This window comes from Cannabis sativa, chromosome 5 (assembly GCF_029168945.1).
Source record: "Cannabis sativa cultivar Pink pepper isolate KNU-18-1 chromosome 5, ASM2916894v1, whole genome shotgun sequence".
Lineage (NCBI taxonomy): Eukaryota > Viridiplantae > Streptophyta > Magnoliopsida > Rosales > Cannabaceae > Cannabis > Cannabis sativa.
Genome location: NC_083605.1, coordinates 66,068,260 through 66,140,348, shown reverse-complemented (window position 1 = coordinate 66,140,348; position 72,089 = coordinate 66,068,260). Strand labels below are relative to the sequence as shown.

Sequence of the window (72,089 nt, the reverse complement as noted above, 5' to 3'; positions counted from 1 at the left end):
AGATTATGGGTCATTTGACGACCATAATGAGACTCCTGTAAGATCCTGGAAGGCCGACGCCAGATGCGGAGCCACAGCCACAACCACAACAAGAGCCTCAGTCACCAAAAATATGAAATCATTCTCCCAAATGATTATAGACCAGATGATGATGATATGTTTTGTACACCTGACAACACGAAGATCGTCAACATCAGGGATACTCAAGATTCTGAAATACAGGTCTTTGAGATAGCTCTAGAACTAGTGGAGAACCGGAGACAGAGAAAGCAGCCTAGGTGGTTCGATGAGTACACTGAAATGAAGAAGAAGTCTAGGACATCGAAGGAACATGTGAATGTGGACCCACTTAGAGTCGTTGATAGAAAGATGCTCTCAACTTTTCACAGTTGGGTTCTCAGCCAAATTGGGAACAAGTACCTGAGGGAGTGTTACTCCAGTAGACATGATTCGACTTGGTTCCTCCAACTACATACTCTAAGGACATGGCTTGGAGACGATGTAAGTTTTTAAGACTTTTTACGTTTTTTGTTTTTAAAGACTTTCTATAACTTTTTTTATTTAATCTCTGACATATTTTATTTTCATGTTTTAGCATTTAAATGTGGCACTTCATTTGATGAGGAGGCGCCAACACTTTTATCCGGAGGTGTACCTAAATACATGTGTCGTCATGCCTCATATTTTCCCATCAGGAGCTATTGGTTGGTGGAAAGCTACGAATAATGACCACTCTAACTTTTAGTGGGATGACAGCATATTGGATTTGATTCAAAGGGACAATGTCCAATACTTGCAGAGTTAGAAGAATAAGGAGAGAATATATATGGCCTTCTTCTTTGACAGTGCAAAGCATTGGGTGACTTTAAAGGCAGGCCTTGATCGTTGGATGTTCACCATATTTGACTTGAGCCTTGGATCGATTCCCCCGCATGAATTGAAGAGTCACTTAACATTATGGGAAGAGTTATTTCCAACTTTTTTGCTGCAATCTGGCCTATTCGAGAATTATGAAATGGTCGTCATGCCTCGATTGACAGTCTCAGAGAGCCATGTTAGAAATTTCAGTTCAGAAGTCATCAACGAGAAGATTGTATGACAGATGAAATCAAGGTAACTTAATTACAATTGATTTTTTAATAATTAACTTGATTTAATTTGCATACTTATATTTAATTATTTTTTATTGTCTCATACAACGATAATTGTGAGATGTATGTAATAGAGCACATCGAGCATAAAATACTGGAACTTTCGTTTGATAATGTAAACGATGAAAATATGAAGAAATTTAGAGAGCGATGGTGTGTAGATTTGTTCTCCCAAAATTTAGCATGAACTTCTATATTTTTTTTGTTATATATATATTTATCTACACATATGTATTTATTGAGATAACAATGTAACTAGTTTTTTTTATTGGTATGATTATGTTCATAACAATTTAAATTAAATTTTTTGTTTAAACATATGTTTCTGTAAAAGGACGATAGTGGACGATACATAGGTTGATAGTGTTTGATGGTGGCGTATTAGTTTATAACAAATTTAGGCCTTCCAGCTATGGGACAATGGAGTCTGATAGGGTCTGATAGGGGTCCGATGGTGGTATCGAACAACAACAGAACCTATCGGGCTCCATTGATCCATCACTATTTTGTTCCGTTATATTTATACCAGCATCGGACACCCATCGGACTAGTATTGGACCTGCATCGGACTAGTTGTTTTTTATAAAGGGATTTTTGCAGTTAGTAAAATAACCTGTTCATTCCACAAATTATAATAATTATCAAAAAAAAAAATACCACAAATTTTAATGTTTAACAAAGTCCAACATGAATTCAATAACAATACATAATAGTACAACACATCACAATACGACTAAATTGAACATTCATTTTTAACCTTGGTCGGTGCACGTGCTTCTGTTGTGCCCCTTGGCACCACACTTGCCACAATTTCATTTTATCACAATCTTTTCACCATTACAAGCAATTAGGTTTGACTTACTTCCTCCAACATTTTGCTTCTTGGGTTGCCCTACTGGTTGTTTCTCAATAGGCACTCCAACTGTCATGTTCTTTATGTCATAGCTAATTCCCAATCATCCTCGTCACCAACTGACATAATTGTGCCTTCATATGTGCTCCTCTAATATTCTATTGTATAATATGGTGAGCATAGTGCGTACATGCTAATACTTCGTTGCTGAGCTACAGCACATGCAAAGAAAACTTCATGATTTGGAACAAGCTGCAAGTGCAAGTCTGTTCCTGCAAGTCCACTATGCCACCGATCTCAACTGATCCTCCAGAGTGAACCTGTAACGTGTAAGGTCCACATGTGTCAACGTTCAAATAGTGAGATTTTTTCAAAATGCAATGCCAAGTCCTCCTCCATTTCTGGTGCTAGGGTCTTTGTCCACTTGTCAGCTTTTTCTTTTCGCGTAGCAAACCACTATTGGACTTTGGACCTCAGGAATGCTACAGCAGCAGTGATCGGAAAGCCTCTTATGTCCTTAGTTGTGTTGTTGAAGCTCTCAAACCAGCTACTCGTTATTACAATGTAACGTACCCCTGGAAAGTACGACCGAACCCATTTTTCAAATCTAATTTCCTCAAGATATTGTCCAATCGCAACATTCATTGCCCGAATGTTCTCAAATTCTCTATGAAACTTTGATTTTGAATACGTGTAGGCACATGTGTAAATGTGATTCGTGAAGACGTCAATCTTGAACTTGTGGTTGACATTCATAATAATGTGGTGGTAGCATGCACCACCGTGGTGTGCATTAGGGAACACAATCTCCAAAGCATGAACAATGCTTTGATGCCTATCCAACACAAATGCTAAGTTCTTAACATCACCAATTGCTTCTTTCAATTTTCTCATAAAATAAGTCCAAGAATTATGGTTTTCACTATCAACTACAGCGAAAGCTATCAAAAAAATATGGCTGCCTGCATCCAGTACCAGTGCACACAACATTTTCCCACCATACCTAGTCTTCAAGAAAGACCCATCAACGCATACAACAGGTCGAAAAAACCTAAACCCACAGACACAAGGACCTAGAGAGAAGAAACAACACTTGAAGCGACCATCCTCTACAAGAAAATCCATGATGGTACCTAGATTTCTTAACTTTAGCATGTGCAAGTACACAGGTAATTTTGAGTATGAATCTTCAGGTGTACCCCGAACTAGGTGTAGTGCCTTCTCTCTGCACCTCCAAGCCTTTCATAACTCATTTGGATCTCGTAATCCTTGTGCATATCTTTCCTTGTATCAGAGGCCAAATGATCCAAGCCGTCAGTTGCGAACTTATCATTAATTAGATGGACAACTATCAAAGGTGATGCTTGACAGTTATCTTTTTCTCGAATATCAAGGGAACATGTTGTTGGAAATTATTTTACCAGGATCTTAGATCTACTCACAAGTATGTTGTTTAAACATCCTAAATATGAACTTTCTAAAACGATAAAATAAACACATATAAAGTTAAGAAAACCTTACATTGATGCAGCGGAATTAATGTCTCCTTCCACTCAGATCTCTAACCCTTGATTCCTTTCTGTAGCAGAGTATAATCAAGATCTGAGCCCGAATGTCCTTCTTCTTCAAGTTTTGATCCTTCACAGTCTTCCAATCTATGATTGAGTTACTGCTTGCTGTGTGTGGGCACTTACTCTTTCACCAGGGTCACGAAAAAGATGAAGGGAAAAGAGAGAGAGGTATTTCGGCCAAGGTATAGAAAGCGGGGAAGGCTCAGTTTTTCTGAAGAGAGAAATTTCTGTCAGATTACTAATGAAAGCATGTTATGTGACTGAGCCATCACTTTCTATTTATAGGCAACTACTAGGTTTAGGTTAGGATTTATTTGGCATTAAAATAATGAAAATATTAATTTGAAAAAGCTATTTAAGTGGCCGGCCATATGGTGTTATTGGGCCTCACTTAATTTTGCAATTTTATCAAATTTTATCTCTATTTTCTCAAAAACGCCAATTTTCCAATTCTAACCTTTTAAATGCCAAAACTAATTATTTAATAACTAAAATAGATTATTAAATAATATTGTCATTTAATTTAATTATTAATTAGACATATAAAGTCCATTAATAAATAAATAAACCTAGAAAACTCTTTTCTTTACAATTTCACCCCTGCTTAGTGAAAATTCATAAAATTAGACATAGTCTAACTTTAGAATTATAATTGATCAATCACGAATCAATTAATGAGTCTTACAAGCAGAATGTTCTCAACTAGAATGGGGACCATGGATCTATATGCTGAGCTTCCAATAAGTGAACCAAATTTACCAAGTGAATTCCTACTTATTAATTCTTCGTTGAATCCACTCTTAGAACTTAGAATTGCACTCTCAGACTTATATAGAGCATATTGTATGTTTCACGATATCAATATACTATCTCATTTAACTATTGTTATAATCTTATTGTGATTTAAAGATCCTCTATATAGATGATTTACATCGAGATGGGATTTCTTTACCGTTCTCACCCCTCAATGTATTTTGCCCCTTAAAACACTTAGCTACCTGTAAATGGTGTTTAGTGATCTAATAATTAGTCAGTTAAACAAGAGCTCATCCATTTACTTCTATTTGCTAAGCTCGAAGGGAATCATCACTTGACTTCTATACACCAGTAGAAGCTATAGATTCCATATGGGAAATTTGAATTTCCATGCTTAAATAACCCATATATTATTCCCCTAAACTAAAACTATATATAATTAATTTTATATGACACTTTTTGTATTTTTCCCATAATACCCTCCCCACCTACATCTACCCACTCCAACCTTTTTCTCATCAATTCAACAAACATTCCACCCGAAAGCTTCCACAACCACCAAAAAAATTTTCTTCTCTTCACTCATCACTAAAAGCTACAACCTTCCACACTACAAGCTACCACACTAATCCACCACATTAGAAGCAAGAACACATACAAGCTCCATCAATGGGTAAGTAATTAATTTTTTTTTTTTTTCTAAATCTTGTTTGTTGTTGTCATTTTTAATTAAGAATGTTGTGTTTGATGATTGATCTGTGGATTGTTGCTGTTATTTTGTTATTTTTTCTGTTATAATTTTTGCTACATGTGAAAACTGGGATTTTGCTGTTTTTCTGCATTTTTTTTCGTCGGGCCCGATGGGGCCCGATGTTGGCCCGAAGGATGGCCCGACGTGGAAGAAAATGTGTTGGCAGGGACGAAGACCCGATGGGTCCGATGGTACACCACTGGGTCCGATGGTCGGACCCTCCTCGGGTCCGATGTGTTTTTCTTATTTTTTTTTATTTTGTGGAACAAGGGTCCGATGGTCCCATAGGGGTCCGATGGTCGGACCATCGGACCCATCGGCCCGGCCCAAATATTTTTTTTTTAAATTTTTTTTTTTTTTTAATACAAGGTCCGATCCATCCTTGTGGGGTCTGATGGTCGGACCAATCGGACCAATCGGACCCTACGGGATTTTTTTTTAATTTTTGTAATCTATTATTATTTTTTATTTATTATTATTAATTTATTTTATATTGATTTATTATTTGTGTTATTAGTTATTATTTTATTAATCATTATTAGTTATTAATTATTATTTTAGTTAATGTTTGAAGAATTATTTTTTTTTTTAGTTATTTTATTAACTATAAATTATGAATTATTATTAATTATTGTTTATTTTTTTAATCTATTATTATTTTTTATTTATTATTATTAATTATTATTTTTTTAATATATTATGAATTATTATTAATTATTGTTTATTTTTGTAATCTATTATTATTGTTTATTTATTATTATTAATTTATTTTATATTGATTTATTATTTGTGTTATTAGTTATTTTTTTATTAATCATTATTAGTTATTAATTATTATTTTAGTTAATAATTTAAGAATTATTTTTTTTTTTAGTTATTTTATTAACTATAAATTATGAATTATTATTAATTATTGTTTATTTTTTATGGTTTGAGTAATAATTATTAATTATATTTTATTATCAATTAATAATTATTTTTTAATTATTAAATTTTTTTTATTATGAATTATTAATTATTGTTTTATTATGAATTATGAATTATTATTTTATTATCAATTAAGTATTATTATTTTGTTATTAATGATTAATTAAGATTTTTTTCGGTGAGATTTTTGTTGTAAATTATAACTGTGTTTTTTTAAATGTTTGTGACAGATTCAACTGTTAATGCGTATGTTATGTATAATGGTGTTTGGGAGCTTGATGGTAGAGATTGGATTTATAAAGGGAGTGCCGCTTTGACAATTGACATTGATCCGAACCTAAGTTACTCAGGTTTGGTTGATGTTTTGTACGAAGAACTGGATGTTGACAAAGCGGAGTATGACTTGAAATTGGAAGTAAATTACAAGTACAGGAAAGGCTATGAGTATCCTCCTGAAGTTATTCGAAATGATAAGCGTGCAAGGTACTTTTTATCTACACTTGCGAAGAAGCCAGATGAATTTATTCCTTTGTTTGTGACTTTGTTAAAGAAGAATGTTTGCGTCGATCCTAGTCCCACACCAAGTTTTGTTAAGGATAATCGTAGCGAGGTTGGGAGTTTTGTTGGTGCAGAAACAAATCCAGAGGTGTTGGTTGCAGATGTATTACCTGAATTAAACAATATGATGCCGAGTGCTGATATTGTAGCACAAATGCCGTTCATCGATGGTTTTTTTAATGGTCCAGACCCTGAATGTTATGTTGAGGGCAATGATGGCGTAAGAGACGACCAAGGTGCAGAGGCCCCTGCTGCTGTACCTTTGAACTTGACTCCACTATCGTACCAAATACCACCGAGGCCACCGACACGGAAAAGAATGCCCCGTAGAGAAAATTGTCAAACACCTGGTACTAGTAGTAGTCGTCCAGGCGAAACCAGTCATGCTAGAGGAACTACTGACAGTACAGGTCCTAATAATGGTAGAGAGACCAATGATATTAGTGGTCCTACTGATGCTCGAGGTACCAATGTGACTGGATGGAGCGATCCATTTTCTTCTTCGACAAGTTACGGTAAATTCAAGGAGAAAATGTATCCAAGAGAAGACATCGAGGATCATAGTCATTATATATCTACGGGTGGCACACCCGGCGGGGAGTTACATGTGGGAAAGTTTTTAGAGACAAAAAGCATTTAAAGATGGTTGTTGGCACATCGTATGCAATGAAGAAAGGGTTTGACTACTACGTTAGGAAGTCGTGCGATATTTGGTACGTCACATGTAAGGATACAGATTGTGGGTGGAGATTAAGAGCGAAGAAGAACGTACTTTCTAACATGTTTGAGGTGAGTACATTTCATAATGTACATACATGTTCCCTTGATCTTCGAGGAAAAGATAACCGTCAAGCATCACCTGTAATAGTTGCCCATCTAATTAAGGACAAGTTCACAACTGACGGCTCGGATCAGTTGCCCTCTGATATAAGAAAAAGTATGCACAAGGATTACGGGATCCAAATGAGTTACGAAAAGGCATGGAGGTGCAGAGAGAAGGCAATACACGACTCGGGGTACACACGAAGATTCGTACTCTTTATTACCTAGTTACTTGCACATGCTACGGTTGCGGAATCCGGTACCATCACGGATTTTGTGGTAGAAGATGGTCGCTTCAAGTATTGTTTCTTCTCTGCAGGTCCTTCTATTCGGGGTTTTAAGTTTTGTCGACTGTTATATGCGTTGATGGGTCTTTCTTGAAGACTAGGTATGGTGGGCAAATGTTGTGTGCAGTGGCTTTGGATGCAGGGAGTCATATCTTTCCGATAGCTTTTGCTATAGTTGACAGTGAAAACCACAATTCCTGGACCTATTTTATGAGAAAATTGAAAGAAACGATTGGTGATGTTGAGAACTTAGCTTTTGTTTCGGATAGGCATCAAAGTATTGTTCGTGCTTTGGATATCGTGTTCCATGATGCACACCACGGTGCATGCTACCACCACATTATTATGAACGTCAACCACAAGTTCAAGACTGACGTCTTCACGAATCACATTTACACGTGTGCGTACACGTATTCAAGATCGAGTTTCACGAGAATTTGAGAACATTCGGGCCATGAATCCGGCGGTTGCAAAATATCTTGAGGAAATCGGATTTGAAAAATGGGTCCTGGTCGTACTTTCCAGGGGTACGTTACAATGTAATGACGAGCAACTGGGCTGAGAGCTTCAACAACACAACTAAGGATGCAAGAGGCTTCCCGATCACTGCTGCTGTAGCATTCCTGAGGTCCAAAGTCCAGAAGTGGTTTGCTTCACGAAAAGAAAAAGCTGACAAGTGGACGAAACCCCTAGCACCAGAAATGAGGAGGACTTGGCATTGCATTTTGAAAAAGGTCGGTTTTTGAACGTTGACTCATGCGGGCCTTACACGTTGCAGGTTCACCCTGGAAGAACAGTTCTCACCGGTGGCGTAGTGGACTTCCAGGAAAAGAGTTGCACTTGCGGCTTGTTCCAGTGCATGAAGTTTCCTTGTCCTCATGCATGTGCTGCATCTCAGGAGCGAAGTATTAGCGTGTACACACTATGCTCGCCATATTACACAACAGAATATTGGAGGAGAACATACGAAGGAACAATTATGCCAGTTGGTGACGAGGATGATTGGGAATTACCTGATGACATAAAGAACATGACAGTTGGAGTGCCTGTTGAGAAGCAACCAGTAGGGCGACCCAAGAAGCAAAAGGTTGGAAGAATTAAGAACAACCGAACTGCTTGTAATGGTGAAAGGATTATCAAATCACGAAAATGTAGCAAGTGCGGTGCCACGGGACACAACAGAAGCACTTGCACCTACCGAGGTTTAACATAAATTTTTAGTTTATTTGTATCGTGATGGGTTGGACTATTATGTATTGTTATTGAATTAATGTTGGACTATTTTAAACATTAGAATTTGTGATATTTTATGTTTACATAATTATTATAATTTGTTGCACGAAAGAAAGGCGTAAAATTTGTATGAACTCTTGAAAAAACATAAACATACCAATAAAAAAAAACCATTTACATTGTTATCTTAATAAATACCAAATAAAAAAAACATTTGTTCATGCTAAATTCTGGTAAAACAAATCTACACACCACCGCTCTCTAAATTTCTTCATATTCTCATCGTGCACATTATCAAACGTAGTCTCCAGCATACTATGCTCGATGTGCTCTATCACGTACATCCCGCAGTTACCGCTGTATGAGACAATAAAAAGTAAATGAATAAAAGTGTGCAAATTAAATTCAAGTTAAATAACAAAAAAATCAATTGTAGTAAAGTTACCTTGTCTTTGTCTGTGGAACAACGGCCCGATCCATGACTTTTGAAGTGAAATTTCTGACCTGGCTCTCTGAGGCGGTAAGTTGAGGCAAGAGGATCATGTCATGACTCTCGAATAGGCCAGCCTGCAGCAGCAAATTTGGTAGTAATTTTTCCCACATTTCCAGGTGACGGTTCAATTCGTTCGTGGAAATCGATCCGAGGCTGGAGTCAAATATGTTCAACAACCAATGATCCAGATCTATCTCTAATGCCACCCAATGCTTTGCTCCATCGAAGTAGAGGGCCATATATATTCTCTCCTTGTTCTTCCAACTGGCCAAGAATTGACTTTCATCCCCTCGGATCAAATCTAATATGCCCTCGTCCCACTGATAGTTAGCCTGGTCATCACCCGCAGCTTCCCACCAAGCAATAACTCCTGCTGGGAAAATACACGGCATTATGACACATCTATTCGGGTAGGACTCGGGATAAAAGTGTTGCCGCCTCCTCATCAAATGGAATGCCGCATCCAAATGCTAAAACATGAAAATTAAATATGTCAGAGTTAAATAAAAAAGAGTTAGATAAAGTCTTTAAAAGCAAAAGCAGTAAAAAAGTCTTAAAAACTTACATCGTTCCCAAGCCAAAATTTCGGAGTATGCAGTTCGAGGAACCAAGACGAATGGTATCGACCGGTGAAGCACTCTCTCGGGTAATTGTTCCCAATCTGGCCGAGTACCCAAGTGTGAAAAGTCTTGAGCAGCTTCCGATCAACCACTCTAAGTGGGTCCGCATTCACGAGTGTCGAAGTAGCCCTAGCCTTCTTCTTCATTTCAGTGTACTCAGCGAACCACCTAGGCCGCCTTCTCTTCCTCCGGTTCTCCATGACTTCTGGAGCTGTCTCTAACACCTGCACCTCAGAATCCTGAGTATCCCCGATGCTGGTGATATTCGTCTTCTCGTGGTGTACGTAACATGTCATCATCATCCGGTGGGTAATCATTTGGGAGAATGAAGTCATCTTCCGGTGTCCGAGCCTCCTCTTCTGGTGCTGTGACTGTGAATCTGCTGCCGGCCTTCCAGGATCTTGCAGGAGCGTCATTATGGTCTTCAACTGATCCATAATCGCTGTTTGTCCTCTTAGCAGAGCGGCCTGCCCCCTCTCCACAGTCTCCAACCTTGCCAAAATGGCAGGGTATACTGGATCGCGAGCCTCCGAGGTGCTGGGAATGGAAGCTGACGGGGGAACAGGAGGACCCTGTGACGCTGCAAGTGGGTCAACACCAGACCCATCAGGAACTGAAGCTGCAGATGGGTCAACACCAGACCCATCAGGAACTGAAGCTGGAGATGGGTCAACACCAGACCCATCTGGAACTGCGGGCGGTGCACGTGGAGGAGACGGTGGAGGTGGTGTAGAGTCTTTAAATATTCGGGCTGCCTCCGCTCGCTCTTCCAATGTGGAGGCAAGCTTTTCGGCCTGGCTTCGCAAAGCATCCTGTGTTGGTTGCCCATCCTCACCCAACACAAGTTCCTCCAAGTCAACAAATAACGGAGGCTGACCCCCGGTTATGTAACTCACAAACTCAACCTCGTTCGGCCGAGGACATAACACGGAGTACACTGTCAACTGAAAAATATAACAAATATATTAATATAATATATGGAAATTAACGTGAATTCAAAATAAAGCGTAACAAACTTACATTTTTCGCAAATAATGCGAGTGACTTCATCCTTCCCGAGTGTAGTTTTCGGCTTACTTTCCCAGTTGACCATTCTCGGAAAGCCATGCGACCTCCTCACTGCATACTCGTTGCCCAACTGTAATATGGCCTCGTATGCCCAATACTGCAACGCTGCAGCATAGCCGTAGGCTGAGTATTTTGCCTCCTTCTGAGTGACTCCCTTCTCAATCTTTTTCAACATCTTATTCTTCACATCCAAGTAATCCTTGTTACAACTTTCCATCAGCTTGGTGTAAGAAATCTTTCCCCAGGGATACTCGTAGAAGAATGGAAGGTTATCAACCATTCTTATCACAAAAGGAGGAACGGCAGTCTTCTCCTCCTTACCAGTGAGGACGCCCATAACAAACAAGGCCATCCCCAACTTGTAAACATCATCAGCTTCTGTGCAGCTCTCAAAAACTCTGCGCAGTTGGCCGAAGGTGATGGAAGCACTACCGTTGAAATATTCCTGAATCAACCGGTCAGAGCTTCCATTTTGTTTGATGTCTTCCTCAGTAGGGCCGGGCAATAAGTTTAACCCGGTGACCAAGCCGAACTCCACCCTCCCAAATCTACATCTCTTCCTTCCAACATAGAAATGGACCTCGTCCGGCTTGTCAGATTTTATTTTGTGAAGCATCAAGCGATGAAAAAATGCTCGAGAAAATTGTATGGGCGCTCTCTCGAAAAGCGCTTGAAAGGGGATTCCCTCACCCTGTCCAATAGGTTAAATTCTTCAAATTTATCCTTAATCTTCGGGTAGTAGTAACTACCCCCGCGCCATGTGACACGGCCAGTGTAATGGTCCGACACTGGAATTATAAGATGTGCACTTCCCTGAAAAAAAAAACCAACAACGATAATTAATAATTAATAATACAAAAATACAATTGGTAATATACTTACATAATTAATAACCAACAACGATAAATAATTAATAATAAAACATAACCAATAATGAATAAAACAATAAAAAATAAAATAATAATTCATAATTAATAATTAAACAATAATCAATAAAACAATAAAAATTAAAAAAAAATAATCAATAATTTATACTAGAAAAATAATACATAAGTAATAAAATAATAAAAGATAAAACAATAATTAATAATTAATAAAACAATATGTAATTATTACAAAAACAATAAAAAATAAAACAATCATTAAAAATTAATAAAACAATAAAAATTAATACAATAATTAATCATTAATAATAAAACAATAATCAATAAATAATAAAATTAATAAGACAATAAAAATTAATACAAAAGTTAATAATTAATAATAAAACAATAATTAATAAATAATACAAATTTATAAGACAATAAAAATTAATACAAAAGTTAATAATTAATAATAAAACAATAATTAATAAATAATACAAATTCATAATTAATAATTAATAATTAGTAAAATATTAATAAATAATAACACAATACAAATTAAATCAATATTTAATAAATTAATAATAAAATGATAATTAATAATTAATAAAAATTAATAATTAATAACTAATAATTAGTAAAAAATAATAAATAATAACACAATACAAATTACTACAATAATTAATACTAAAACATTAATTAATAATTAATAAAAATACAATAATTAATAAAACAATAAAAAATAATACAAAAATTAATAATTAATAATAAAACAATAATTAATAAATAATACTAAAACAATAATTACTAATTAATACTAAAACAATAATTAATAAAACAATAAAAATTAAAACAATAATTAATAATTAATAATAAATTAAAAATTATTAAAAATTATTACTTACCAATAATTAATTAAAAAATACTTATTAAGTCATTAAAAATAAATTAATACCTAAAACAATAACTAAATAATATAATAATAAATTAATACCTAAAACCTAAATCATTAATATTAAAAAAAATAAAAAAAAAATAAATAAATGTCGGGTCTGATTGGTCCGATTGGGTACCCATCGGACCCATCGGTCCAATCGGACCCATCGGTCCAATCTCCCTGCCCATACAGCATAACAGTCCGAGCCCAACATCGGACCCATACACGGACACCCAATCGGACCCGACCCACACCCCAATCGGACCATCGGACCCACATCCCAATCGGGCCATCGGACCCACCCCAATCGGGCCATCGGACCCACCCCAATCGGACCATCGGACCGATGTCACACCATCGGGCCGGTCTTCTTCCCCAGATCCGAAGCCCATTTTTCAGTCCGAACCCCATCTACACAGTCGGAATTCGAATCCCATTTTCACAAAAAAACCTAAATCTAACCAATAATATCTCACAAACAATCTCAAACATAAGTAATCTTTAAATCCTTTCTAAAAAAACAAAAAAAAAACATACCTTTGACATTATGTTGGCAGTTCCTCGAATGGTGTCACGGGTCCGGCGAGCAGCGAAGAGAGAGGAAGAGAGAGGGTCCGACTGTGTGGGTTTGGTGTGGGAAGTGTGGGTTTGGTGTGGGAAGTGTGGGTTTGGTGTTGGAATGGGAAAGGGATCGGCTGTGGGGAAGAGAGACGAAGAGAGAGGAAGAGAGCTGATTACAAATGAGAGGGGTAGTTTAGGAAAATTTATAAAATGGTCATATATTACCAATTTTTATAACTTTGCATTTAGGAGACAAATTGTTAGGTTATTTAAGCATGGAAATTCAAATTTCCCTTACATATTTATGTTCAGCATTCCCACTCAATCATACTATCATGTTCTCGAAATATACGTATCACCCTGACCCGAAAGTAGGCTTAACTAATAAATCTAAGAACATGAATAGCACTCCTGAGTTGAGCCTAAGCATATCAGGATTTAGATTCTTTTAATCTTAAGATCAACTACTGATATTGACTTGGAAAGATATGTATAACGGTAAGTTTGTAATATCTTAACTTAGTTGCAATATCGGTCCAGTCCAATGTATACTCCATACATTCGAAACTAGTATACTTTACTAATGTCTTGGAAAGAACATAACACTTACTCCAAGTGTAAGTACACATCATCGCTGATTATCACATTAGTGTAAATCCAATAACACTGATGAAACAGGGACCAAAACTTTTGATTCATATGATCACAATCACATTCCACTGTGTTGACGATACTGTAATTGTGAATAAACATATGATCTGGATTTAAATTTTGTGTGTATGACTGTAATAAACATATTTAAACCATTAGCATGTAGAATTCATGCAAACATCAATCACTTCAAATTTCTTATATTGATAACTAATCAGATTGTAAAGAGTTTTATTTAGGGCATAAAACCCAACACATGTATGTACATTTTGAAATGTAGTCACCTCAAACATGTTAGAAAGTACGTTCTTATTCGCTCTTAATCTCCACCCACAATATGTATCCTTGCATGTAACGTACCAAGCAGCAGTACCGGACTACCTAACGAAGTAGTCAAACCCTTTCTTCATAGCATACAAGCCAACAACCATCTTTAAATGCTCTATGTCTAAAAAACTTTCCTAGATGTAGCTCCCCGCCTGGTGTGCCACCCATAGATGTATAATGACTATGATCCTCGATGTCTTCTTTTGTAAACATCTTCTCCTTGAATTTCTAGTAACTTGTCGAAGAAGAAAATGGATCGCTAAATCTAGTCTCATTGGTCCCTCTAGAAACACTAGGACCACTATCATTATTGGTCCCTCTAGCATTACTGGTTCTGTCTGGACAACTACTACTAGTACCAAGTGTTTGACGATTTTCTCTACAGGGCATTCTCATTTGTTTCAGTTGCTTGGGTTGTATTTGTTATGATAGTGGAGTCAAGTTCAAAGCTACAGCAGCAAGGACCTCTGTATCTTGGTCGTCTCTTACGTCATCATTGCCCTCAACATAGCATTAGGGTTTGGACCATCACAGAAACCATCAATAAAGGGCATTTGTGCTACAATGTCAATACTCGGCATAATAGTGTTTAATTCAGGTAACACATTGGCAATCAACACCTCTATATTTGTTTCTAGAACAAAACTCCCAACTTCGCTAGTGTCCTCAACAGTACTTGGTGTGGGACTAGGATCAATACAAACATTCTTCTTTAACAAAGTCACAAACAAAGGAGTAAATTTATTTGACTTCTTCGCAAGCCTAGACAAAAATGATCTTACATGCTTATCATTTCCAATAACTTTAGGGCGATACATTAAGCCTTTTATAGACTAATAACTCAACCTTATTATTCAAATGACATTTAACCATCTATTTCTGTCCATTATTAGTCAAAAAGAAACACATAACTTAAGACTAAATTCACTTGTGACATAACACATCAATAAGCAATAGAAATAATAGAAAAAATCTATTCTTCCATAATAGATCTATTTTTCATGGAAGAAAATATATATATACATTTAGAGAAAAAAAATAGATAAAAAAAAGTTGAGAGAAAATAATTATTTTATTTTAAAAGCCATACTATATCATGGTTTAAATTATATTGTTTCATGATTAAATGGGGAAGGAAGATCAACTCAATTAGGTTTAGGACTAACAATGTGGTTTAGGATATAAATAAATTAGATATATGATTTGTTTAGTTATGAATAATTAAGTTATATATATAAATATATCTATATATATTTATATATTTAAAAAGAGAGATTGTAGAGGGTTTAGAAATTTAAATAGATCATAAATTAATTTATTGTAGATAGATCACCTACACTACACGTTAATAACCATAACCTCAAAAAAAAAAACTTATTTATTAATATTTATATTTATAAATTAATAAAGAAAATAATTAAGGGAAGAATAGAGGTAGATATTGTTGGGTATTTTATGCCGTAAATAAAATTTATTTCAATATAATTAGATTTACTAATTAATAAAAGATCAAAAATACTTTTTATGTTACATGGTTCACATGATTTTTTTTATGATTATATGTTTAATATATAAATTCTATTAAATCATGAACATATAGTTATTCATGATTATAGTGTTGTCTAAATAGTAAAAAATAATCATGATTATATGCTTCAAAGTATTTAGTCTCATGATTTATTAATGTACTAGATTTATACTATCGGGATAATTAGCGATAAAGTTTACTTACACATTGATATATGTGTTGGGATTTTATGCCCTAAATAAAATCTATTTTAATATAATCTTATTTGTTATCAATAGAAGATTAGAAATCATTTATGTTTACATGTATTATTCATGTTTAAGGTTTAATATACAAATTCTATTAAATCCAGAACGTATAGTTATTCACAATTACAGTGATGTCAACACAGTGGAAGGTAATTGTGATTATATGCTTCAAAAATTTATGTCCCATGATTCATCAGTGTACTGGATTTACACTCATGTGATAGTCAGCGATAAAGTGTACCTACACCTTGTATACGTGTTATGTTCTTTATAGGACATTGGCAAAGTATGCTAGTATCGGATGTATGGAGTATACATTGGATTGGGACCGATATTGATCTTAGTAAAGATATTATAATTTTACCTTTGTATCTTTTAAGTTAATATCCATGGTTGATCTTAGATCAAAAGATCTTAATCATGATATGGTTAGGTTCGATCTCAAGAGTTGTTCGTTAAAGCTCGTACGGGTGAACACATACATCTTGGGAAGATGATAGTACAATTGAGTGGGAGAGCTGATCATAGATACGGAATCTATAGCTTCTATTTGGACATAGAAGTGAAATGATGATTTCTTCGAGCTTGGCTTAATAGAGATAAATGGAAGAGCTCTTATTTCAGTAATTATATAAGTTTACTGAAATATTATTTATAGGAAGCTAAGTGGTTTAAGGATAAAATACATTGAGAGGTGAAACGGTAAATTTATCCTTACTTAATGTAAATCATCTATAGAGGATCTTTGATTATTGGGATTAGAACGATGGATAATTTCATAGCATATCTATATCGTGAAACATATAGAGCGCTCTATATAATTAAGAGTGCAATTCTAAATCTATAGTGGTGCAAGAAATAATTAATAAGTTAGGGAATTTACTTAGTAAATTCTAGATCTGCTTATTGGAAGCTTGGTTATATAGGCACATATGGTCCCCCACACTAGTTGAGACAATGCTGCTTGTAAGACTCAGTTAATTGGTTTTAATTAATCAATTATAATTCTAAAAGTAGACTATGTCGTATTTATAAATTTTCACTAAGTAGGGGCTTAATTGTAAAGAAAAGAGGATTTAGGGTTTATTTGTTAATTAAGAGACTTTATTAAGTCTAATTAATAAATAAATTAAATGGTAATTTTATTAATTATTAAATAAATAGTTTTGACATTTAAAGGATTGAAATTAGAAAATATGGCATTTGTAAAAGAAAATGATAAATTGTTGAATAAAAATGGCAACAATCTAATTTAGTGAGACCCATCTTATGGTCGGCCACTTAAGGTAAATTTTGGCCAATTTTTATCATTTTTTAATGTCATATAATTTTTATCTAACCCTAGGAGAAATCCTATAAAAAGAATAAGATGGTTCTCATTCTATCCAACTTGTTATTCTAGTTTTCATTCTCTGTCAGACAACTAGAAACCTGAGAACCTCCTTCTATAGAATTCGAACCCTTCTCCCTTTCTTCTTCTTCATATTTTCGAGCATCATAGTGAAAGAGTACATGCCCACCCATAGCAAGTCAAGTACTCAATCATAGTGTGTAAAACTGTGAAGAATTCAACACCTGAAGGAGAATCGGGCTCAGATTTTGATAATACTCTGTGACAGAAAAGGAACAAGGGTTAGTGATCTGAGTAGAAGGAGACATATAATTTCGCTGCAATCAATGTAAGGTTTCTCAACTTTATATGTATTTAAATTTTATTGTTTTAGAAGATTCATATTTAGGATGTTAAGCAACATACATGGTAGTAAATCTAGATCCTGGTAAAATAATCCCCAACAATGTGGTATGTCCTTTTCAGGGCATTAGTAAAGTATACTAGTATCGGATATATGAAGTATACATTGGATTGGACTGATAGTGGAAAAGATATCATAAACTTACCGTTATGTCTTTTTTAAGTCAATATCACTTAGTTGATCTTAGGTCAATAGATGCTAATTCTGAGATGGTTAGGTTCTGGCTTAAATGTATTATTTGTGTTTTTTAACTTGTTCGTAGATCTGCCCAATTCTTACATCTTGGGAACATGGTTGTGCAATTGAGTGGGAGCGCTAATCATAGATATAGAATCTATAGCTTCTATAACTGTAGAGAATGGTGAATAGAATTGTGTGTTGTATTTCATAGAATAGCATATATTTATATACAAAGCTAAGAGACTAAATGAAAAGTTACTAAATACAAATAGGAAACTACTAAATATAAGTTACCTTAATTTTTAAAACTAATATTCTAACACTCTCCCTCAAGCTGGAGTATAGAGGTTAACTATACCCAGCTTGTTACAAAGATAAACAACACACACCCCATTCAAAGCCTTTGTAAAAATACATTTTAATTGTTCTCCAATCTTCACATATCCAGTGGAGATCAGACCTTGTTGAATTTTCTCACGAACAAAATGACAATGAATCTCAATGTGCTTAGGTCACTCGTGGAACACGGGATTTGAGGCAATATGAAGACCTGCTTGATTATCACACTACAATTTTGATGTAGTAGAAGTTTTAAACCCGAATTCAGTTAAAAGCTGATAAATCTATACATTAGTATAAAGTAATTTTTTTCCTTTTTTTTTTTTTTTAAAATTGTGGGCATAAAGTAATCTTGTATATAGTTTTTGAATAAGTTGGACTATTTTTTTAACTGAATATTAATTATTCAGATTTCTAATATGTACAAATATTACATTGGACAAACTATTTAATCTAATTATGCGTGAGAAACCAGGCTTAATAAATATAAATCTTACAAGTTTAATATTATGTTTTATCAAAAAAAAAATATATATTATTAGTTTTATCGATCACTTTCCAAGGAAATTAATAAATATATATGTTAAAATGTAAAATGTATCCATCTATCATGACGCATGACAAGTTTTACTTTTATTTATCTCTTGATAATCAATTGAGAATGGAAGATATTATTAATTAGAATTTGGTTTAATTATTTTTAGTTATTTGAAATTAAGTTGTAATTGGTGTTCAAATAACACCTCAACAACAATGAAAATGACTGAATTACGATCAGATTTCTTACCTTTAATACAAAATATCTCCATTATTATATTTTAGCAAAACCAACAATTAATTAATAGTAATACCACATAGTGAATTGGTGGGCCAACGTGAACGTCAGTTTGAAGTATTATATGTTCTTTGTGAAAATGCCAAAGATAAAAATAAAAATAGTTACTATGATATGCATGAACTTGGAAGAAGAAAGACTTAGACTTAACTTTAATATATTGGTAAATGTGAATTACTTTATGAATTTATTAAGGATGGTGTCACGCCATCTTTGAAAATTAATGAGAATGATATAGCTACTTAACTATTATTAAATTAAAGTGGTGTGGTATAATGATTGGGATGCTTGTCTGATTTTATTTATGACTTATTTGCAACGTAAGTCTTTAAATTATGGCTCGTGTAATACGCAGGACTGATTTGGATTAGACAAGTTAATTTGTTCAATTTAGCGTTTGGGCATGTTGGAAATCTGGATAACTAATTTATCTATCCTCATTTGTCTAGAATAATTTATTTCATCCAACAAGGTGAGATAAATAATCCTACAGGTGAGATTTTTTTTTATCATTTTTTTAATTTTAATTTTATTAATATATTTTAAATTTAATAAAAATTTAAAGGAAATAATTATCACACATTTATTTATACATTTTTTTTATCAAAAATTTATTCATTAAAATTAGTGAAAATGTATAATTTTGAATAATTATATATAGTTTCTAAAATTTAAAATACTATTAATTAAACAATAGTTACTTAAATTGATTCTAAGAAAAACAATATGACAATAAACTTATATGTTATTTTTAAATTACTAGAAAATTTATATAATTATTTTAAAAAATTAATATTTATATTAAATTAGTGTTTAAGATAAATAATTTTATATTATTCAAGTATTTTTATTTTACTATTTTAATTATTTATTAAATAAAAAATATGATAAAATATTTTATTATATATTTATAATATATCCTTAATTACATGGGCTTTTTTCAGTTTTAACAAAAAAAAAATAACAATATTACAAAAATATTTTCAACTGACCAAATAAACACATATACAACCCAAATAAAAAATTTACACAAATACCACTTACACACACCTTCAACTCAGGATCCATGCTTCATGGGCAACTATCGCGCAACTACGCAGCAACCCAACGCAACCAAAACGAAAATTCAACCAGAAAGAGAACCACCATTAATTTCTGCGACTTCACCTGAGAAGACGACCAAAATCAATGAAAATAGGGGCTATTTCGAATTCATAAAAAAAAAAGTGTAGAAAAACTACTACGAAAGTAAAATTCAATCGGGAATCCAGTTTAATTTGCATAAAACTAACGTCCTGACTTCAATTTGTTGATCCATGAAAAGCAGATCTCAAAAAGTTAAACTGGAGTTCCCAAATAATCCAACTCAAGTATAATCTAAAAAAAAGTTACATCAATACTATAGTAAAATGTTTATCCTAGTGTATTTTTTGTTGTTTTCTAAAGATCTAATAGTGAATTTGTTCATATTAAATCATAAAGAGACATGTAGATAAAGTTACGTACGTGGAAACACTGTTCTGATTTTTAATGTTTCACAACAATTGCATTACAGTTAAATAAACATTTTGCTAACAATTATATTTCGTCTGATTGAAACCTTCGTCTAATGTAACCTTCGGCCAACCACCCAGCAACCACCCAAAAACTTTTGTCTGATTGAAACCTTCATCTAATGCAACCTTCGGCCAACCACCTAGCAACTACCCTGCAACTATCGTCTGATTGAAACCTCCGTCTGATGTAATTACCGCGCAACCACGCAGCAATCACCTTGCAACTATCATCTGATTGTGTAAGTGACTGATGATAGTGTAAGTGGTATTTTGGTAATTAAAATCACATAAAAAGTATAAATGTTGTATTTACCTTATGGATGTATTTTTGTAAATAAAATATCAAATTTTTTTTATGTAATAATTCTTTAGTTAAATTAGTTTAACAATTAATTAAAAGGTTGAGATTTCAAAACCCAACAACTTGAGCTGGATTATATATAATATGAGTTGTGTCTTACATCCTTGTTCGTAGGTTAACACAATTCAACCTATGATTCCCCCAAGTTAAGATTTTCTAAGTTGTCGTTTTCGACAGAAACATATTCTTATGTTTTTCTTTAACATTTGTTTTATATAATTAAGTGCATTTGGATCTTCCAAACAGCTGGAGTAGCTCAGTTGGTTAGAGCGTGTGGCTGTTAACCACAAGGTCGGAGGTTCGACCCCTTCCTCTAGCGAATTTGAAGTTTTTACTTCTTTATTTTTTTATAAAGCAACAAAATAAAAAAAAAAAAAAAAAAAAAAAAAAAAAAAAAAAAAAAACATTATTAAATTTATGCAAAGGGTTTTTCAATTAAGCTTTTTTTGGATTGGTTTTCACCTTTCACTGAGGAAACATTGTATCGCTCCATGCCCATCTGTTTGTTTCTATTCATGGCAAATTTTTCCTTTTCCTATGTTTCTTGAATTGTAATATCGACTAAGTCTTTCATTGAAATTGTGTACAATGATATTATATTTATTTTAAGGCACAAAACGGCCAAACATAAAGAAAACAAACCAAAGAATTAAAGTTAACTAACTATGTTCACAACATAACTGTTGAGATGAAATTTATCTTAAATGCAAATAAGAGATTTATCACTTATTGGAAGTGTAATGGGAAAAAGAATTATGAAAACAACATCAGTATTTTCCTCTCCACGAATGCCACTTCAATTTCACTTGGAACCACAAAGGAGGCAAGCCAAGTACCCCTCTTGATAACCTGGGATCAAAGACATCAAAATGCGCTTGACTCAAAGAATCCAACAGAACTTGAGCAGGCACCGCGGGCAGCAGCACCGGACGAGCCTCAGCAGGCACTTTTCCAGCCAACTCACGGGCCTTCTGTAAATGAACATTAGCTATAGAAGCCATGTCAAACACTGCGCTACATAGATTTTCTCGAGAATCCAAATGTAGTTCTATTTGACCTCCCTGTTTAGACAATAAACCATGCTTGGCTGCTACCTCGGTGGGTATGTAAGAAAAGTGGCGGTTGCGGCTAGCGTGGTAAGGTAGTGACTTGATCAGCAAAAGAAGGCCACTCGCTTTGCCAACGTGCGAGGCTGCATGATCAGCAATAGTGGACCTTATACCACCAGCTTGAAGTGTAGTGTAAAGAATAGTTGAGGCAGTGTCCTCTGCATACTGCTCCAACTCTTTAATTTTTTCGGGGATTTCATTGCTCTCTCTCCTGGCATCATTAATTCGAGCTTCCACAGATCGTTTTAACCACCCTTTGGTGATTTTGTTCTCATGTATAACTGAGGAGAGAGCCTGAGCTGTAGGGTGTTCAATAGCCTTTTTAGCATAGATTTTGTCTATGGCTTCTTGCCACCACAAGAGGCGCATAAGGCCGATTTTCGGATCAGAAGCAACATCCATAGCTCTGGCTGTTTCAATGTTGAAAGCACGAATTGCAAATGCAGCCTTCCTCATGTTGAGGGGAAGTTCCAGAAGGCAAAGGTAGTGATGGTAATCATAGCTTCTTACTTGTTGTACACAATACGAGAACGATGCCCGCAAGCTACTAGATGTGAAACCACCACCGCTCATCTAATTTCTAGGGCAATTCTACCTGTAAGAAGAACACATTGATCGATTTTGTAAGATTTAGTCTAGTTAAGAAAAAATAACCAAGTTTTAATGTAAACTATAATATTATGCTCACAAAACCCATTACAAATTCTAAACCTTATACACATTCGCAAAAGATTAAGTTTTCTCTAATTTTGAACCTCAATTTATTTTAGAATTAAAAAACGGTTTAATTTAAGAACAACCCTCAACTTAATCAGCTCATACCTCAACGGTCTAGAAAAATAATGCAAGTTTTAATTTAACATGTATGATATACATAAAAAGCCAATCTTTGTATAGTTGTTCTGATTACATGTTACTACACACAATCAACAATCAAACTCTTCAATTACTTTGTCAAAGCTTATAATACATTAAATTTAACAATTATAATGCAAATCCCAGTAACGGAAAACAAAAACCCATATTTTCTCACAGCAAATTAATCAAACAGATACAAGACATGTATTTTCTCCAACTATTTTACTACAGTTACATTACAATCCATAAATAAAGCATAGGCCAGTACTGGATAAACTGAACGAAATAAATGTGCCTAAGTAAAGAAATTGAACTCATCTAAGATCTTGAAAGAAAAGAAAGGGAAAAAAAAAAACTCTCAAGAAATGAAAGCCAAAATACCTCTTAAAACCAACAAAGAGGGTAAAGAGAAGCTTGATTCGAAAAAAGAATGTCTTGGCTGGGGGCACCGTCGACTTGAGGAGGTGAGAGACGCCGTCGTCGAGGTGTGTGCTGCTGCAGCTGAGAGCGGGGGAGAGAGGTTGAGATCGGCTGGAATGGAAGAGGGAAAGAGTGATGATCTATTGGACTGGGTAAGTTGAAAAATGCCTCTTTTATTCATCAATTAATCAAATTTACCTCTAATTTTATATTTATTTGAAATATACCTCTTTTTATATGTATTGTACCCAAAATACCCTTACATAAGAGAATCACATGGAGAATATCTTGAAGTGACAGGGGCAAAATTGGTACAATGTTTAAAAAAAGAGGTAAAAATAATAGATTTTAAAAAAGAAGGTAAAAATAAAAGAGGACAATATCAAAAGGGTATAGAGTGTAATTTCCTCCTATTTTTATTTTGGACTAGAAATATTGGGCTTAGGAATAAAAACGCAATGGGCTACCTAAGACCATCTCTGTATTTGGTAAATTTTGTGTTTTGACAAAAATAAAATGAATTTTTTTATGTTATATTTAACCCTATTTTTAGGGTTGTGTGACAAACACACATTTTTTTTGATAAAATCACCGTAAGGTTTGGTAGGTATTAATTAAGGATGTGTATAAATCTATCTAATCTACTCATAACTGATCTTGTTAAATATTAGATATTAAATTATAATGGGATCGAATTGAATGTTATTTTTGAATATCTAACTGAATCGGATTAGATGTTTGATAAAGTGTCTAAAAATTTAATACATCTAACTTCTAATCGAACTAATAAGTATTTTCGTTTTGTTTGGATAAGTAATTAGATTTTAGATGTTTTTACATAAAATATTGTATTTTTTTCAAACTTAACAATTATATTGTGGTAAAAAAAATTTTACACTTATTCTATTTATACCCTATTTTTTTTTTTCATTTTTACTATTTTTTATTTTGTAATACAAATACATAATGAGGAGATGATATTATTTTGCATATTGTAACGAGGTCGGTACCTTGTTATTTTTCTGTTACTTTATAATTGTCTTTTTGTTGTTTTATAGTTGTTTAATATTGTTGTTAAGGTGTTCTACATTTGTTTTTAAGCAGTCTTAATTATTATTTTTTACTGCAACATTTTTATAATTTTAAAACTTTAATACTGTATTTTTGAAAACTTAGTACAGTAAAAATGTAAAAAAAAAAAAAAGTATGATAGTAAAAATATAAAAAATAACAAAAAAGATGGGCATTTCTGTAAGAACTCCTAGATTTTATGTTGTTATATGTATATATAAAAATTAAGATTGATATTTAACTTTCTTTTTCTTTTGGATTAGATGGATTCAATACAATCCAATCTAATAAATATTAGATCTAAAATATTAGACTGGTCTCCAAAAAAAATACTAGGTCTAAAATATTGTACATATATGAATTAAACAAATAGATTTATATGAAATACATCTAATGAATAGAAACAGTCCATTCTAGCATCCAATAGATGTTGGATAAATTAGGTGAATGAAATTTAATATCTAATATATAATTGAATCAGATCTAGATTACACAAAATTACTCACACATGAGTAATGTAGGACACACACACCACACAAATTTCTTTTCTTTTTTTTCATTTTTTTTTTTTTTTTGATAAAATTACACTGAACATAGCATTTATCTAAAAAAAATTAGTAATTTTGTTCCTTGAATTTTTGACTTAAAATATAGGAAAATCTAGCTAAATAATCTTCTTATGAAACCACTTTTATTAAATAACCTTCTTATAAAATTATTTTATTTTTTAAATTTTTGTATTAACTAATAAAGTAAATAACCAAAATATCCACCTAACCACCCCACCCTCAACCCTTCACCATTCCCCACATTTTTTTCCCAATTTTCTTCATCTCTTCTTTATTTCTTCATCTCTTCTTCTCCTCTTAATTTCTTCATCTCAACCATCCCCCAAAATAAGCTTAACCACTATTTTTTCTTCTCTTCACCTCACTATTTCTTTTTCAAATTTTTTTTTATAAACTCATCTCTATCTTTTCTTCTTAAATTTGTCATCTACTCCCTTAAAATCTCTAAAAATAAAACTCTAATTTGTAATCAATCTAATCTCCATAGATAAAACTAAGGAAATTCTTTTAGTTTAATCATTTTGTTAAGTTTTATTATATATATATAATTTTTAATTTATATAAATATATCATATTATATATGTATATATACCCACATAATATATATATACATATTCATGAGCATTATTCTCTACATCAATTAGTGTAAAATAAATAGAATATAAATTGAGATTTTGTTTATTCTTTTTTGTGTTAAATTTAAAGTTAAGTTGTAGCTTGGTTGAATTTTGGTTCTCTAATTCATGTGTTTTTTTTCCTTATTTTATGAAGAATCTCTTTTTATTTATTTTGTTATATAAATTTAAATAAATACACTACTATATTATTATCACATTATTTTATGAATTAACGGATAAAATTAAAGGTTATATTGTGTTTTCTTAGGCAAGAGTTATGTTTTTCTCATTTTTACACCAATTGACTCTTATGCATATTTACTTATGATTAACATTTTTTAAGTTGTGCAATTACTCAATCACCCAAGCTCAACTCTAACATACTATATTTTAGTAATTCAATGGCACGAAGCAAAATACAAAGTATTATAGATCCAAAATAACATATCCAACGACGATTGATTTTGAATGAACCAACTCCTCCCGCGTGTACAGAAACAACTCAATCAAATGATGAGGTAAATGGGTAGAACTTCACCAAATATGTTCAAGATTTCTAAAGTCTATTTGATATATTATATAGCTTGATTTGTGTTAGTAGAGTTCGACCATAAATGGTCGAGATTATAAATAAAATGTTAGTATAAATTTTAACTACTTTTAATAAAGTTCGAGCAAATATAGTCTCAAAAGTCTTGAAATGTTAGTGTAGAGCTCAATTATATGGAGTAGATCTCGACCATTCACAGTCAACATGTAGTCTCTAAATTCTTGTAATGTTATTATAATCAAATGTCTTGAGTTGAGCTCAACCGTGTGTGGGTAAAGCTCAACTATTATGTTTTTGTTTGATTGGTTTAATATTTACCTCCTTTTATTTAAATCTTAGCTACATAGTGAAGATGAGTCAATGAAAAGTTTTGAAGAACAATCAGAAACAAAAGGAGAAGAAAAATCATAATCAAGTGGACAAGAAGAAACAAAATCAGATGGAGAAGAATAATCATAATCTAATGGAGAAGAACAAGCTGAATCTGATGGAGATGAACAAGTAGAATCTGATGGAAAAGAGCAAGAAGAATCTGATGAAGAAGAACAATTAGAGCCTTCATCTGTGTCACGAGACAAAACACATTCAGTATTTTTTGAATTTGTTCACTTTCTTTTTTTTTTCTTATGTTATTTGGATAGTTTAATATTGAAGAAAGATTGCATTTAATTTATTACAGGTGGAAAAAATTTCTCGATCGGAGCCTATATTAAAGGAAAATGAACATTTTGAGTGCAAAATAAGTATAAAAATTCAGATGGACGAGATCACAAGGCACATTAATGATGTACTAAAGAATGACCTGACACACTTAAAATTATTCAAAGAATCTCCGGTCGGCCACTTTCTCAATATTTCTAACTACTATAGACATTTTAGCCAAGTGATGTGGCTATTACTCATTCGAGAAGCAGATTGTTATAGAGATTTAAAGATGTAGTTTGTTGTGAATAAGATACCAATCCGATTCTCATTGATGGAGTATGTATTAATAACTAGACTAAAATGCTCAAAGTACCGTAAAGGTTGGGAATTTCAAGTTGTGTCAAATCATTCAAAGATAGAAACTTTCGTGAAAGACCTTCATGCATCACATTTGACGACTTAAAGACCAAATTAAAATAATTGTCCAACCAAAACTAAAATAAAAAATCACAGAAGAAGAATGAAATTAAGAAATATTAAAGATGGCTTCACTCTTGTTCGTCTCCGGAGTCTTAATGCACGAAGACAAAAAAAAAAAACAAGCTAACATTGACCAAAAATTATTAGGATTGGTTGATGATTTGGAAATGTTCAACAAATTCCCTTAGGGGACTCATTCTTATAAGTATACGTTAAAGCAACTCTGGAAGTCACTAAAAGAAAAATAAATATCAGTGCATGAGAAAGCGCAGACGATGTCCACGTTCACCTATTCAGGCTTCCCTCTTCTATTAGCAGTAAGTAAATTTCCCTAAGTAAAGTACAAGAATATTGAAATATCTTTTTATAATTTCTCTTATTTGCGTGTGTAGATTTTAGTGTATGAATGAATCCTAACAGTGGCAAACAATTATGTAGAGCTTAGAGGTCACATTAACAGAATTTACCGATGGAGGACAACTTGGAAGTGTAAGAAAGATCCCTCTTATAGTGGTGTAGTAGAGGCTTTAGGTGATTCAAAGGTTAAAATCTTATTTATTATTGATATTTAGTTTTCCTTTTATTTATTTTATTTTATATTAATAATTTTGTATTCAAGATATAAAAAGTATTCTTTCACCTACTAAACGGGAGAAAAAAATGACACACACGCAAGGCTTCATTTGTATCTCTGAATCAAAGTCAAACAACTTGACTGATATATTTATAGGTGTGTTGGAGTCTATAGGCACAATTAATTGGACAGATGATACTTATAGACATGAGACTTGTGGTAATGTCAATGTTAAAAATGAAGAACAATACACTATTACAACCCTCCGATCAAGCTACAGAAGTTGGTAACACAATTCATGTTCAACCTATGAGTGAAGCCACACGAGATGATCTTCTAGTGGTCACGTGAGGTTATTCTCCCATCCATATATCCACGCCATCCACAATGTATGGACCAAAATTGAGACAAAGTGAAAAAGTGGACTGGTGCACTGTCAAAGCTTACATAAATCAATAATTTTCGTTGATGAGATCAAAAATTTTAATGTTGCCTTCAAAGATAATTTTGTCGCCACAACAATAGAATATTCATGTTGAAGGGCAATAATCTCCCCATTCTGAAAGGCAACCTACTCATATTGGAGAAGAACATTCTCCCCATTCTGAAAGGCAACACACTCATGTTAAAGAGGATCATTCTTCCCATTTCGAAAGGCAACAAACTCATGTTGTCTACTCCTTATTATGAAGAGCAACTTCTACAGGATGATGTTGAAGGTGAACCTCATCAAGTTGTGCGAGAAAATCCAAAGAGGGTACTAAAACGTTCACACTACTTGGAGCCACCATATACTGACCCTTTGCGTTATACTAATTCTTTCAGCTTTTCATTGTATATGCTTGTATATTCATGTTGAAGGGCAACAATCTCTCCATTTTGAAAGGAAACATACTCATGTTGAAGAAGAACATTCTCCCTATTCTGAAAGGTAATATACTCATGTTGAAGAGGAACATTCTCCCCATTATGAAAGGCAATATACTCATGTTGAAGAGGAATATTTTCCTCATTTTGAAAGGCAACACACTTATGTTGAAGATCAATCTAATCTTTATTATGAAGAGCAACCTCTACAGGATGATATTAAAGTTGAACCTTATCAAGTTGTGCGAGAAAATCCAAAGAGGGTACCAAAGCGTTCTGTTAAATGCCAAAATATTACATAATTTATAGTGTAAAAATACAAAATAAAATTAATTCTTTATAATATTTTCAAGAAATTAATGCAATATATTATTATATTGAAAATATTTTATTTAAGATTAATTTTATCTTTGTTTATCAATAATAATAGTATTTATGGCATAATAGAGAGAAAAAAAAATGAATAAAAAATTAAGAAAATGCATTGTTTTCATTTAAAGAAATACAAATTAATTAGGTTTTAAATAAATATTTTCTCCAAGATATTTTATGTTGAAAATATTTTGTTTGGATTTAATTTTGTTTGTTGTTTGAATTAAAAAATAGCATTATTAAAAGAAAAGAAAAAGAAATAAAAATGGCAGAAATAAAAGCCCAAAACCATGAAAATTGGCATTTTTGAAAGTCAAAAAGCCCAAGAAATCAGCCCAAAAACCGCCCCAAATTCCTCACCAGCAGATAGCCCCGCCACGTGGCGGTCTGCCATTCGTCCGCAGAAGCCCAGCAGGAGCTTGACCCCCAGCCGCCTCTCCTTCTCCCCACTCGCGCGTGGCGTCCACCTTCGCACCTGGTCCGCAGGTGCTCCTCACGCGCCTACCACGAGAGTGGGCCTCGTCCCACCTTGGTCACCAAGCTTCAAAAAGGAAGCTTTCTGCATGCGCCAAGTGTCACTCCATGACACAATTTGTTATTTTTCAGCCAACAGAAGCTCGACACGTGGCACCGACTCATCAAAGGCAGCCAATCCGACAGTGCCACGTGTCACTCCGGTTTTAATTATTGGTATTTACATTTTTACCCACATGCAATTTGTAATAAGTTTAATTGCACATTAGTCCTTTTACCCTTCTATAAATAGAAGCTTAGGATTTTAGAATTCAGTTACAGTTTCATCAGACAGAAAAATCCAGAGAAAACGCTCAGAGCGCTCAGTGTTAGTTTACCGCTTTCTTAGTTAATTTTCTTATGGGTTTCTAAGTTCCCTTATTATTAAGGATGACGATGAAACCCAGTGTATTTAATTAAGTATTTATTTTTATTTTGATTCTCAGTACAATATATGCTTATGATTTTCGCTTCTTAAAATAATTTCTTTCATCTTTAATATCAAGTATTTTTGATAGTTAGAAATTATTTATGCTTGGTTCCATATTTTATTAAAAATAATATTCTTTGATTTTTTGTATTTACATTAAATTGTTTCACATTTAATGCTTAGAAGTTATAATTTTAAAGCGAAGGAAAATCTATTTTTTTTATTAGAAAATCATTGGTTTGATTACTGGTTAAATTATGAGAATCAATATAAACATGAATATTTAATATACACTTATGTGGATTCTGAACCCTTAATAATATCCCCAAATACCTTTGAAAATATATGTTACTGTCATTTTTATCGTTTAAACACTTTATTTTATTTTGTTACCAAAAATCTCACTATTTTTGGAACTAGGTTAGAGTTTTATTAGCTTAGATTAAATTAGTATTTTCTTCAATTTCACGCAACTTCCATGGGTTCGACCTCGTTCTTCACAATCTCCATATTACAATAAAGATTCGTGCACTTGCGAGTTGATAAATGAAAAACGTACCATTTCGGTATACAACAAGTTTTTGGCGCCGTTGCCGGGGAGCTGCAAGAAGAAAAACTACTTTAATTTAAGTTGGTATAATTCTTCTACTAGTTATTATATTATATATATATATTATATTATGTTTCTTAATAACGAAGTAAAACATATATTATTATTATTATTATAAAATTTATTATATATTATTGTTATATATAATATTAATATATTATTTATTATTATATACATTACTTAACTATTAAGAAAAGTATATTATTATTATAATTATATATAATAAAGTATATATTATAAATTATAATTAATATTAATATTTATATTTCAGTTAAATATATATATTATTTATTTCCTGTTATATTTTAAATTCTGTCTTTATTTCTGCACATATATTAATATTAGTATTTATATTTCTGTCAAATATATATATTATTTATTTCCCGCTATATTTTAATTCAGTCTTTATTTACGCAATTATATGGTAGGCACTGCCTCCTAATTTTTCATGTTATTTTAATTTTTGTGATACTTGGTGTATGATTCGCTGGGAACGAAATTCTAAAAATCGTTTGGTAAAAAGAAAATTATTATGGGTTGAAATTAAAAGTGAAAATTTTGACATCATGGAACCAAATCAAGTAAATGTGGAAGAAAAAACTCTTATTGATCATTTTTCTCCCATTTCTGCTAATCCACCATCATGCATTATTTTTCCTGAAACAAATACTACACATTTTGAGCTGAAACCTTCCATAATTCAACTTTTGCCATCTTTTTATGGGTTAGGTAAAGAGGATCCATACATCCATGTGAAAGATTTTTTAGAAATTTGCTCTACATTTAGATTTCAAAATTTTTCTGATGAATCTGTTAGGCTTAGACTTTTTCCATTCTCATTAAAAGATAAGTCTAAAGCCTGGTTAAATTCACTCCCAGCCCGATCTATTTCTACTTGGGATGAATTAGTTAATAAATTTTTGTCCAAATTTTTTCCAATGTCTAAAACGGATAATATTAGGAGAAAAATCTCCGAATTTTATCAGAAAGATCACGAAGAATTTTATGAATGTTGGGAAAAAATTAAAGATTTATTGCTAAAATGTCCACACCATGGTTTTGCGAAATGGAGATTGGTAAAATACTTTTATGATGGATTATCTCCTTCAAACCGACAAATGGTACAATCAATGCACACTGGAAAATTTTTGCAATTTAGAGGGGATGAGGCTTGGGAGTCTCTTGAGAATCTTTCTGTAAATTCTCAACAATGGAATTGCCAAGATCCTAGATCGAAAGCTTCCAACACACCTAAGAGAGGTGGAATTTACGATGTCAAAGATGACGTAGATATTAAAACATCATTAGCAAATCTAACTAGGAGAGTTGAAGCTATGTCATTAAGTCAATCCATGAATACTCCTATACATAGGAATGAAATTTGTTCCTTATGCTATAGTACAAGTCATAGTGCCCAGTCCTGTCCATCATTGCCTATATACCAAGAGGCATTTTCTGAAGAAGTGAACGCTTTTCAAACTTATGGGAAATTATCTGATAGCCCATTTTCTCAATCCTACAATCCAAATTGGAGAAATCATCCAAATTTTTCATGGAGACAGAACCAGCCTCCAATGAATCAAGGGCACCAATACAACACACCCAATCAGAGTCAAGCCCAACCTAATATGCCATATCCTCAACAACAAAGAAAACCATATTTAGAGGATACACTACAACAGTTTATGCAAACCACCCAACAAGCTTTACACACAAATTCTCAATCACTGTTAAAGCTTGAAACACAAATGGGTCAGCTTGCTATTGCTGTAGCTGAAAGGGAAAAGGGAAAACTTCCCAGTCAACCCATTCCAAATCCAAAGAGTCAGTACGAGGTAAGTACATCTAGACCTACTGAAGAAGCTAAATCAATTTCTATCCTTAGGTCTGGAAAAATTATTGAAAAACCTGATTACAAACCTCAAACTGATGCTGAAATAAACAAAGACTCATTGAAAGAAAATGAAAAGAGTCAGCCTGAAAGTTCACATTCCAAAGACTCGGTTGAAGAATCGAGTCAAACTTTACCGTTCATTCCAAAAGCTCCATTCCCACAAAGATTGCTCCCGATCAAAAAAGGTAGTCAGTATGGTGACATCTTAGAAGTATTCAAACAAGTAAGTATAAATATCCCTTTCTTAGATGCCATTAAGCAAATACCTGCCTACTCTAAATTCTTGAAAGATTTGTGTACTGCAAAAAGAAACACAAATGTTCCGAAAAAGGCATTTTTAACGGAACAAGTCAGCTCCATAATTCAATATAAAAGTCTTGTTAAACACAAAGATCCGGGGTGTCCCACCATTCCTTGTATTATAGGTGATCATGTGATTAACAAAGCTTTACTTGATTTAGGAGCTAGTGTGAATTTATTGCCTTATTCTGTTTATAAGCAACTTGGTCTAGGGGAACTGAAACCAACATCTATGACACTTCAGTTAGCTGATCGTTCTGTGAAAATTCCTAGAGGTGTCATAGAAGATGTTTTGATTAAGGTAGATAAATTTATTTTCCTGCTGATTTCATTGTTCTTGATACTCATTTTGTTGAAGACATAAGTGCTCAAATTCCGATCATTTTGGGTAGACCATTTTTAGCCACATCAAATGCAATCATCAACTGTCGTAATGGTGTTCTTAAATTATCATTTGGAAATATGACTGTTGAGTTGAATGTTTTTAATGTTACTAATAAATCTGTTGATTGCGATGATGTATATGAGGTAAATTTTATTGATTCTGTCACACAAGATTTCATGCTAAACAAAGATAATTCTTTTGAAAATTGTGTAAGTCATTTTGGTATGAATTTTGAAAGTTCTTTTGATAGTGTAAATTCTTTGTTAGAGTCTACACCATTGATAAACACAGAAGAGTGGAACACCAAAATTTAGTCAATTGAACCCTTTTGCCAATTAGAATCACAGTCACTCCCTGAACCACGAAAGTTAGATCTAAAGGTTTTACCTGAAGATCTAAAATATGCATTCCTAGGAGAGTCAGAAACCTTCCCTGTTATCATCGCATCTGCGTTAGACGAGAAACAAGAAGAGAAATTGGTACAAGTTCTTAAGAGTCACAAAGAAGCCATAGGGTGGACCATGGCTGACATCAAAGGAATTAGTCCTTCGGTGTGCATGCATCGAATCCATTTAGAAGAAAATGCAAAGCCATCCCGTGAGTGTCAAAGAAGGTTAAATCCAAATATGAAAGAAGTAGTGAGAGATGAAATACTTAAAACATTAGATGTGGGTATTATATACCCAATTTCTGATAGTTCATGGGTCAGCCCGATCCATGCTGTTCCTAAGAAGTCTGGAATTACTGTAGTCAAGAATGCAAACGATGAATTAATCCCCACTAAAATCCAAACTGGATGGAGAGTGTGCATTGACTACAGAAAACAGAATAGCCTCACCAGAAAAGACCATTCCCCATTACCCTTCATTGATTAAATGCTTGAAAGATTAGCTGGTCACGAGTGCTACTGTTTTCTCGATGGTTACTCGGGATACAACCAAATCCCGATAGCACCCGAGGATCAAGAAAAGACCACCTTCACATGTCCTTATGGAACATTTGCTTATCGACGCATGTCTTTTGGCTTATGCAATGCACCTGCGACGTTTCAAAGGTGTATGATTGCAATTTTTTTCTGATATGGTTGAACATTTTTTGGAAATCTTTATGGATGATTTTTCTATTTATGGATCTTCTTTTGATGAATGTTTACACCACCTGTCTCTTGTCTTGATTCGTTGTAAAGAAAAGAATTTAGTGCTAAATTGGGAAAAATGTCAATTTATGGTAAAACGTGGAATTTTCTTAGGACGTGTGATTTCATCTGAGGGAATAGAAGTTGACAAAGCTAAAGTTAATCTTATTTCAAAACTTCCACCACCTAAAACTGTGAAAGAAATTAGATCATTCTTAGGTCACGCCGGTTTCTACCGGAGATTCATAAAAGACTTTAGCAAAATTTCACGGCCTCTGTGCCATTTACTTAGAAAAGATAATGCATTTGTTTTTGATCATGATTGTCATATTGCTTTTGAGAAATTGAAAACTATGCTAACTAATGCACCCATTATTCAACCTCCTGATTGGAACCTTCCTTTTGAAATAATGTGTGATGCTTCTGATTATGCTATAGGAGCTGTCTTAGGGCAAAGAATTGATAAAATACCACATGTTATTTCCTACTCTAGCAAAACTCTAAATGATGCTCAATTAAATTATTCCACAACTGAGAAAGAATTGCTTGCTGTAGTCTTTGCCTTAGAAAAGTTTAGGTCTTATCTATTAGGATCTAAAATAATTGTTTATTCTGATCATGCTGCTTTAAGATATCTTTTGTCTAAGAAAGATGCAAAATCACGTTTAATCCGTTGGATACTTCTTTTACTAGAGTTTGATCTAGAAATTCGTGATAAAAAGGGGTCTGAAAATGTTGTTGATGATCACTTATCTAGGCTAATTATTGAAACTAGTAAAGAGCCTACCCCTATCACCGAAACCTTTCCTGATGAACAATTGATGCATGTTTCTTCTCTGCCTTGGTATGCTGACATTGTGAATTATCTTATTACTGGTGAAATACCATCTCACTGGTCTAAACAAGATAAAAATAAATTTTATTCTGAGGTGAAAAATTTTATCTGGGATGATCCATACTTGTTTAAATATTGTCCAGATCAGATAGTACGTAGATGTATCCCAAATTGTGATCAAACTAAAATCATATCTTTTTGTCGTGATCATGCCTGTGGAGGCCATTTGAGTAGTAAAAAGACTGCTGCAAAAATTTTACAATGTGGTTTTTATTGGCCCACAATTTTTCGTGATACATATGCATACTGTAAAGCCTGTGAACGTTGTCAAAAGTTAGGAAGTCTGTCTAGAAGAAACATGATGCCTTTAAACCCTATTCTTATTATTGATGTATTTGATGTTTGGGGTATTGATTTTATGGGACCTTTTCCTAACTCGTTTGGAAATTTGTATATTCTTGTTGGAGTTGATTATGTTTCAAAATGGGTCGAAGCTGTTGCATGTCACACAAACGACCACAAAGTGGTGGTTCGTTTCTTAAAAGAAAATATTTTTTCCCGTTTTGGCACACCACGTGCTATCATTAGTGATGGAGGTACACATTTTTGTAATAAGCCATTTGCACATCTCATGAAAAATTATGGCATTACACACAAAGTCACTACACCATATCATCCTCAAACTAGTGGTCAAGTTGAAATCTCCAATAGGGAAATAAAGCACATCCTAGAAAAAACAGTCAACCCAACTAGGAAAGATTGGTTCCTGAGACTAACTGATGCTTTATGGGCATATCGTACTGCATACAAAACTCCCATTGAAATAATGTCACCTTACCGCCTAGTGTATGGAAAAGCCTGTCATTTACCTGTAGAGTTAGAGCATAGAGCCTTTTGGGCAATTAAACAACTGAATTTTGCTCTAGACAAAGCGGGAGAGAAAAGAAAGCTCCAATTAAATGAATTGGAAGAACTGAGAAACGATGCTTACGATTGTGCAAAAAGTTACAAAGAACGTACAAAGTTGTATCATGATAAGAACATCTTGCGAAAAGATTTCTCCACTGGTCAGAAAGTTCTTTTATACAACTCTCATCTTCATCTGTTTCTCGGTAAGTTACGTTCTAAATGGATTGGTTCATTTACTATTCGTACTGTTTTTTCTCACGGAGTTGTTGAAATTGAAAATTCTAAAACTGGTAACATATTCAAAGTCAATGGACAACGGTTGAAACCATTTTTAGAATTAACACCACCTGAAGTGGAGGAAACACTCCTTCACGATCCAATTTACCAAGGTTAGTGAATTCTTTCACTACTGGTCCTATCTTTAATTGCTTTCTTTATTTTCAGTATTTTAGTTTATTCTCTGTCATTTGTTTTTCAGAAAATCAACATCTATCACTGTGCATATTCTCTGTTTTTTTTCGGTTCTCATCTCATGCTCTTATCATATACATATTTAGACATTGAGGACACTGTCTCATTTTAGTTGGGGGTACTGAGTATATTCTTGCGTTAAGTTCGATAAATTTCTTACCTTTTTTGAAAATTTTGAGTCAAATTCTGCTGCTAATTATGTGAATAAATAAATATTGTGTTAGACTAGTTTATACTATATTTAGTTACTTAGATAGTAATTCCAGTAAAAATTGCACAAACCAAACATATGATTTGATCGTTTTTAACACATTTAATTGAGAAAAATCTTACGTTAAAAGCTTTTATTTTTCGTGAGAAGTGAGAATTGAGAAAACGACTTTTTGCACATATATTGATCTTCTGAATTGGTAAAATCGAAATTTTTGAAATTTAAAAATATGACAATTACTAGAGGGATACTTTTTTTAGAATTGAGCCTAATTGTAAATTTATTATCTTTATATTTTCTTATCACATGTTGCCTCTTGTTAAAAAAGAAAAAAGAAAAAAAAAAGAATATAAATCTATATATTGTGGATATTGCCCTTAAAAAAAATACATATATATCATATAAAGAGCAATATCTTACATACTATATACCAAAAAACAAAAAAAAAAAAAAAAAAACAAGAGCAACATTTCTCTGTCAGCATAGCTTGGTCAAAATTCAAAAGATACCAAAGAAAATTTTGCTACGGTAAATAGTTATTGTGGATATTGCCCTTAAAAAAAATACATACATATCATATAAAGAGCAATATATTAGTTTTAATCAGCAAAGTAAAAAATATATATATCGGTAAAAATATATATGCATATATAATATATATATAGAAAAAAAATAATATATCATCATCAATCAAAAGAGACTTTGCTATAGTTTATTTTTCGTAAATTTTAGTCACCAAATACAAAAAAAAAAAAAAAAAGAAAGAAAATCGTTGTTTATTTCTTTATTTTGGCTCTAGGTATTGTAATGAAATCCCGAAAGTAACTTGTCATTTGAATTTTAAAATATTTTTGGTTAGCCTATCTATGGGTCAATAATTATTTACATTGTTCGTCCTAAAAATCTTTATCCATTTGAGCGTCAATTAATATATCTTTCCAGCTCCAAGAGTGACAACCCTTCCGCTTTTCAAATATTTCAATACCTGTGAGGATTTGGAGTTGAGACTTTTTACTTTAAAGATTTTTCAATATTATCTGTGTTATGGATTAAAGCAAAGAATATGATTTGAAACACACACACGAAATCTGGAATTATATCTATTGTAATTTTTTTTTATATAGTATTTTTTAGAGTTTACACCAATATTTTATTTTGTTTCGATTAGTCAGAATTTGTTTTGATTTGTTCATTTTGGTAATATTTTGTTATCCGCTTGAATTGCTAGGGACTAGCAATAAGCTAGTTGGGCGTTGTGTTAAATGCAGAAATATTACATATTTTATAGTGTAAAAATACAAAATAAAATTAATTCTTTATAATATTTTCAAGAAATTAATGCAATATATTATTATATTGAAAATATTTTATTTAAGATTAATTTTATCTTTGTTTATAAATAATAATAGTATTTATGGCATAATAGAGAGAAAAAAAAAAAGAAATAAAAAATTAAGAAAATACATTGTTTTCATTTAAAGAAATACAAATTAATTAGGTTTTAAATAAATATTTTCTCTAAGATATTTTATGTTGAAAATATTTTGTTTGGATTTAATTTTGTTTGTTGTTTGAATTAAAAAATAGCATTATTAAAAGAAAAGAAAAAGAAATAAAAATGGCAGAAATAAAAGCCCAAAACTATGAAAATTGGCATTTTTGAAAGTCAAAAAGCCCAAGAAATCAGCCCAAAAATCGGCCCAAATTCCTCACCGGCAGACAGCCCCGCCACGTGGCGGTCTGCCATTCGTCCGCAGAAGCCCAGCAGGAGCTTGACCCCCAGCCGCCTCTCCTTCTCCCCACGTGCGCGTGGCGTCCACCTTCGCACCTGGTCCGCAAGTGCTCCTCACGCGCCTACCACGAGAGTGGGCCTCGTCCCACCTTGTTCACCAAGCTTCAAAAAGGAAGCTTTCTGCATGCGCCAAGTGTCACTCCATGACACAGTTTGTTATTTTTCAGCGAACAGAAGCTCGACATGTGGCACCGACTCATCAAAGGCAGCCAATCCGACAGTGCCACGTGTCACTCCGGTTTTAATTATTGGTATTTACATTTTTACCCACATGCAATTTGTAATAAGTTTAATTGCACATTAGTCCTTTTACCCTTCTATAAATAGAAGCTTAGGATTTTAGAATTCAGTTACAGTTTCAGTTTCAGATAGAAAAATCTAGAGAAAACGCTCAGAGCGCTCAGTGTTAGTTTACCGCTTTCTTAGTTAATTTTCTTATGGGTTTCTAAGTTCCCTTATTATTAAGGAGGACGATGAAACCCAGTGTATTTAATTAAGTATTTATTTTTATTTTGATTCTCAATACAATATATGCTTATGATTTTCGCTTCTTAAAATAATTTCTTTCATCTTTAATATCAAGTATTTTTGATAGTTAGAAATTATTTGTGCTTGGTTCCATATTTTATTAAAAATAATATTCTTTAATTTTTTGTATTTACATTAAATTGTTTCACATTTAATGCTTAGAAGTTATAATTTTAAAGCGAAGGAAAATCTATTTTTTTATTAGAAAATAATTGGTTTGATTACTGGTTAAATTATGAGAATCAATATAAACATAAATATTTTATATACACTTAAGTGGATTCTAAACCCTTAATAATATCCCCAAATACCTCTGAAAATATCTGTTACTGTCATTTTTATCGTTTAAACACTTTATTTTATTTTGTTACCAAAAACCTCACCATTTTCGGAACTAGGTTAGAGTTTTATTAGCTTAGATTAAATTAGTATTTTCTTCGATTTCACGCAATTCCCATGGGTTCGACCTCGTTCTTCACAATCTCCATACTACAATAAAGATTTGTGCGCTTGCGAGTTGATAAATGTAAAACGTATCATTTCGGTATACAACACGTTCACATTACTTAGAGCCACCATATACTGACCCTCATCAAGTTTTTTGCATATTGACATAAAAACACTAGAGTTGATTGTATATGAGTGCAGTATTAGAGCAACCACATCAAAAGAAATGGATGATTTTAAGTTGCTACTTCAGATGATGATTCCAAATATGCTTCATGAATCTTTACAATTTCAAGAGATTGCACAATACCTTCACAAACCATGAACATATAAACGATTACTTGATGTTCTACGAAATTCAATGTAAGTATGTTTATAAGTCTATTCATACATGCTTTCTTAGTTGATATTTATTGCAAACATATATGTATTATTGAATTTTAAAATTTCTTATAACAGGAGAGATTGTGCAGTGTATGCAATTAAGTTCATTGAGTTAGACATGGCTGGTCTTAGCTTTGAAAGCCTATCAAATGATAGAGTGACATTCAACAGAAGGAAGATGGCAATATATATTTTTTGTCAATAAGGGGACCCTTAGTAATTTGTGTTTAGTTATTTGCTAATATTTTGTTCAATGATTATAAATCTCGGCACATACAGTTGAGCTCTACTTTACAGACAAGTGATTGCTAATTTTATGGTACTAAATCAGGTACGCAACAGAAAATTTTATATATTTGATTATCATTGTACTATAGTCCCAATGGATCTCCGATGTGTATACATTAAATCAACATAAAATCATAAGAAAATAATATATATCTCTTGATGACTATCAGGGTATCCTCGAAACTTCTTGTAAGTTATATTCTTTTGGTTGATTAGAAACTCACACTGTAGTTTTCCAAATCAATCCACCACACACTATAAATAGTGTGGGCTATTAAAATAAAGTGTATAATTTTTTCTTGATTAATTCTCAACACATGAGCAAGAACTATTTGAGAGAAAAAAAATAATTTTCTTTTTCTCCTTTATATTTCGAAAATAGTAAAAAAAAATCATCTCCTGATTTATCAAATTAGGCTTCTATGTATAGTAATTAAATCTCCATTATTTAAGTCATATTTAATTATTCAAATAAATATCTATAACCGAATTCAGTTACTGATATTTTAGATGAGTGAATCTCTCAACTATTTTGAGGGAATACCTCAACCAACTTGAAATATCTTTAACCACTTTTCAAATTCAAATAGTTATCTAATTGAATTAATTAAATAATTAACCAACCCAAAACACAAAACCAACATGGACACACCACTATAGGGTAGGCTCCTACCTTGTCTCAATTAAGATAAGGATGATATCTTTTATCCTGACAACTTTTATCTCAAAAATTACTGTCTTGACAAATTTTTTCTTAACAACTTTTTATTTTTTTCCCTATTTAATTAAATTGAAAAATTATTTATTTATTAAGAAAATAAATAATTACTATTTTGCCAATTCTAAATAGATTTTTCCGAACAACATTATAAAATCTTTATCCCTATCCTTGACAGTGTTTCAAGGTGGTGATACGGGGACCATGGACCTATACTTCTAAGCTCCAATTTTATTAAGTCTCATAAACCAAATAATCATGCTTATTAATTCCATGATTACTCCACTATATATAAGGAATTGAACTCTTAGTAATTATAAAATTATATTTACTGAGTTTTACTAAAGTGTCTATCGATATAAGGCTAATTAGCAATTTTTCCTCCCGAACTTTAACATGTACAAAATCATGCCCCCTGAACTTTTTGACTGTAAAAAATTCCTCCTGAACTATTGAGATTGTTAGATTCAAGGACTTTTGTCTAATTTCATTCAATTTTACTGTTTCAGTGATTGTTTATGTACTAAACAATACTCTGTTGAGTTTTGTGCCCTAAATAAAACCCATTTCAATATAATCAGATTTACTAATTAATAAAGACTAGAAATAACATCTTATGTTGCATGGTTCACATGATTTATTTCATGATTATTTTTAATGTATAAATTCTATTAAGTCCAGAACATATTTATTTGTACATGATTATAGTGTTGTCAGCAGACTGGAATATAATCATGTTTATATGTTCGAAAGTTTAATTCCCTGATTTTTCAGTTCACTGGATTTAGACTGGCATGATAATCAGCGATAGGTATTCTTACACCTTGGTTAAGTGTTATGTCTTTTCCAGGGCATTGACAGAGTTTACAAGTATCAGATGTATGGAGTATACATTGGAAGGGACCGATATTGAACTTTGATTAGATATGTTAAATTTACCGTAATATCTATTCAATTCAATATCACCTAGTTGATCCTAGATCAAATGATCTTAATCCTGACATGGTTAGGTTCGATCTCAAGAGTATTATACATGTTCTTTGATTTGTTAGTTAAGGCTACTTTTGGGTCAAGGTGATATGTACATTTTGGGAACATGATAGTGCAATTGAGTGGGAGTGCTAATCATAGATATGGAATCTATAGCTTCTATAGGTATTTAGAAGTGAAACGATGATTTCCTTCGAGCTTGCTAAATAGAGATAAATGATAGAGCGCTCATTTTAGTGATCATATTAGTTCACTATGATATCATTTATAGGTGGCAAGTGTTTAAGGATAAAATACATTTAAAGGGTGTAACGGTAATTTTATCCCTATTCAATGTAAATCATCTATAGAGGATCATTGATTATTGGGATTATAACAATGGATAATTTATAGCGTATCTATATCGTGGAACATATAGAGCGTTCTATATGACTCAGAGTGCAATTCTAAGTTCTATGCATGGATGCAACAAGGAATTAATAAGCTAGTGGATTTACTTGGTAAATTCTTGATCTATTTATTGGAAGCTCGGTTATATAGGCCCATGGTCCCCATACTAGTTGAGACCATACTGCTTGTAAGACTCAGTTAATTGATTTTAGTTAATCAATCATAATTCTAAAATTAGACTATGTCTAGTTTATGAATTTTCACTAAGCAAGGGCAAAATTGTGAAGAAAAGAAATTCTAGGTTTTATTTATTAATTGAAAGACTTTATTAAGTCTAATTAATAAATTTATTAAATGAAAATATTATTTAATAATTAATTTTTCGTTATTAAATAATTGAAATTGGTATTTAAGTGGTTAAATTGGAAAATTGACGTTTTTGAGAAAATGAGATAAAAAAAATGACAAAATGGCAAAATTACAAAGTGGGCCCAATCCACAATCCATGAGCGGCCACACTTAGTGTAATTTACCATTTTATTTTTCTATTATTTTAATGCCAATTAAATCTAACCTAAACCTAGGTGGTTACCTATAAATAGATAGTGATGGCTCACATTCACACTCAACAGTTGACAACAGTTTTAGATGAAATTCACTTTCAGAAAATTGAGCCTTCTATTCTATACCCTAGCCGCCACTTTTCCCTTTCTTTTCTTCTTAAATTTTATTCAGCCTTGAGTGATAGAGTGAGTGCCCACACACATCAAGTGGTATCTCAATCATAGTGTGGAAGATTGTGAAGAATCCAATCAACAAGAAGGAGAATCAGCATCAAGGAAGGAGAGAAAGAGATCCAGGTTCAGATCTTGATAATGCTCTGCTATAGAAAGGAATCAAGGGCTAGAGATCTGAACGGAAGGAGTCATTATATTCCGCTGCACCCAATGTAAGGTTTTCTAAACTTTATATGTGTTTATTTTATTGTTTTAGAATTCATATTAGGATGTTAATGAAACATACTTGGTAGTAAATCTAGATCCTGGTAAAATATTTCCAACAACTGGCCTAAGAGCCATGATAATGATTTACTTTCATGAAATATGAATTAAAACGATGATATGTGTTGATTTGGGCTTCATGTTGGTTTATGTGTTACTTGATGAATGTATGTGCTGTACAAAATTTTTTCCATGAAAAATATTTTTTCTGTTTTTGACAATTTTTTATTTGGATTCCTTGTGAAAAATTAAGCAATTTTCCTTTTTACGGAACTCGATTCCGATAAAAATTGAAAAAGATATGAATTTTGGAAGATTGGGTGTCATGGCTGTCGAGAGGTGTGCATCAATTGCACCAGGAACTCGCACAAGCTGAGGTGATGTGCGCGGATGTTGTCTGAAGACATGTGCGTTCAGACAAGCTGCACCCGCCCAGACGCTGCAATCCGCCCACGATAATGCTGCAGGCGTCGAGATGAGCCGCACACGGGACCCTGCAATGCCCCTCTTCCGCGCGCGTTTAAGCCCAGTTGCAGCCTTTGGAGGTTGCACGTGTAGCCTCCTGGGCAGCACACTCCCAAACCCGATTTTCATGGGATTTTTCCCAAAAAATCTAATTTTTCCAATTTTCAAAACCAAAAATTAAAATAAAATATTATTTTTAATTATATTTGAACTTAAATATCATATTTTAAATTAGTAATATTTATTTTTCAATAAATTATTATTAATCATGATATTTTGAGGTTTAAATTTAAAAATTGATTATTTTATTTTATTTTTTAAATTATGGTCAGATTTAAAAGTTTATTAATTTCTTTAATATTTATATATTATTTAATTGTAGATCAGATATTTTGATATTTAACATATTTTAAATTAAAAGATAACTTTATCTTTTTTATTTAAAATATTATATTAAAATTATATTATATGACAAATTAAATAATTAATAAATTTGAAATTAACCTAGATATTTTTAAAGACATTCTAACCATAATGTTTTCAAATTCAAAAATTTATTATTTTGTTAAATATTTAATTATTTATAAATTATAAGTTTAAAAATGATATTTTTTTTATATCATTTTACTCATTGGAAATTTATAAATTATATTTTAAATATTTAAATAACTTAGATATTTTTTGTAGAAATTTGAATAATGCTTAATTTGAGATATTTTGACATATAATTAGGATAATTATTATTTATTTATTATTTTATTCTTAAAATAATAATTATCTAACCACATCTATTTTAAAATTGGTTTATTTTATTATTTTAATTTTATTAAATTATAAGATTTGAAAATGATATTGAAGTTTTTTTTTTTCAAATCATTGATCTTATTTGATATTTAATTTAATTTGATAAAATAATTCAAATAAACCTAGATATTTTAGATTAGTTTTTTTTTTTTTGAATTTTAAATTTTGAGATTTTTAAGGTTGGTTTTAACAACCCTAAATTTTCAAAATTTTAATTGGTTAGTTTAAAAATAATAATTTAATTATATTCATATCTTATTTCACAACTGTTACATGGATATTGTTTGTTTTATTTATATTGTTTATTCAAATTTTTTTTTAACAAACTTATTATTTATTTGATCTTAATTGCTATGATTAACTTGTTGATAGATCCAATGATCTGATTTTAATTATAGTCCAATTGTCAATAAATCTTATAAATAATTTGTAACAGGTAAATTTTGTACTTCTTTCATCTGTGTAAACCTAGTAACATGATAGGGCTCATCCAAATTATTTGACATGTGTGAGCCTATATGTTTGCTATTAGGCATAGATGCATACAGGAAGCCCATTTAAATTTTAATAAGTAAATGGACTAGATTGCTAAAACAAAATTTGACATAAGTAATTTTATTTAGGCCCAATTAGAATTGTGCTTATTCAATAAATAACAATTATTTATTTAATGGTTAAATTCCTCTCCTTTGGGCCTTGTGTGAGAGTTAGGGGGTCAATAGCAGTGTGTACGACATACTGAACCCAGCGCTCCCTTACATGAACAACCCCAATTGTGAAGGCTCATTTGCCTTATTTAAATAATTGTATTAGGTTAATTATATTAGTCTAACCTAATTTAAAATTGAATTAGCAACATAATTAACTTTTAAAATATATGAAATATTTTTTTTTAATATAATATTTTAAAGTTAATTTTAGAAAAATACTTAGTTAATTGAAATATATTCTAGATAGTTATTTCTAGTACTAGTTATATTTTCTAATATTTAATTAGGAAAATATTTTAAGTTGAAAATTAATTATTTATTTTAATTAATTTTGGACCAACTTAATTATAGAATATTTTTCCTAGTATTAAATTAGAATTAATAATTAAGTTTCTTATATACTTGATTATTTAATTCTTATATTTAATACATTTAATTAAATTGAAAATTAAATATTTAAGTGGATTTCATTCCTGATACTCAAATATTATTATTCTCATGATATTTAATTAAATAGAAAATTATTTTAAGTTAGAAATCTTAATTTCAGAACAACTTGAATTTGAATAATTTTCAATATATATTTTATTTTTATTACATTAATCATTTTATTTCGGAATTGCATTTCTTAAATGCAGAGAATTTTGGATTTTTTTTTTGAAAAATAGATTAAAGTTGAAAAGTATTTATTTTAATTTTAGATCAACTTAAATCAATAATTTTTTCATTTAAATGATTAATTAAAATAAATGAACTAAAATATATTATAATTAGAAAATAAATTAATTAGTCAATGAAGTCTAGATAGATATTATCTGTTTTGCTTGAAGTATTTTTCTAGTGATATTTAATTAAATAGAAAATTAATATTTAAGTTGATTTTCATCATGATACTTAAATATTTGAAATTTTTTCTTAGTATTTAATTAAATAGGAAAATTATATTTATGTTGAAAATTAATTTTTATTAATTAATTTTGGACCAACATAAAATTAGAATAATTTTTCAGGGTTTATTTTATTTTATTTTAGAGCATTTTCAAAAATTGTATTCTTAAATACTTTAATTTTTCGAAATGCAATATATATTTTAGAAAATTAAATTTGAGTTGTAAATTAATTTAAATTAATTTTAGAACAACTTAAGTTGAATAATTTTCTAAATATTTATTGAAGATTATTACTAAGATGCAAAATAATTCATGTTATTTTTCATATCCATCTAAGTATAATTTTATAAATATTAAATTAAAATTCATATTTAGAATTTTATTCTAAATTGGAAATTTTAATTAAATAAATATGTATTTTAAAATAAATTGATTAAAATAAACATTAGAAGAAAATACACTTTAAATAATGAGCTTTATTATTATTAGGATATTCGATCTCCATTGTTGGTTCTACATAGTTATTGTTTTAGTGAGTATGGAGGAACGTTCATTAGCAATTTAACGCCGTAGAATCTTGAAAGATAGTATTTTTTTTGTAAGTTTTTATTTTAGTATGGATCACCCTAATGGTGGCGACTTTAATAGGGCTTACAAAAGTATGAAACAATGGTGGAAGCTCATAAGACAGAATGGCCTTGACTCTCGCCTAAACGGGACAATGCTGGATTCAGATCTTGATCGAAAAGGTTGCTAGAATGTTTATCATTTTAGACGAGCTGACAACTCTATTCAATGGATGGTATCTTTGACTCTTGCCTAAACGGGACACTGTATCAGTCTGTTGAAGACCTTGGAAATTATTTAGGATTGTATGTTTTAGAATTTTTGCTTATCATTCCTATTTTCTATATGTGCTAATAATTTCTGAATTGTGTGTGAATTTATATTGAACCATGTTATTTTCTGTTATTATTTGTAGTTTAATTTCGAATCTTCATTGTTGGTCTAACTAGGCTTGTTGTTTTAATGGGACAAATCCCTAATGGATTGTCATCCATTAAACAAACATAATAGTGTTAGATCTCGATAGATAAATATTGTAAATGCAACATCTAGCTGTTCATCAATTGATGATACCTTAGACTAGTATTTACAATATGAAGCAAGAAGATTGTATAAATAAGAATAACTTTGACTCTCACTAATCGAAGCATCGTTGGATTCTTTTTAAAATACGAAATTATCCTTATTCCTCTTAGCTTATTCATTTCGAATCAACTTAAATAATATATCATTGGATGAATGGTTTATAAATCATACAATGTCATTCTATATTTTCTCTTCAAAAATTGAATGACCAATATGATTATATTCCCGATATTCTATCCCGAAATGATATAAATCCTCGACCTTAGAATCTCCTACTTGTATATGCTTGCTTTAGGCAAATCAGACTTAGAGTTAGATTAGTAGTGGTGGTCCAAGAGAGAAGAATACTCATATATGTTTGGTATAAATTTAAGTCCTTGACTTTAAATTTCAGATTCCAAATAGAAACTTTTTATATCTCTATTTCCAGAATACAATACAGTTTCACTTTCACAAGTGTTTAATATCTATTTTCTATCAATGAATTGAAACTGTATGTTAAGTATGGAATATGAGTTTAGTATTCTGTGACCAGGATCCACTTACGCTATTCTAAGAATTCTTTAATGTAACTATACCTAAATCATCAAAAGACACAACCACATTTTAGAATCTATGGCATTTGTATCTTGTTCATAGTGATTTTGACAAGATCATTCTCTGCAAAGAGTCAATATGCCTATATCCACTGAAAGTATAATCATCTCATTCGCAGATGGATGTACATTCAGGGGTGGATATGAGTTTTTCGTTATGTTCTTAAAACGATCACTCTAGATTTTACCTTATGCAAAGAAATTTGAAATGTTTGAAAAATTTCATGAATTTCTAGCAATGGTGAAAAACCATTAAGGTAAGTGGTTAAAGATCTTGCGAACTGATAGGGGTGGAGAAATATTGGGTAGAGATGCAGTTCAAAGATCATTAAATTGATTTTTGAATTATATCCAAACTTACCTCCCCAGCAATTTGATTTGCATATTGATGATTACTTACTAGTCGTTGCCTAATTTCTTCTAAGGGAATACCCTAGTGATAGAAAATTTCAGAATTATGGAATGGTTGAGTACTTAGTATAAACCATTACTAGATTTATGGATGACCTAATCATGATCTTAAGAAAAGCTAGAACTGTTAACCAAGGTTTGCATGTTTGTTAGCCATTCTAAGTGATTAGGGGTTGACCATCCCATAGTCATTAGATAAGAAAGTGTTTGTTTCAACAAAGACTACTTTTCTAAGAAAATGACTAAGTCTGAGAACAAAGTAGCAAAATAAAGGAGATATTTTTCTTGATTCCAAAAGTGTTCAATCAACTTATACTATACAAGATGATCCCACTGCCTCTGTTGTTTTGACACAATCGAAGAGGACAATACCATTCAGATTCTTAGACAATATTCACGGTACCTTGTCCTAGTGGGAGAGTTTCAAGGAACTCACCCTATTATGATTTGGAAGACACTTGTGATAAAAATCCGTTGTGAGTTTAAACAAGTAATGGATTGTTAGAATAAGAAACTAAGAAGTAAAGCCAAGAGAACTATGGTTAAAACCATTCATATAGAGTAACCAAAAGTTTTCTATTACAAGGACATGAAAGGAAATTTCGTTAATAAGTCTATTCAATGGACTTAACAAAACTTCCTGTTCCTAGTATTACAGGTTTGAGTTTATCTAAATCTATAGCTTGTGGTATGCCTGGTAATTCACTTACTCTAATGCAAGCAACTTACTTTAGTAAGATGCTATAACATTTCTTTTCTAGTGGCTAAATCTATAGAAGCTTCTCGACTTCTAGACATAGATTTTATTTATCTAAGGAAAAGTCTCAACTATTTCAGAAAGATAAAGCCATGAAAGAATTTCTTAAATCAACAGCGAGAGGTCTCGGATATGCTTTTGTATGCCTTAGACCAGACATTTGCTGTTGAGTGGGAGTAATGAGTAGGTATCAGATTAATCCAGAAAAAGGAACATTGGAAGACAATCAAGTAAATCTTAAGATTAAGAAGAGGAACTATATGTTAGTCGATAAGGGTGTACTTAATACTCTTAGACTACACTAAATCAAATTTCTAGACTTGCCTTAGTGCTTGAAAGTCTGCTGATGAGATGGTGATTACTCTGGGGGTGGACTAACGATTTTGGAGAACTGTAAAAACCTATCTGAAGTCTCAAGTCTACCAGAGAGAGACTGAATGTTAAAGTTGCAGGAAAGATACTTATTCAGTCTAAGGAAAGTTCTATACATTTTTGACATTGTTCCAACATTTCTTAATTACTAGTGTTACTTCCTGACTAACACAAAAGTAGTTGTCAACAGTAAAGAATCCAGTATCCCCAGAGGAGTAGACATATAGAGAGGAATTTCACAATATCAAGGATTTTGTGATTAAGGAAATGCAATGGTGGAGAAAAGGTTGTGTTCATTCAACCTGTCAGATCCTATTACGGAGAGTATACTGCACACTACACTTAGTTTGTATATCAAGGTGTTGAGATTATTTGAAATACACTTTTGTTTTATATTAGTGCAAGTGGGAGTTTGTTGGGTTTTGTGCCCTAAATAAAACCCATTTTAATATAATCAGATTTACTAATTAATAAAGACCAGAAATAACATCTTATGTTGCATGGTTCACATGATTTATTTCATGATTATTTTTAATGTATAAATTCTATTAAGTCCAGAACATATTTATTTGTACATGATTATAGTGTTGTCAGCAGAGTAGAATATAATCATGTTTATATGTTCAAAAGTTTAATTCCCTGATTTTTCAGTTCACTGGATTTAGACTGGCATGATAATCAGCGATAGGTATTCTTACACCTTGGATAAGTGTTATGTCCTTTTCAGGGCATTGGCAGAGTTTACCAGTATCAGATGTATGGAGTATACATTGGAAGGGACCGATAATTGAACTTTGATTAGATATGTTAAATTTACCGTAATATCTATTCAATTCAATATCACCTAGTTGATCCTAAATCAAATGATCTTAATCCTGACATGGTTAGGTTCGATCCCAAGGGTATTATACATGTTCTTTGATTTGTTAGTTAAGCCTACTTTTGGGTCAGGGTGATACGTACATTTTGGGAACATGATAGTGCAATTGAGTGGGAGTGCTAATCATAGATATGGAATCTATAACTTCTATAGGTATTTAGAATTGAAACGATGATTTCCTTCGAGCTTGCTAAATAGAGATAAATGATAGAGCGCTCATTTTAGTGATCATATTAGTTCACTATGATATCATTTATAGGTGGCAAGTGTTTTAAGGATAAAATTCATTGAAAGGGTGTAACAGTAATTTTATTCCTATGCAATGTAAATCATCTAAAGAGGATCATTGATTATTGGGATTATAACAATGGATAATTTATAGCGTATCTATATCGTGAAACATATAGAGCGTTCTATATGACTGAGAGTGCAATTCTACGTTCTATGCGTGGATGCAATAAGGAATTAATAAGTTAGTGGATTTACTTGGTAAATTCTTGATCTGCTTATTGGAAGCTCGTTTATATAGGCCCATGGTCCCCATACTAGTTGAGACCATACTGCTTGTAAGACTCAGTTAATTGATTTTAGTTAATCAATCATAATTCTTAAATTAGACTATGTATAGTTTATGAATTTTCACTAAGCAAGGGCAAAATTGTGAAGAAAAGAGATTCTAGGTTTTATTTATTAATTGAAAGACTTTATTAAGTCCAATTAATAAATTTATTAAATGAAAATATTATTTAATAATTAATTTTTAGTTATTAAATAATTGAAATTGGCAGTTAAGTGGTTAAATTGGAAAATTGACGTTTTTGAGAAAATGAGATAGAAAAATGACAAAATGGCAAAATTGCAAAGTGGGCCCAATCCACAATCCATGAGCGGCCACACTTAGTGTAATTTACCATTTTATTTTTCTATTATTTTAATGCCAATTAAATCTAACCTAAACCTAGGTGGTTACCTATAAATAGATAGTGATGGCTCACATTCACACTCAACAGTTGACAACAGTTTTAGATGAAATTCACTTTCAGAAAATTGAGCCTTCTATTCTATACCCTAGCCGCCACTTTTCCCTCTCTTTTCTTCTTAAATTTTATTCATCCTTGAGTGATAGAGTGAGTGCCCACACACATCAAGTGGTATCTCAATCATAGTGTGGAAGATTGTGAAGAATCCAATCAACAAGAAGGAGAATCAGCATCAAGGAAGGAGAGAAAGAGATCCAGGTTCAGATCTTGATAATGCTCTGCTATAGAAAGGAATCAAGGGCTAGAGATCTGAACGGAAGGAGTCATTATATTCCGCTGCACCCAATGTAAGGTTTTCTAAACTTTATATGTGTTTATTTTATTGTTTTAGAATTCATATTAGGATGTTAATGAAACATACTTGGTAGTAAATCTAGATCCTGGTAAAATATTTCCAACATACTCTCCAGACTTTGATATCTACCAAATTATGCCCCTCAAACTTTGATACGTACTAAATCATGCCTCCTAACTTTCATCCATGTTAGAATTTTTTTACTAAAATTAGACAAAAGTCCTTAAATTTAACAATCTCAATAGTTCAGGGGGAATTTTTAACGGCCAAAAACTTTTAAGGGCATGATTTGGTACATGTTAAAGTTTGGGGAAAAAATTTACTAATTAGCCTTGATATAATCAATTCCAGTGATTAGCCCTCCTTGTATTGGTTTGTAATTAGACAAAAGTTCTTAAATCTGATAAAAGGTTCTTAATTGAATGAAATTAGACAAAAGTTCTTAAATCTAACAATCTCAATAGTTCAGGGGAAATTTTTAACGGCTAGAAAAGTTCAAGGGGCATGATTTGGTACATGTTAAAGTTTAGGGGGCAAAAATCCTAATTAGCCTTAAATATATAATGATAATTTTGTCCTTCAAAATATATTTAATAAAAAAAATACCATATACTATAGTTTAAATAAAGAGGGTAATTTAGTCAATTTAAGCATTTCAATTGCGTTTTGATAAAGTAAACAAGATAAAAAAAATTATTATTCTACTTCCAAATAATTTTATTAAGTAACATATTACAAATATTGAGGTTGTTTAGCTATGTTTTCAGTATTCAGAATTGTGTTTTCAAAAGTGAAAAATATTTTTTTGTCATTTTAAAAATTTAATAGTGTTTGGCACAAATTTTTTAAAATTACTTTTAGATTTTTCTTACTAAAAAATATTCAATATTCTACGCCATACCATGACATGAACCCATCCTATCCCGAACCCGACCTGAACTTGGACATTGGCCAAAACACAGACCCGACCCCAAACTCGAACCCAGACCTAGACCCGAACTCAGACCTAGACCCCGAGCCCAAACCGTGACCCCGAACCTAGACCCAAACCTAGACCCAGACTCGGACCTGGACACCGACCTGGACCCCAGACCCGAACCCTGACCTAGACCTAGACCCGGACCTGGACACCGACCCCAGACCCCTGACTTGGACCCCAAACCCAAACTTAGACCCTGGACCCTGGATGTCGAATCCTAACCCCGGACCTAAACTCAAGGCTAGGTCTAAGATCCTTGGCTAGGTTTGGGATCTGGGTCTGGGTGCTTAGGTTTGGGGTCTGGGTTTGGGTTCAGGTTCAGGTTTGGATCTGGGTCCTAAGTTCGGTGTCCTGGTCTGGTTATGGGTTTAAGTACGGGTCCAGGATCTGGGTCCAGGTTTAAGTCGGGGGTCTCGAGTCTGGGTCTGAATCCAGGTTAGGGTCGGGGTCGAGGTCAGGATCCAGGTCTGGGCCTGGGTCCGGGTCCGGGTCTGGGTCTAGATTTGGGATTTGATTCTGGGTTCTAGGTTTGGGTCCGAGTCTGGGGTCGGGGCAGGGGTCCGGGTCTGGATCTAGTGTCCGTTGTCCAAGTTCGGGTCCGAGTTAGGATTTGGTGTATGGGTCGGGGTTTGGGGTTTGGGGTCCGGGTTTTGGGTCCAAGTTTGAGGTTCAAGGTCTGGGTTCGGTACGGGGTTTAGGGTCTAAGGTTCAGGTCTGGGTCTGGGTCTAGTGTCCAAGCCAGGTTCGGGTCTGGGTCCGAGTCTGTGTTCGGGTTCAGGTCAGGGTTAAGTCCTATGTTTGGGTCCATGTCTGAGTTCGAGTCCGGGTTCGGTGTCCGGGTTTGGGTTCGGGTTCGGGTTGAGGTCTGGGATCCAGGTCCGGGTAGGGGTTCAGGCTGGGGTCTGGGTCCGGTTTCGGGTCTAGGTTAAGGTTTGGGTCGGGGTCAGGGTCCGAGTCTAGATTCGTGTTCGGGTCTGGATCTGGGTCGGGGTCGAGGTCGAGGTTCGGGTTCGGGTCTGAATCTGGATCTAGGGTTCGATATGTAAGCAAAAATATAAAATATAATATGTTAGATAAAACAATTGTTTTTAAAAATTGAAAACATAATTTTGATATTTTTTGTTTTCTAGTTTTTTAAAACTCACTTTTTTAAAAAATTTGGCCAAACGACCTTATTAGTTTTTAGAAATTGTTTTCTGTTTTTTAAAACTAAAAACAATTTTCAAGTTATGAAGCCAAACAAATTTACTGATTATTTTTTATTTATTTCATTAAATTTTTGCATTAATCTATTCCACTTCTCAGTACTATATAATAAATATGTCATAAAATGAAGAATAATTAACTTTTTTAGTCCCTGTACTTATGACACTATACTATGATGCCCCTTAATTTATAAGTGTAGTTAAAAATACCCCCTAAAATATATCAGTTGGAATAGTATAATCCTTCTATCTAATTCTGTTAAAATTGACTAAAGTTGACTGTTAAATTAATAATGTGGCATTATACATAGATAGTAGTTGAAAAATTATATACCATTAGGAAAATAAATTACAAGTCATAAAAATTACAATCACAGGAAAAAAAAAATAAAAAATAACATCCCAAAAAATAGAATATCATTACCTTAATTTTCCAAAAATCTCATGTTCTTTCTAGTGATATCTATCTCTTCAAATACTGTAGAATCCTAATTTTACACCTTTTTCTAATTTGAACTGCTAAAAAACGATTGAAATTATTTTAATAAAATTATTTTTATTAAATTTTTTTTAAAAGGTTATGAAATCATTTTTTAATCATCTTTCATTGTCAGTTATTATGCCACCTCATAGTCAATTTTCCCTCTAAAAAGAGATGAAATTACTACTCTATCCTTTGTTATAATACCACATCATCAATACAAACAGTATTTTTAAACAAAATAAACAGAAGGACTAAATGTATGCATATAAAATTATACAAGGACTATTTGTAACAAGCTGAATAGATTAAGGGGCATAATAGTATAGTGTCATAAGTACAGGGGGTAAAAAAGATAATTATTCTAAAATGAAACCACATGAAAAAATAGAATAAAATATTTCCTTACTTCTAACCAAACACCACCTCCCATTTCTCAACGTGAATTTGAACTTTCCTAATCTAAGTATTAATTAATTAAAACAACGGAACGAGTCGGGTTAGACCCGAATCCTCAATATACAACCCATACCCGCCATACGGTCAAAACAACAGAACATTCCAGAACCAACCCGTTTCTACTCACACCAGAACTCTCTGGTCCTCTAAACCCTTTCCTTTCTTTTTTATATTATTAGAGAAGGAAAGAGAGAAACAAAGAATTATTCACACACTCAAAAATTCCTTCTTTCCAATCCTTTTTCAATGGCTGAAGAAGCCAAAGCTAAAGGCAACGCCGCATTCTCCTCCGGCGACTTCACCTCCGCCATCACACACTTCTCCGACGCAATATCTCTCTCCCCAACCAACCACGTCCTCTACTCTAACCGATCCGCCGCCTATGCTTCTCTCCACAAATACTCTGAAGCCTTAACCGATGCCAAGAAGACTGTAGAACTCAAGCCTGACTGGTCCAAAGGCTACAGCCGTCTTGGAGCCGCTCACATCGGCTTAGGTCAGTTTGACGATGCCGTTTCAGCTTACAAGAAAGGTCTCGAGATCGACCCGAACAATGAAGCCCTCAAGTCTGGCTTAGCCGACGCTCAATCTTCGGCTTCGAGGGCCCGTTCAGCTCCCCCGCCGACTAATCTTTTCGGGGATGCTTTCTCTGGTCCCGAGATGTGGGCTAAGCTCACCGCTGATCCGACTACTCGGCCTTATCTTCAACAGCCTGATTTTGTTAAGATGATGCAGGAACTTCAGAAAAACCCTAGTAATCTTAACCTTTATCTTAAGGATCAGAGAGTGATGCAAGCTCTTGGGGTTTTGCTTAACGTGAAGTTCCGTAATTCCACTGGGGATGATATGGATATGCCTGAGGCTTCGTCTTCGCCTCCATCTGAGAGGAAGCGATCTGCTGAGGCTGATCCGCCCAAGGAGGAGAAAGAGCCTGAGCCTGAACCTGAGCAGATGGAATTGGATGAGGAGGAGAGGGAGAAGAGGGAGAGAAAGGCCGAGGCTCAGAAGGAGAAAGAGGCTGGTAATGTCGCTTACAAGAAGAAGGACTTCGATACAGCGATTCAGCATTACACCAAGGCCATAGAGTTGGATGATGAAGAAATTTCATACATCTTGAACCGTGCTGCAACTTATTTGGAAATGGGCAAGGTATGTTCTTTGCTAAAACCCTTATATTCTATAACCCCTGCATCTCAATTCGATTTAATGAATGTATGAATGTATTAGCTATCATTTTATAGCTTTTGGGGTACCAAATTTGTGTGTTTGAGCCATTTGGGTTATGGTTAATGACAAATGTTTATGTTATTGTGGTTTACTATAGTATGATGAATGTATTAAAGACTGTGAGAAGGCTGTTGAGAGGGGTAGAGAGCTTAGATCGGATTTCAAGATGATAGCTAAGGCTTTGACTAGGAAAGGTACTGCGTTTGCAAAAATGGCTAAAACCTCGAAGGACTATGAACCTGCCATTGAGAGTTTCCAGAAAGCTCTTACTGAGCATCGGAACCCAGATACTTTAAAGAAACTAAATGATGCTGAGAAAGCTAAGAAGGAGTTGGAGCAGCAAGAATGTTTTGACCCCAAGTTGGCTGATGAGGAGCGTGAGAAAGGTATGTTGATTGTTGACCAGTAAGATACATTCAGTCCTTGTTGACTATTTTTATGTTCTCTGGTTGCTCTGTTTTTTCTTTCCTCAATTTTCTATGTCTACAATTGGTTAGACTAATTTTCTTATTGAACGGCATAGACAATGCTTTTTGTGTGTGTAAATTATGTTGCTTGACTGATTTTATGGCAAAAATCCATTTGTAGGAAATGAGTTTTTCAAACAACAAAAATACCCGGAGGCTATAAAGCATTACACTGAGTCTTTGAGAAGAAATCCCAAAGACCCTAAGGTAGGATCAACTCCAATGTCTTTATGAATTGGGCTACAAAGAATACAATTATTAGCTTCTGTTACGAGCAAGTTTTGCTGAACTGATGCTGTGTTTCTTACAGGCATATAGTAACAGAGCTGCTTGCTACACTAAACTTGGTGCCCTTCCCGAGGGTTTGAAGGATGCAGAGAAGTGTATTGAGCTTGATCCTACATTTTCAAAGGGCTATACCAGAAAGGGTGCTGTGCAATTCTTCATGAAGGAATATGACAAGGCTTTGGAGACATACCAACTAGGTTTGAAACATGACCCTCAAAACCAGGAGTTACTTGATGGTGTTAGAAGGTATGACATGCAAAAGGATAAGCACTAACTTAAACACAAACTTGCATATGATAAGTAGAGTTTGCTTACCAAATGCCGTTGGAAATTCTTTTGTTACAGATGTGTTGATCAAATTAATAAGGCTGGTCGTGGAGATTTGACTCCTGATGAATTGAAAGAGAGACAGGTTTAGTTTCTTCTGAACAATTGTTCTCTTAGGGTTGATTCTTATTGAAAAGACATTATCTTTATGATTTATAGTTGTGTTAACTTTGTTTGATAATGTTGCAGGCCAAAGGAATGCAGGACCCAGAAATCCAGAACATCCTCTCAGATCCCGTTATGAGACAGGTACTTATACTTCGAAAGTTTCTTTATCGGTTACTTGTAAATTCCATGCTAAATTTGATAGGGGACTAAGAGGTAATTTTGGGATGTGGGCAGGTATTGATTGACTTCCAGGAAAATCCAAAGTCTGCACAAGAGCACACCAAGAACCCAATGGTGATGGCCAAGATTCAGAAGCTGGTCAATGCGGGAATTGTCCAGATTAGATGAAATAAATTATCCAATTCTTATGAACCACAAAGAGAAAAAAGCTTTTTCATTATTTTATGTTTGTACTCTTTTCTAGTGTGAATTCGAGTGATTAATTGTCCAAAGCTACTCGGTTGAAAAATTTTGAGATCCTTAATTTGTTTCACATATATGGCTTAGAAATGTTGGTTTTAAACACTTTTAATCACTCTAGTCTCTTCGATATATTTTAGTTATTGATGCAGGTTATTTTTCTTTGCATTACAAAATAAATATCGGTTCACATACGTATCATTAGTGTTCTCAATGAGTTTAGAGGGCATTAGTTATTATAATATCAATGAAAATTAATGGTAATAATTAAAATATTAACCGGAAATCAATGTTTATGCAATTATTCTGCCGCCAATATTCAGTGATGATTTTTAATTAATATTTAAATTCGAACAGATATGAATACAAAAAAAGAAAAATTATAAATTGAATGCATTGATGAAATTAACAAGGCAAAAGTAGTAGTATCCCAATGAATTTTCCTTCGAAAGATGAGATCTATGTTTATCTTTGTCTACGTTGTCCTAATCGTTATTATTTTTGAAAGTTGAAATGCAAGACAAAGTACTCAAAAGAAGAGAATTACTTTCATTATTCTTAGATGTGCATTCAAGCAACCCTTGCCTTCACTTAGATTAACCTCATTTTTATAACCTTAATTTATATTGATTCTCTTCAAACATAATCTCATAAAGCCATATTTCTTTTGCTAAAATGAGGAATGACATGAATTTGAAGCATTTACTAGACACACTTAAAAAAGAATATCCTATAATACATCTTTTGTTCTCTTGTTAGAATCTGACATGAGAGTTCCTGATACAAAATATGAAGGTGAAAAAAACAAACTATGATTTGCCATACAAAATTGTAAACTATTATTATTTGCCAAGCATGAGAAAAAGAAAGATCAAGCAGTGACTTCTTGCTCCTTGGCAGCAGCAAGCTCATTTTGGATGTGTTGAGGCACAACGTCGAACTTGGCTAACTGCATGGTGTAGGAAGCACGCCCTTTAGTCATTCCCCTGAGTGTACTAACATACTGAAACATTTCTGCTAGAGGAACCAGTGCATCAACCACCTGCAAGTTCAACCCCCGAAAGCTATGAACGTTCATGAACTATTTCAACTAAAATAAAATGAGTTGTGTTCAAGTGAACTTTATGTTACCTTGAGACCGCCAGGTTTGTCGCCGAAACTGTTTATCTGTCCTCTCCTGGAGTTGAGATCACCAATAACATCTCCCAAATGTTCTTCAGGTGTGACAACCTCAACTTTCATGATTGGCTCGAGCATCTTAGGGCCAGCTTTCCTCATCCCTTCCCGGAAAGCTCCTCTGGCTGCAAGCTGAAACGCCAATACACTAGAATCTACATCGTGGTAAGAACCATCTACTAGTGCTGCACGAACATCAACAACGGGAAAGCCTGCTAGCACACCGTTGTTCATACACTCCTCTAAACCTTTCATTACTCCAGGAATGTATTCTTTTGGAACTGCACCTCCCTTGATTTCACTCTTGAACTCATATCCACTGCCTGCTTCCATTGGCTCAAACCGAACAGTGATATCAGCAAACTGACCTTGCCCACCAGACTGTTTTTTGTGTATGTACTTCACCTCTGCTACCTTGGAAATGCTTTCTCTGTAGTTCACTTGGGGTGCTCCAACATTAGCTTCTACCTGCAAAAGTGATAAGAGCAAGTGAGGCGTAAAAAAAAAGGTAGTATTGAAAGACAATATTAAGCAATGAGGAAGAATATACAAACCTTGAATTCTCTCTTTAACCTATCAACAATAATCTCAAGATGCAATTCTCCCATCCCTTCAATGACTGTCTGGTTAATCTCTTCGTCCCGTGAAAAATGAAATGAAGGATCTTCTTGCGCGAGCTTAATCAAACCAGTAGCCATTTTATCAATATCAGCTTTAGTCTTAGGTTCAATTGCCACCTTAATGACAGGATCAGGGAAGTCCATCCGTTCGAGAACAATAGGATTGTCGGGATCACATAATGTTTCACCAGTAATGGTATCTTTTAGACCTGCAAGGGCAACAATATCACCTGCCAAAGCTACTTTAACATCCTCTCGGCTGTTAGCGTGCATCTCTAGAAGTCGACCAATCCTTTCCTTCTTTCCCTTGTTTGCGTTCATCACATATGACCCAGCAGACAGCTTCCCAGCATAGATTCTCACAAATGTAAGGGTACCCACAAATGGATCAGTCATGATCTTGAAAGCTAGTCCAGAAAACGGTTCATCATCATTAGCAGACCTCTCTATTATTATTTCAGGGTTGTCTGGGTCGGTACCCTTCATAGGAGGCACGTCGAGTGGTGAAGGCAAGTAATCTACAACAGCATCAAGCAATGGTTGAACACCCTTGTTCTTAAAGGCTGAGCCACATAATACTGGCACAAAACTACCGCCGATGGTACCCTTCCTAATTAACTTCTTTATGGTTTCTTCATCAGGCTCTTCTCCTTCTAGGTAGCTTTCCATAGCACTATCATCTAGCTCAACTATGTTCTCTATCATTTGAGATCTGTATTCTTGAGCCAGCTCCTGAAGATCTTCTGGAATATCTGTATACTCAAACTTTGCACCCAACTCTTCCCCGGACCAAATTATAGCTTTCATCCTCACAAGATCAACAACACCTTTAAACTTATCTTCAGCACCAACTGGAAGCTGAATCACCAGTGGTTTGGCACCCAAATTTGTAACAATCATATCTCTGGTTCTGAAAAAATTTGCCCCCATACGATCCATCTTATTAACAAAGCAAATCCTGGGTACACCATATTTGTCAGCTTGCCTCCACACAGTTTCAGATTGCGGTTCAACACCAGCGACACTGTCAAACAAGCATATTGCACCATCCAATACCCTGAGGGCTCGCTCCACTTCAAGAGTGAAGTCCACGTGGCCAGGAGTATCAATTATGTTAATCCGGTGCTTGTTCCAAAATGTGGTTGTTGCAGCTGAAGTTATGGTAATCCCTCTTTCTTGTTCCTGCTCCATCCAATCCATAGTAGCTGTTCCCTCATGTACCTCTCCTATTTTATAGTTTCTTCCTGTATAAAACAGAACCCTTTCTGTGGTTGTGGTCTTTCCTGCATCTATATGAGCCATGATTCCAATATTTCGATAATCTTTCAATGGCACAGCTCGCTTTTCCGCTGAAGCTAAAATGACAAAACAAAACAACAAAGTTTATCTCTGCTATTTTGAGAAGAATCATCCATAGACCAATTACATTTTTCAAACATTCTACACTATCCAGATCATTAAGTTACATTTTTCAATATGAGACAGAAAGTGAACCTTTCTTAGCACCAAACATCACAGGCTATACATACTGATTGAAGTTTATATCCAGGAAATTAACTGTAAATTTCTTGCCAAAAAGAGAAAGAGAAAGTTTTCAGTTACAAACTAGAATGTTGGCAATGGATGAATGGACTAATCTACTCCATACGATGGTGGCTTTTATAAAGGGCTAATGTGATGAAACATTTGAGCTATTTGGACTTTGATAGCAGGTTAAGATGTATGAGTTCTAATTTAAAACTAATTGATAATAAACAGAGTATACATAGGCGTAGTATTATACATGTACTAATATCATCACATTAATGATACGAGACACTCTCTAACATCTAACATGTTAAAATTTTCATATTATAGGCACTCTGCTAGTTTTAGTCTTATCAAGAACAAAGCAAACAAAAAACTGAATCAAAATTAAACATTATAAGTACTTTACACGCACATTTCACTATCAAACTCAATGAAATAAATCGAATTTACAAAATTCAGGTAAAGGGTGTTTAAAAAACACTTCAAACAATCAAAACCGAACAAGAAATGAGTGAAAGAAAGAAAGAAAACAAACATACCATCAGCAGCCATGGCGAAAACAGATAGGTTTCTTCTTCGGCTTTGCTGGGTTGAACCAGTGAGCTTAACAGCTTTTGAGCTGAGACGACCATTCCCAAAGAAGTGGGAAAGAGAAGAGGAAGTTAAAGAAGATGAGGGTCGAGGACGAAGCCCCAGAAAGCCCTGTGGAGAAAGAATCGTGGCAGGCCTTCTTTGAGAGGCATTGAAGGTGAAATTAGTGAGTGAAGAAGAAGAAGAAGAAGGTGAGGCCGTGGTGGTGGACAGCCTGAGAGACTTGGCCGCCATGTCCTTCAAGAGTGAGAGGACAGAGTAGTAAGGTGTGAGGGTGGGTTGGGTTGAGTTTTGGGGATAACGTCCACAGAAGAGGAGAGATATAAGAGAGGTGCTTATCAGTTTTTCTCAGCTTTCACTTTCGATTCTCTCTAATAATGTTTCGGTCATTTTGAGCCCCAAGATTGTATTTTTTATTTTTTATCACTTGTTTGCCTTATTTTCTTTGGCAATCAATCTCATAATCAGCTATTAAGAATTTTGTCAAAATAAATAAATAAATAAATAAAACACACAGCACAACTATTAGTATTATTTTGCTGAAAAACTTATTAATATTAGAGAAATTATTTTATATACTATTTTATTTTATTTTATTTTTTTTAAATTTACGATTTGGATTTTTAAAGTGGTTGTAGCTCTAGTTCCAATAGGAGTTTCTATACGATTTTTTGTTGTAATTTGGGTTGGAGTGCTAGTTGCAATAGGAATTTCTAAGTAGAATTTCGTAAAAATATATATATATAAAAAAAAAACTATTTTTAAATGTTAAAATAAAAAAAACCCTTTAATATTATTTTTGAACAATACAATCCTTTTAATATTATTATTGAATGAATGAGGGTTTATATATTACACAACACTAATTTTTATGTTTGTTTTTTTAATTATTTTTCTTATAAGAATTGTTATTATTTTATTCAAAACATATAACAATACAATCCTATTTTTTTTAGTATAATAATAAAAAAACAATTATTTATGAATATAATAATTAACAAAATAAAACATTATTTTACTATATAATAACATTAAAATTACTTATTATTAATAATTATTTTATTTATTAGATCTTAATTTTATTATTTATAGGATTAATGTATATATGAAATTTTAAATTGTTCAGTCAAAAAAATTATCGATATTAAAAATAAAGAAATAGGTAGCATAGAGAAAAATTAGAGTGTTATTATTATTTCAATAATTTGTTTCAAAAAAAAAAAATTAAATACTTTTTCTCTCGTAATATTTATATCTCGATCATTTAAAATTGTTGTCATCATTATATCTCGCATGTTGTTATCACCGTATCTCACTTGTAGTCGTCTCTTATTGTTCTCACAATGTATTTTTATATACATAATTTGAATTTTTTAATTGTAAAAGATAATAAATTTTTAAAAAATTAAAAAATCTATAAAAAAAAATCTCTATGTACTGAAAACACAATATACAATATTTGTATTCATAGTTAATTTATTTTGACTCTTAATTATCTTTTAATAAAAAATTAAAAGAGAAGTAGTGTACAACCATTATAAAGAGAAAATATAAGAAAGAATGTGATAAGGATAAATATAAATTACTAATATTTATAAATTATAGGATTAGAGTTAGCATATTTATTAAATTCTTTTTAACTTTTTGTAGTGTTTTTTTTTTTTTTTTAAAAAAAAAAATAATTATTCAGACTTTATTAGATTTAGTTGAGATATGTTCACAATTGATGACACAACTAATTTGTTTGAAGCATTTGATTTCTCTTTATAAAATAACACCATATAATCACTTCTTTTCTCTATATTGCATGCAACCTTTGATCATTTGGGGATATGAGAGAGATAGAATAACTTGAGAGAGAGAATATGTGAGGATTATATATATTGTTGGGAATGCAAATAAAGTTCCACATTGACTAGAAATGGGAAGGATCATGGGTATATAAAGATGGACATATCTCCATTAGTATGAGGCTTTTTAGGAAAGTTTCCAAGAACAAAATCGTGAGGGCTTAGGCTTAAAACAACCAATATCATACTTAGAGTGGAGATAGTTGGTGTCTGAGGATCCTTGACAAATTGACATTAGAGCCAGAACCCAACATTAACCATTCGAATTAATTCTCTTAAGGTGATGTGCCTCAGTGTACTCTCATGATATCCGTGGATGTGCTCAGTTAGGCGGTGTACTCTGATTCTGTCCAAAGTTGGCCTAGTAATGAGCAAAAAACTTTCGAGATAGTGGTGGGGCTCCATGTAAGGCATGCGTTTCAATGCATTAAAGGAAAGTACACTAGTTGATAGAGAGTGAACAGATTGGAGTTGTTTGGTGTCTTGTGTCGAAAGTCTTCCTGACAATGAAGGTCAGGCGGTGTGTTCCATTTGGTGATAGCAGCGGTGCAAGTTGGAAGATCGTTTGAGGAGAGGCTATGTAGTCCTTTGTTTGAGGAGAAGATTGATGGGAATGCAAACAAAGTCCTACATTGGCTTGAAAGGGAAGGGTTATGGAGGAAAGTACACTAATTGGTAGAGAGTGAACAGATTGGAGATCGTGTTTGGTGTCTTGTGTAAAAAGTCTTCCTGACAATGAAGGTCAGGCGGTGTGTTCCATTTGGTGATAGCGGCGGTGCAATGGAAGATCATTTGATGGGAGGCTATGTAGTCCAGTGTTTGAGGAAAAGATTATTGGGAATGCAAACAAAGTCCTACATTAGCTTGAAAGGGGAAGAGTTATGAGTATATAAGGATAGACATATATATATTTCTATTGGTATGAGATTTTTTGGGAAGGTTCCCTAGACCCAAAATAAACAATATCATACTTAGAGTAGAAATAGTTGGTGTCCAATATTAAAAAAGTTATGAATTTTAAAGTTTCATCCAAGGCTAAAATGTCATACTAAAGTGAGTTTACTCTAGCCTTTCATCGTATGGTAATTGCAAATTAAGATATGATTTTTTTTTCTTTGCAAGGAAAATTAAAAAATAATTAATAATGACTAAAAGTGCTCAAAATTCAAATAATGGTTTTGGTGAGGCCACATAGCCCAAAATTTACACCCTTCAACATCATAATTGTATGACACTTTCTTTAGGTCCCACCCCAATCTAAGTGGACCAAATTCAAACTCCTCACTTGTGTTGCTCCATAACTTTAAAAAGAATTTCACAATTTTCGACTTGTTTTACCTAAATTTCTTGTTTTTTATTTTATTTTTTATTTTATTTTATCGACAAGTTGTTCAACACTATTGTCATTTTTGGTGTGTTAAAAAATATCTAAGATCGAGATGTACATACTCAAATCAATTTTAAAGGAATTTCTCAGTTTAAATATTGTTCAAAATGTCAATTAGATTAGAAAAAATCTATTTTTGAAAGCAAATATAGAATTCTCCTTTTTAAAAAAAAAACAAATATAGAATTTTTATTAATTTGTCAAATGAGTCAAATAATAAAATTGTATTAAACTTCCTTTCCCACCAATTATCATTTACAATTTCACAATTTTTCTTTTACAATAATTTATGTTGTTGAAAGATATTGGTAACAACAAAAAAAAGTGTGTGCACTCACTTAAAAATACAAATAATCAAACAAATAACTCATAATATTTAGCCTTTAATAATGAATTTTTCAAGTTATGTTATGAATATTAATAATTATGTGGATGTCAAAATATTTTATTTATTACCATTAATTGTAATAAACATTCCTTTTTTTCTTAGTTTCCCTTTTCTTAGTTTCTTAATATTTCACTCTTGTATTTATATAAATAGGAGTTCACCCCATTGGAATAAACAACTCAGAAATTTTCATTCTCTTTTACTTTCTCTCTTCATCTTCTTCTTCTTTCTTCTAATCTATTCTATATTATTTTATAACACGTTATCAGCACGAGTCTCTGCCCAAGCTTCAAGCATGAGTCTCTGCCTAAGACCTAATGTAAGTATTTTGTTAAAGTTCTTGAATTGTTTCAAAGTCACGATACACTAAATATATATTTATATATATACTCATCTGACTGAAACAATTTCAAGAATATTTTTTTTATTTTATTTTTATCTATATATTATATATGTATGTATATACTTTTATATGTTTATTATTGATTTCATATATATATATATTATGTTCTTATCATTTATAACATTTACAATATATGTGTGTCAATGATATGATAGAGAAAATCTGTGTAAATTATACATATATCCAGAAAATTATGTATCATCGATAAAATATTGCATATATCCTGAAGATTATGCATCATCGATAAAATATTGCATATATCCTGAAGATTATGCATCCTCGATAAAATATTGCATATATCCTAAAGATTATGCGTCCTCAATAAAATCTTGCATATATCTTGAAGATTATGCAAACGTAATATTCATTATATAGTTGATGGATATATAATGAAAGATATGAATACTTTATATATATGTTCTTGTATTCTTTGAGGACAATGAAAAGTAATCTAATATCGATATAGATTTTGACAAACATTTCCTGAAGTAAATATTTTATATTTATCGAAGAAAAAAAATGATTGTATTTATGTGAATACAACTAAAAAATCATTAAAAACGATTATTATTGATGCAATTTTATAGTGGGTTTTGAATACCCAAAAAGAATGTTAAGAAAATTGCATTGAAACATCAAAGTATAAGAATAACAATGAGCATGACTAATGTTATTTAAATACATGAGGCATGTATTTATTGTTCATCATTCCCTGTAGAGAATGATACGAATTGAAGTCAATTACTTTTAAAGATTCCTCGTATTAGTCATGTTATTATACATTGTTATTACTTGCAATGTTTGGAAATTATTGAATCTGTTGCGAAATTTATAAACACTACGCAAGTATACGCAATCAAGCAGTAAACTCACACAGGTGAGGTCGAACCACAGGGAATTGGATTAACTACTACTAAACTATACCTATAATTATATTTGGCAAATCGAAAATAATTAAGATTTAAAAGGATTAGAGTAATTCAGAAAACTTATAACACAGTTAAAGTTAAGCAAGATGAGATGATAGGGAGGAGAATCCTGTTGTTGTTAACCCAAATCGTTAATGCCTAATTGCTATCCTATTCTTGAAGTGAATGACAGATTATAAAGTAACCTAGCTCTCTTCAGATCTTCTAGGTTCTAAATCACATGTTATCTAATTAATTCCTTAATTAAACTAACATGAAATCAGCATTAGGTAATAATCTACTTGTCACATAAGTCATGTGAATACTCTCGTTTCACATAGAACATCGATTATCCAATTTTAGCATTCTCAATTCTCACTTTTCAGATTTCGAATTGAGATCATAAAGCATGCACAAGGTGATCAATCTTAAACATGAAATTAAACACAAATTAAGATAATTTCACACACAAGAATGGAGGAATGACAATTAAACATTAACTAGGCAAAACATTAAACAACGATCATCATCCTCCCTAAATGGAAAATTTAGTTCAGAAATAAATCCATAACCATTCCTATGACAATATTCAACATAAATAAATTAAAGAGGAATAGAGAAAGAAACTGTTGGTGGATTGATTATGGATCTTCACTTTGATTTCTTCTGCTCTTCCTGCCGCTTTCTGCTGTGTTTTAGGGTTCCAAATCGCTTCCCTTCCAATCGTAGTTTTCTATTTATATCTAATTTTTAGGGTTCGTCGGACAAAAATACCCCTGACCGTACGGACGCTCGCCGCGGCCAAAAGTGCATCAAAAAACCACGTTTCTGCCCAGACTTTCTAGCCGCGGCCATGGAAATCTCGCCGCGGCGAGATGGAATTTTCTCCTTTGATCTGTTTTAGTAAAATGAGCATAACTTTCTCATCCAAACTCTAAATGAGCTGATACAAGATGCGTTGGAAAGATAAAAAAGAGATCTAAAACTTTTATGCTTTGATTTTTTCCAAAATATGATCAGAACATAGTCGAATTTAGGCTTGAAGTTTCAGCTTTATTCTCTTTCAAAATTTTCTCTATTTTATAGATCACCATTTTCCGAAATTTGTCCAATTTCTACATTCCAAGTGTAGAAACCTGAAACCAAAGAAAACAAGCGTAATTCTATTCTAAAAATAATAATAAAGAAGAAAAATAACTATAAAATGTGACCCGAAACTTAGGCTAAAAATAGCCTAACAGAATCTGACATATATTAAAGATTAAATTTTGCATACATCTTGGAGACTATGCAAAAATTGCATTCATATATTTTTTGAAATATCGTAAAAGAAATTGTTGAATAATTTCTTATATTTTTATGGATGAACAAGTAATAAATTTTTAAGAAATTTATAATAATGTTCTACTTGTTCAACGTCATTCCCCGAAGTGAATGTAATGATTTTAAATAATCAATAACATTATTTACTACTCAAATATTTTCTGAAAAAAGTGGAAACAACCAAAAGATGAGATACCACACACAATCAAAGTTCATGAAATCTATATATCATGTGTGGAATGTACCTGTAGTACGGACACACTTATAATCAAGATAAAAGTATACTTGATTATTTAATAGAATGTGAATTGTACAAACTTATTGTACATTTAGAATATTTAAATATCATTACCTAAAGAAAATGAATAGACATGAAATTCTATTTCAAAGAATATAGATTTCACATATATTGGTAATGCCAGAAGCAAATTAATGTATACATATTTTATTATTTCTTGAAATCAATAGTTTCAAACTATTGTTGGTACAGGATATGTAAATATATAGTTACTATATAATTCAGTTTGTATATTCCCAAAAGTGGATATATAATTTACTAATATTTGTTAGTGATCCAATATAATCAAAGTGATAAAGAATCACAAAAAGTTTATTTAAAAAGCTTCCTGAAGAAGTCTTACATACAATTGCTACTTTGAGTAGTAAAATATCTTTGTATGTACCTAGATGTATAACTTTTATCTAGTTATGAAAGTAATAATAAATAACTTATTATATGTACTTGTTATACATTTAAATATATAATATATCAAGTCATGATAATTAGACTCATGAATAGTCTATTAATAAATTAGATGACTTGTTAAAAAGATACCAGGAAAAATGAATGATATATTATGATTATATCTATTTGACCATTACAATAACATGATGAAGTTGTCATGTATCTTTTAAATTATACACATCATTGAATTGATGATAGTGATTCCTGAATAAATATAAAGTTTGATAAACATGATAGTGACTCCTGAAAAGTGTATATGTTTTGGAGAATAATATAATTATATTATTCGTGTATATAAAAATGAAACTTGTAATGATTATGTTGTAGTGATTTTACATTACCGTATGAAAGTTTCATTGAAATACAAATTATAGTGAACCTGAAGTTCATGAATTGAATTATTTTGACATGATCAACCATATGCAATAAATTGTCAAAGGATTTGACTAAATTTTGTTGAAGAACCAGAAGATTCTTCTCATTGTTAATTTATAAGGCTCAAAAGAAGAATGTGCATATATTTGCACATAAAAAATATTTAAATTATATTTCTTTAACAATCTTGAGCCATTGTTAGATTTTTATTGCATAGTTTCTTATTAATGTGATAAAATTATATGATCATGCATTTAGAAAATGTGTAAATTTATGTATTTCTAATTATACACGTATATCTCATTCTTACAAATGAATTAAGTTCATAAGGATTGAACTTGAAACTGAAGTTTATTGAGCCTGAAGTTCAATGTCATATAGTATATATGAGTTTAAATAAATATTGATTCATTGTGATATATTGAAATCCCTACAGGTATATTAATATTATTAGATATCACAATTTTAAAAAATTCTCTCGATCAGAGGGAGAGAAGCTGTTGGGATCGATGATAATTTTTGAAAAATGATCATTGCACAAAGTATATAAGAACAATATAGTTCAAAATGATATATACCAACTGCAAATCAATATTATTCAAAGTTGAGTTAGAATGAGTTGAAAACGCCTGAAGCGTAAATGAACAATATAAAAATTATTAATAAATGTTCATTTGATTTATCCTGAAGTTGTTAAATATAGAGGTACTCATAAAGATACCTTAATGTTATAAAGTATTGATGATTAAAATGATAACCATGATGAAAACGGTACTTGAAGAGACTCCCAAGAGAAGTTAGACATAGCACATTTGATTATAATTGAATCCCTGAAGTGGTTCTATATAGGTACCTATAAATGATAAACATATTTAAAAATATGTAATTTAAAGAGATCTCTAAAAGTTATGTCAATATGGGAGGAAATTATCATATAATAAAATTTTTGTCGACAATAGATGTTGAATGTTTGCATATGCAATAAACTAACATGAGATAGCAATGATCATGGCATTAGTGTTATATTATTTTATAATATAATAAAGTATAGATTAAAATGTGATAAATATATGTGAATAATATATATTAAGTGTATGGTAAATAAATATGTAACTTATGAATTTAACCTACACTTTTATAACCTACATCATGTTGTAACTTGGAGAGGAGTTACAATTTGTTATTACTTGTAACTCATGTGTTGATCACACATTATTAGTGTAATAAAAGGGTTGTTACACAATTTGATGATAGGATTCAAATGGTATGAAATATAGTTGTTACAACCTATATTAATACTCATTTATATGAGAGAAATGAGATGGTGTGTTTGAATCCTAAGAGTGATCACCTAAACACTATATAAAGGAGTCTAATGTGCTCATTGTGAGATGAAGTTTTCTATCAAGAAAGCACATTGCTAGAAAACCCTAAAAGGCTTGATAATTCCCAAAGCTATTTCCTAGAGAGTTCCCTTAGTGCTTAGAGATAGGGGGAAATAAGCTTTTGGACAAAGGTGTAATACCTTGTTCAAGTCATGGTGATCCCCACTAATCTACACTCAAGGTTGTGAGTGAGTGTTTATATATATTATTCTCTTGTTATATATATACATATATTATATTACATGTGTTGTAATATTCTCTTCTACCTTTCATATATATATGTAATATATATAGTGTATATATATGTATTGTAACATATATTTAATCAATCTCTTATTTTAATCCTTGTATTATTTTACAATAGAGTTGTAATAAATCTTGATTTTCTTCCATTGTTATAAAATCTCTAACAATTAGATTTGTCGAGAATTATCGACATATATTTTGTTTTTGGCCAAAATATTATGACGCAGTCCAGGCAAATTTACTCACATAAAGTGAAGTAAGACCTGTAGGGTGTGCAAATATATATTTCTAATGAGAAATTTGCATATATGTATTTGTACATAATGAATTGTTGTACAAAATTTGCATAGACATGAGATTGATTGAAATAAGGCTTAAATATTGAGAAAATATAATCATGATTTGATTATAGCCTGGAATATATTTTATGAGGATTTATAAGCGTCACATAAATGTTGCAACAAAAGTTATTCATTTGGAGCTCCTAAAATAGTGAGAATTTGAAATAAGCCTTATCTAAAAATTCTAGAAGAATTTAATACATGTCTTAAGTGATATAAATTCTAAGTCGCGCGCACTATATGACAAAGATCTTTGTATGAAATAAAGACATGTAAGTAAATTGTTGTTTGAAAAATATGTATGGTTGTCTATGCAGTATAAATACGTAAATTATACGTTGTGATAGACTCTTGAAGAGTTTTTGATTAATTGAAGAACAAACTTTTATTTCTTTTGTATTTCGAGAAATATTAATGTATAAAGTTTGTTCATTAGTATTGAAGTCCTGAAGTACTTCATATGTATCAAGAATTATAAATATATGATCATTTGATATGGAAATTAAGATCATACAACAAGATGGAACAAATATATGGTCTTGGAGTACCATCATTGTCACAAATGAAAATTTATAGTACCATTAATGTGTTATGTTCATATCTACTTGAAATTTTAAATTTTTCGTATGAACACAGTTGTGTACACACATGAATGATACAATTAGTTGGATAAAGACTAATGTTCCACGAACCCCTCATCTATAATTTAGAAGTCCATACATACTCTGAAAGAGTTATAGAAAATATATGATCAAAGATTATATATGGTGATATTTTAAAAGTAATAACAATAATGTTATGAGATATATTATCACCAAAGAATTATGGATCATATGTGCATGAGGGGGAGACATATTCATGTTGCACTCTTTTTCCCTTAGCTCAGGTTTTGTCC

At 32.2% G+C, this 72,089-nt stretch overlaps 5 protein-coding genes and 2 non-coding genes across 7 annotated transcripts; 3 read left to right on the top strand and 4 right to left on the bottom strand.

Annotated features, from left to right (window-relative positions):
- Positions 1–2,216: 2,216 nt before the first annotated feature.
- LOC115717985 (uncharacterized) lies at positions 2,217–3,129 on the bottom strand. Its single transcript, XM_061116604.1, has 2 exons — positions 2,491–3,129; positions 2,217–2,324 (listed from the first exon to the last, which is right to left on the bottom strand). Exons 1-2 carry the CDS (start codon positions 3,127–3,129, stop codon positions 2,217–2,219), a joined length of 747 nt encoding a protein of 248 aa, XP_060972587.1.
- A 5,089-nt stretch (positions 3,130–8,218) lies between these two features.
- On the top strand, positions 8,219–8,889 carry LOC133038443 (uncharacterized). Its single transcript, XM_061116603.1, has 2 exons — positions 8,219–8,410; positions 8,455–8,889. The coding sequence occupies exons 1-2, from the start codon at positions 8,219–8,221 to the stop codon at positions 8,887–8,889; spliced, it is 627 nt and encodes a 208-aa protein (XP_060972586.1).
- Positions 8,890–21,475: 12,586 nt separating this feature from the next.
- TRNAN-GUU (transfer RNA asparagine (anticodon GUU)) lies at positions 21,476–21,549 on the top strand. The gene has a single exon. It is a non-coding gene; the product is annotated as a tRNA-Asn (tRNA).
- A 254-nt stretch (positions 21,550–21,803) lies between these two features.
- LOC115716290 (uncharacterized) lies at positions 21,804–23,777 on the bottom strand. Its single transcript, XM_030645052.2, has 2 exons — positions 23,579–23,777; positions 21,804–22,934 (listed from the first exon to the last, which is right to left on the bottom strand). The coding sequence occupies exon 2, from the start codon at positions 22,910–22,912 to the stop codon at positions 21,998–22,000; it is 915 nt and encodes a 304-aa protein (XP_030500912.1). The 5' UTR covers positions 22,913–22,934; positions 23,579–23,777; the 3' UTR covers positions 21,804–21,997.
- An 8,091-nt stretch (positions 23,778–31,868) lies between these two features.
- On the bottom strand, positions 31,869–31,975 carry LOC133038624 (small nucleolar RNA R71). The gene has a single exon (XR_009688124.1). It is a non-coding gene; the product is annotated as a small nucleolar RNA R71 (small nucleolar RNA).
- A 23,139-nt stretch (positions 31,976–55,114) lies between these two features.
- LOC115716282 (hsp70-Hsp90 organizing protein 3) lies at positions 55,115–58,041 on the top strand. The gene is made up of 7 exons (XM_030645043.2): positions 55,115–56,238; positions 56,414–56,702; positions 56,905–56,990; positions 57,094–57,317; positions 57,417–57,483; positions 57,588–57,647; positions 57,741–58,041. Exons 1-7 carry the CDS (start codon positions 55,336–55,338, stop codon positions 57,852–57,854), a joined length of 1,743 nt encoding a protein of 580 aa, XP_030500903.1. The 5' UTR covers positions 55,115–55,335; the 3' UTR covers positions 57,855–58,041.
- Positions 58,042–58,609: 568 nt separating this feature from the next.
- Positions 58,610–62,276, bottom strand: LOC115716276 (elongation factor G-2, chloroplastic). The gene is made up of 4 exons (XM_030645035.2): positions 61,792–62,276; positions 59,657–61,077; positions 59,058–59,570; positions 58,610–58,968 (listed from the first exon to the last, which is right to left on the bottom strand). The coding sequence occupies exons 1-4, from the start codon at positions 62,075–62,077 to the stop codon at positions 58,798–58,800; spliced, it is 2,391 nt and encodes a 796-aa protein (XP_030500895.1). The 5' UTR covers positions 62,078–62,276; the 3' UTR covers positions 58,610–58,797.
- Between the last annotated feature and the right edge of the window lie 9,813 nt (positions 62,277–72,089).

Coding starts and splice junctions, on each gene's coding strand:
- LOC115717985 (XM_061116604.1), bottom strand. CDS start 3,129: ATGGATTTTCTTGTAGAGGATGGTCGCTTCAAGTGTTGTTTCTTCTCT. Junction 2,325..2,490: donor GCTTTCCGATCACTGCTGCT/GTAGCATTCCTG, acceptor TACACGTTACAG/GTTCACTCTGGAGGATCAGT.
- LOC133038443 (XM_061116603.1), top strand. CDS start 8,219: ATGACGAGCAACTGGGCTGAGAGCTTCAACAACACAACTAAGGATGCA. Junction 8,411..8,454: donor GGCATTGCATTTTGAAAAAG/GTCGGTTTTTGA, acceptor TACACGTTGCAG/GTTCACCCTGGAAGAACAGT.
- LOC115716290 (XM_030645052.2), bottom strand. CDS start 22,912: ATGAGCGGTGGTGGTTTCACATCTAGTAGCTTGCGGGCATCGTTCTCG.
- LOC115716282 (XM_030645043.2), top strand. CDS start 55,336: ATGGCTGAAGAAGCCAAAGCTAAAGGCAACGCCGCATTCTCCTCCGGC. Junction 56,703..56,904: donor TGATGAGGAGCGTGAGAAAG/GTATGTTGATTG, acceptor ATCCATTTGTAG/GAAATGAGTTTTTCAAACAA. Junction 56,991..57,093: donor GAAATCCCAAAGACCCTAAG/GTAGGATCAACT, acceptor TGTTTCTTACAG/GCATATAGTAACAGAGCTGC.
- LOC115716276 (XM_030645035.2), bottom strand. CDS start 62,077: ATGGCGGCCAAGTCTCTCAGGCTGTCCACCACCACGGCCTCACCTTCT. Junction 61,078..61,791: donor TTTCGCCATGGCTGCTGATG/GTATGTTTGTTT, acceptor TTGTCATTTTAG/CTTCAGCGGAAAAGCGAGCT. Junction 58,969..59,057: donor ACAAACCTGGCGGTCTCAAG/GTAACATAAAGT, acceptor TTGAACTTGCAG/GTGGTTGATGCACTGGTTCC.